General features: G+C 38.4%; 4 protein-coding genes and 1 pseudogene across 4 annotated transcripts; all 5 read right to left on the reverse strand.

Annotated features, from left to right (window-relative positions):
* Positions 1-1,433: 1,433 nt before the first annotated feature.
* On the reverse strand, positions 1,434-3,623 carry LOC148128199 (disintegrin and metalloproteinase domain-containing protein 20-like). Its single transcript, XM_087923093.1, has one exon. The coding sequence runs from the start codon at positions 3,621-3,623 to the stop codon at positions 1,434-1,436; it is 2,190 nt and encodes a 729-aa protein (XP_087779219.1).
* Positions 3,624-8,433: 4,810 nt separating this feature from the next.
* On the reverse strand, positions 8,434-10,667 carry LOC113439142 (disintegrin and metalloproteinase domain-containing protein 21-like; annotated as a pseudogene).
* Positions 10,668-20,177: 9,510 nt separating this feature from the next.
* LOC113438481 (disintegrin and metalloproteinase domain-containing protein 20-like) lies at positions 20,178-22,451 on the reverse strand. The gene has a single exon (XM_026703874.1). It carries the CDS (start codon positions 22,449-22,451, stop codon positions 20,178-20,180), a length of 2,274 nt encoding a protein of 757 aa, XP_026559659.1.
* A 1,965-nt stretch (positions 22,452-24,416) lies between these two features.
* Positions 24,417-28,527, reverse strand: LOC113439149 (disintegrin and metalloproteinase domain-containing protein 21-like). Its single transcript, XM_026704879.2, has one exon. The coding sequence runs from the start codon at positions 28,330-28,332 to the stop codon at positions 26,215-26,217; it is 2,118 nt and encodes a 705-aa protein (XP_026560664.2). The 5' UTR covers positions 28,333-28,527; the 3' UTR covers positions 24,417-26,214.
* Positions 28,528-35,045: 6,518 nt separating this feature from the next.
* MED6 (mediator complex subunit 6) lies at positions 35,046-46,228 on the reverse strand. Its single transcript, XM_026708972.2, has 8 exons — positions 46,087-46,228; positions 44,844-45,003; positions 43,131-43,222; positions 41,951-42,033; positions 40,159-40,267; positions 39,283-39,398; positions 36,717-36,744; positions 35,046-36,165 (listed from the first exon to the last, which is right to left on the reverse strand). The coding sequence occupies exons 1-8, from the start codon at positions 46,163-46,165 to the stop codon at positions 36,035-36,037; spliced, it is 798 nt and encodes a 265-aa protein (XP_026564757.1). The 5' UTR covers positions 46,166-46,228; the 3' UTR covers positions 35,046-36,034.
* Positions 46,229-61,766: the final 15,538 nt, after the last annotated feature.

Here is a 61,766-nt window from a genome sequence, read left to right on the forward strand (position 1 = left end):
TGAATTTCATTTTTTAGATATGGCCCAGTGTCCTAGTCTGTCAAGATCCATATGGATCTTGAGCCTATCTTCTTGAGTGTTAGCTATTCCTACCAGCTTAGTATGATATTCCTGCCAGTTCCCCTTCTATTCCCTCATCTAAATCATTAATAAAGATATTGAAGAGTACCAGGCCTAAGACAGAATCTTGTAGCACCCCACTACTTACTTCCCTCCATGTACACTTAGACCCATTAAGGACTACTCGTTAAGTACGGTTTGCCAGCCAGTTGTGAGTCCATCTAGTGGTGGTGCTATCTATTCCATCTTTTTCTAGCTTACTAAGAAGTAGGTTGTGGTCTACTTTGTCGAATGCCTTGCTGAAATCTAAATATATCATGTCCACAGTATTTTGCTGGTCTACTAATTTAGTCACTGTGTTGAAGAATGAAATAAGATTGGTTTGGCATGATCTTTTTTTAACAAACCCGTGCTGACTGATGATTATTACCTTACTTGTTTCTAGATGTTGGCAGATCTGTTTTTTTATTATCTTTTCCAGTATCTTCCCGGGTATTGATGTTAGGCTGATTGGACTATAGGTCAATGTGCAATGCTGTGTTGGCAGCCCAAATTACTTATAATCAACAATGCCTCTTGATCTTTCTTTTACATCAAATGTATTGTTGGCATAGCTGTCTATTGTTCAAAATATCTGCAACTCATATGCTTCATTTTCAAGCCTATCCTGAAGAGTTCTCTTCAGAGACCCATTGATGATCACTGCAGGTCAGCCCAGAAGCAGACTCAATTCAGATGATTCTAAAGGTCATTTCAGAGTTCACTCAAGTGTTAATAAAAGTATTTATTGGGTTATAGAGAAAACCACTTATTATTCATTCTATCTGCAGCCATTTTTTCAGTCAATGGCTTTGGTGGGACAGGAACAAGCAGTTTTTCATCAATCCTGAAGAGAAATTCTCTTGACTTAAAGCAAGAGAGACACAGGTTAATCTATTATGATGACTGACTGGACTAATTCTTAGTGAGAATAAAAATATTCTAGCAGAAAAATGAGGAGTAAAAAATGACAGTAAAAAAAACCTATGATGGATTTTAATTGTGCTTTCTTGCTCTGCATGTTAATAGAAACTAGGAACTATCATACTGGGACAAGCTGCCTCTGTCTTCCTTCCACTTGAGAACTTGGACTTTTAAGAATTAAAATTAAAACAATTTATTATTCTTTAGAAATGAGAGATGTACTTGACTTATTCTGTGAACTCTTACTTTACATAACTCAGGGTGTTTCTTCCCCTCCAAAGAAGCCAAATATCCCCAAAAGAAATGTGTCTGAGAGATATCTTTAAAAAATGAGGTATATTTGTTTTTCAAATTAACTATTAATTCCTGTGCTTATACTGAATGTGTTTTTCATTCTTACCAAAGATGAGTTACACTGGTGTTCCTTCATCATTTGCTTTTGTAGCATGGACTCTTCCCTGAAATTTTCCAAATGGGTTTCTCAGCCCATTCTTGAACCAGATAACCAGACCAGTACAAACAATTGTCAGACAAAAGGCACAGAATATTCCAGCTACAACTATGGTTTTCATATCACCTTTAGCCTGTACGGAAACTGGAGGTGGCCCACTGTCTATGCTACCTCCATAGCCTCTATTTCTGCAGTCTGGAGGGGCCCATCCAACATCACAGTGACAGTGTTTGAGAGTGTTACATACTCCCCGATTGTGGCACATTGTGACATTACAGTCGTATTTCAAAATGGACACATCCACACAACTACCCTCAATACACATTGTATTATTGCCACAAGGAGTACCGTCTCTCACTGTTCCAATATCATTTACCTTCATCCCCATGTGGTAGTCAGTGCCCCAGCATTGATTAACTCCGGTGGAAGTGTGAATTATTGTACTGTGATCCTCCAAAGAAGGCATCTCTATATCTTTACACTGGATACGGCCACACAGGCTATCCCCAGTATCGCATTTCTTGTAAATGCCATGTTTAAGGCCGCAGTTGCCAAAGCGATCACCTTTATTATTTACTTGTCTGAAGCAAACTTCAGAAGCGACTGTTGCTCCTCTACCAAATATCATTTTGCACTGCATATCATGAGTCGTGCAGTTCCCATGATAACAATACACGCCATCATTGCACACGGCACCATCTTGCACATGCACATCTTCTGGACAATGCTCTGAAGTCCCATTGCAATATTCTGGAAGATCACAACTGCTAATCTTCTCTCGGCAAACAGTTCCATGTTGACGATATTGGCAGTTAGCACAGCACAGTCCAAAAGCACAAACAGCCACAGGGTGCAACATACAATTAGCTTGACAGCAGGGATCTGACTTGCATTGTGTTTCTGACCCACAGTCACACTGCTCTCCCTTTTCCACTCTTTTGTTACCACAGAATTCAAACTTAAATGTTGTGTTAGTGTCTGGTGGGACAAGTAAACAGCCCTGGTTTCTATAGTGGAAATAATCCTTGTAACTGCAGTTACTAAATTTATCAGTCTCTGCCGCTTTGGGTGCCATAATGCATTCACTCTTTCCACAATGACAAAATTGTCCATCATGCTGCATTCCAAGAACGTGCCCCTGTTCATGGGTAAATATGATAGACATATAAAACAAACTGGGAGTTCTGTAGGATTCAATAGCACCTGCAAAGTAATCGCTACATATACTACCTGTATGTGCAAGTCCTACTGTTGCCCCAAAATTTTTATAAGCAAATAAGTGACCAACATCATTCTTTAAAATTTTAACCAGCTGGGTTCTTCTCCATTCATTAAATGATAAAAGTGTGTCATCTGCTATATGGGTAATGTTTATGAGATTTTTTTGTGACCAGATCACTAAGCCTGTTATTGATAAATGAACAGAAAGTGGATCATAGAATGAATTTGCAGTGTGGACAATATCTAAAACTTGCATAGTAATAAAAGATTCATTTCTGTGAAACTGCAAATATCGTTCGTGATCAATCACAATTGCTACCTTAACGTATCTTGTATGTGGCCACCAGGATTTACCAAAAATATCTTTGTTTCCAATATTCTCTGTTTCAGGAATTATGTCCTGTTGATGGCTCCGTTCTTCCTCTCCTACTCCACAAGTCATCCGGAGAGCCCCTTCCTCTACTTCTAACCGAAACACCACGTGTTGAAAGGTAGAAGATTCCTGGACTGGTTCAATTTCATAGGTCTTATTTTCAATTTGCAAGAGACCTCTCAGTCCTCCTGAACATGTACTGAGGGTGACCCGGGAAGAGGACTTTCTCTGAATAAAGCCATGGTAGTAACAGTCATCCTTGATAAAAGGATGATCCACTTGGAAATCTCCTGCTGTATTATAGGTGAAGACAGGAAAGACCTTAGGGATGAAGTTCCTTCTTTGCCTGAGAAATACCACATGGGGACTTCCTTCAATGTGCAGGAAGTAGCTCACATGCTGGGGTTCTTCTTGGCCATATTTGGGGGACAGCTTCCTTGGGATGATCACATCGTAAGAGGCATATCTGAAGCCCTGAGGAGCTGCCGGTGTAGAAGCTGCATTTTGGATGATCTTAACCAATATCATAGTCAACAATAACAGACAGGTATTCATTTTTGCAGAATGAGGTTAGAAACTGACCTTGTTTTGCAAAAGGAGAGAGAGAGAGATAGGGAGAGGAAGAGGAAGAGAGGGAGAGAGAGAGGAGCTTAAAAATTTAAAAATGAGGATTCTGACCATACCGGTAGCAACAGAAATGCAATAGATTTTTGGAATGGAGGCGGAGTTTAAACAACCAATGTAGAATAACTGCTGTTCTTATCCTAGTGCTCCCTAGTTAATCTAACAGGAATAAACTGTATATTTTCTCTGGTTGGCCCAAGGTATAAATTGAAGTTCAATAATTTGAGCGGATAGTGAAGTAGCCTATCACACCAGCAGATGTGTGATTTGTAAGACATCAAAATCAATAACCTGCTGAACTTTCTAATTTCTTATTAATACTTATTTGGCTTTTCCTCCTTTCCTCCAGGTCATCTTTGGCTATAAAAGGATCTGAGGCTTTTTCATACCAAGTGGCTCAGTTTTTGCCTTAAGAATTTTCACAACTATTGGGGAACTGGGGAGAATCTGTTAAAGACCACAAGGTTTCACTCTTAGCACAAATAAACCCAATTTTAAAGGCTGAACAGACTGTACTTTTATGTCACATGAAAGATCAACAAGAAGAATTGTTCTGTTCAATAAAGATTGCACTGGGTTCTCTAGATTCTATGCATCTGATGTTGAGTGGGATCCAAAGCCTACTAAAAATAGATTCCAAAAATGAATGTTTTGATATCTTTGCTTCCTTTTTTTAACTTTTTTTCATTATTTCTTTCCAATGGTCTGCAAATGTTATTGTCAGGGTTCTAGCAATTACTCCAATTAAATCATGAGCCTTGAGCTACACTCCCAAAACTAGAGAGTTAGAGGAGTTGAAAAGTTCAAGGTTGTTCTGTGTGTTGTATTAAGAATTTGCAGTTAATTGGTTCTCGTGATTTATGAAGTGTAGAAGTGGGAGGAGAGAAGGGAGGAGAGAAGGTGGATTCTGTGTGCAAAAAAGCTTTCACTTGGGAAATTGCTTTTGAACATGCCAGATCTGTTCCTAATAAATCAATTGGAGAGATAACGTCTCGGATTGATATCATGGATACTGTCTGGATGCTTGACATTGGCACTAATTTAGGAGTAGCCAACTCTGAGATATGTAATTCACTGTCACCCTTTATCCTGCTTTAGCCACCACCCCTCTGGGTGTATCATCCAATGAAAAAACATCCATAGCCAAGAGTCATCAATCATGCTCTCCAATTAGATTTTTTCGTGGAAGAAGCTTCAGCCATCTAATCAGTCTTTGAAGAAAATATGAATGGAATGTACTTTCGATTTGACCGTTGCCTGCTCTTTGAAACTCCCCCCCTTCTTTCTGTTGTCAACTATAAAACGTGTATACAAAATGTTTTATGAGTTGACATTTGTTTTATTTCTATGTGCTTGTTGATGGCTGATTTGGCTGAATACCAAGTTTCCAAGAATTCCCTTGCACTTTGAGAATTAGCTTGGTCTAGAATGTTGATTCAAATTATGGTTGTGTCTGTTCATGTTTAGTTCAATTTACTTTATTGTCACTGCACCTTGTACAATGAAATTAAATCCCATCTTCGGTGTACATTTTAACTATAAAAATAAAACACAAGCACGCTTCCTTCGCATTCTATACAATTGAATTGAAAACTCCTGATATTGCATTAATCATGCACTAGACAGTAGAATTCAAAATAGTTACTGCTCTGGGATAGAGGCTGTTTTTCAGCTTATTTGTCCTTGTTTTTATTATCCTGTACCGTCTGCCAGATGGAAATAGTTCAAAAAAGAGTGCCCAGGATGAGATGGATTTTTGAGAATGTTTTGAACTTTCTTAAAACAGTGGGAGCTATAAAGCTCTTCCAAAGAGGGGAGAGGGCAACCAATGATCTTCTGGGCAATGACATTAACCACCTCTGGAGTGCTGTCCTATCTGTCACTGTGCAATTGGCAAACCATACACAGGTGCAGTAACTTAACTCTCTACGGTGCAGCGGTAGAAGGTCACACCAGTTTTTCATTCAGTTGTTGTTTCCTGAGAAGTCTCAGGTAGTATAATATCTGCTGGGCCCTTTTCACCAGTGCTGCAATGTGAGCACCCCAGGTCGGGTCCTCTTTTATGGTAACATTCAAAACTAGCCACTTGCTCCACTTGGTCTCCACTGATAAGCAAGGGCTGGATATCTCATCTATCCCTTCTATATCCACTATAAGCTCCTTGGTCTTATTGATGTTAAGGACCAAGTGATTGTCTGAATACTAAGTTTCCAAGAATTCCCTTGCACTTTGAGAATTAGCTTGGTTTAGAATGCTGACTGTTTTCCCATTCAAATTCTGGTTGTCCATGTGTTGTGGGATTAAGGAGTTTTCATTGTGCTTTCTTGCTGCTAACTGGTGTTCATGGATGTGCTGTCCTAGTCTTTTGTTGTCTGTCATACCTAATAGTTGTTACAGTCATTACCCTGTATATTGCAGATGACTCCTGTTTTTCTTTTTCCCATGGGGTTACCGGGTTTTTGGTTTACTTTGGTTTATATCTTGGAGGGCTTTAGTTGATTTATGTACTATGATGATATCTTATTGTTATAATAGTCAGTGGTACCAGAACACCAGATCACCAGCAATTGACCAACCAGCTCTTTGAGTGATACCTAAGGGACTTACCAAATAATTGGAAGTGTTAAATTTATTGGACTTGACACCTCTGACTGAAAACTCCCCCACCAGCCCAACTGTATCTCCAGGTATCCAAAGCCTTTAGTTAGATCCCAAATCAGTGGAATGTACCCCTTCTCAAGTCTCTGACATTCACTGTGAGAACAGGGAAAATCATCATCACCACCACCATCATCTTTTTTTATTATTTTCTCGGTATGGTTGGATTCTGAATTGGTGGAAGTATTTGAGTGTTACCCAGCTCTGTATATTTATCTACTCCAACCACTCTCCTAAAATAAAAGTATATATATAAATATTATTTCCCCATTTGCTCCTCTAGGCTGGGGCTTTTCATATTGAACTTAAATGGCTTCCCAAACTTGTTAAGAGAAAGCTTCTGCAAGAATGAAAGGAAAAAAAATCTATTGTCAAAGAAACTGACTTGGCACACAACGTGGATTGAACAAACTATTACAGCCATGGTGGCACAGTGGTTAGAGTGCTGTACAGCAGGCTACTTCTGCTGACCGCCAGCTGCCTGCAATTTGACAGTTGGAATCTCACCAGGCTCAAGGTTGACTCAGCCTTCCATCCTTCCCAGGTGGGTAAAATGAGGACCCAGATTGTTGGGGGCAATATGTTGACTCTGTAAACCACCTAGAGAGAGCTGTAGAGCACTGTGAAGTGGTATATAAGCCTAAGTGCTATTGCTACTGCTATTACAGTTCTTGGAGAAGTGCTGTCATCTTCCTTTTTCCTCTCAATCCATGTGTTGCTGTTTCCATGGTCATCTTTCCCAGAAAAGGTTTTCAAGCCTGTCAATTGGATTTTCTAGGAACAGCAGCACTGTGAATTTCTATGATAAATCTAGCAGAGAAAGATGGGGAGTGGGAGTCAAGCATACATGTGGGTTTTATGGGCAGATGCCCATAAAAGAAAGAAACAGCTCCTTCCAGTCTAGAAAGCAATAACTATTAAGAAATACGACAGCAGTTTCTTCTAGGTATTCTATATTATGAAGGAAAACATCAAAAGATATTTTGAAAGCTTTATTTATGTCCAGGGATTTTTGGAAAGCAAATCAATGGATTAGTAAAACATAAATGTACTGGGGACAAATAAGTAATGCAAGCTTTTTGACTGTCAATGCAAAAGCAGAAATGAATAGTGTTGCAGTATGTGAAATAAACAAGGAAGTATGATGTTTCTGAACAGGAGCGATGGATATTCAAAGGAGTAGCAAGGCAGGGAAGTTCACAAACAGAAAAGAAAACAAATAAATGTAATATTGCAGAAATCCACAAAGGGCCAGGCTGGATACAAACATCTCAAGAAGACAATTTCACATGTTTCCAACCGAGATTCGGTATGCACTAAAAGTTGTTAAAAATGCCTTCCTGACCTATTTAGTAGTCTTGTGTGATCTTTTCCTACTAACAAGATGCATGCTGATTATACAAGGGATCCTTGGTGTGAAGAAGATGACTCTATCAAATGAGGACAAAAAATACAAAGAAGACATAGGGCTACTAGTAGAGATGATGAAAGAGATTTATCTCTGGGTTACGAGGAAGTGTCATTGATCATTTCCAGCTGAATTCCTAGTATTATGACTGTCCAATTGGAGAAGGCTATCACAGGATTTAGTTTCTACTGAAATTTATGAATCAATTTTAGAACTGTTTACCTCTTTTGCGATAGATACAAATCAAGTTGAGAAAACTAAAAGAGGGGAAAAGCTATGTAGAAAATATAAAACAGTAATAAGATATGGAATAGAATATAAAAATGAGCGTGAAACTGAGTTTTGGATCTGTATGAAGAAGTGATAACCTGGGGCCATGCTATTTTCAACAAAAGATGTTTTATTTGTATTTTGTTTTTGTGAAAACCCAAATAAAATTTTCAAAAAAAAAGAAAAGAAAAGAAATTCAGATAAAAAGGAGGCTCTTAAATAAAATGAATATCAGAAGACTTTTCCTTTCAAAGAAAGGTTTTTCATAAATCAATCTGAAAGAAAAATCATGTTAAAATGGAATTTAAACACTTAAGACGCTATCCCCCAAGTTAGTTCACTAGTCTCTATCCACTGCTTCCTAGCTTTATATCTGATACCTTGTATGTTGTTATGGTTTATGATTTACCTTTGATATTCTTCTTCTGTTGATTCTGTTGGATGAATTTTGCCCCCCTGTTTCCTAAACAAGTGAATTAGTCTATTTCTGAAATACACAACCATGGCAACAGAAATAATAGTACCACAAAGGCCATATATTAATCCTCCTATCATTCTAGTTTCTGCAAAATGTCTACCGACATCCAGTTGTTCAGGTGGTCCACTGTCTATGCTGCCCCCAGAGCCTTCATATTGACAGTCGGGAGGTTTCCAGCCATAATCACAGTGACAATGTTTACGACTATTGCATACTCCCCGATTATGGCAGTTTGTGACATTACAATCATTCATTAAGCTGTCTATGCTGACACACTCCCGATGGATGCATATCATGCCACTGCCACAAGGGCTGCTATCCTTCACGGCACCTATATCCATGATGTCGATTCCAAGGTGGTAGTCGATACCCCAGCATAGCTTATTGTCAATGGAAGTTTGAATTACTGTACTGTGTTCCTCCAAAGAAGGCAAGCTTTTCACATTTTCACACTGGATACGGCCACAAAGGACATTCTTAACTTTACATTTTTTATACTTCTTATATTGAAGGCCACAGTTCCCAAAACGATCACCTTTAGTATTCATTTCCCTGAAGCAAATTTCAGAAGCAGCTATTGCTGTATTGCCAAAAATTGTTTTGCACTGTTTGTCATGAGTGTTGCAATTCCCATTATAACAATATACACCATTACCACATGGGAAACCATCCAGCACATGAACATCTTCAGGACACCTTTCAGAAGTTCCATTGCAGTATTCAGGAAGATCACAACTGTTAGTCTCCTTTCTGCAAACAGTTCCAGCTACTCGATACTGACACTTGTCACAACATAAGCCAAATGCACAAGTAGCACCAGGACGCAACATACAATTAGATTGGCAACAGGGATCTGACCTGCACTGAGTTTCAGAACCACAATCACATTGCTCTTTACCATCCACTACCTTGTTTCCACAAAATCTGACGGTGTATATTTTACTTGGATTTGGTAGATCTAGTAAACACTTTGCATTTCTGTTGTTGAAATAATCCTGATAGCTACAATTGCTGAACTTATCAGAGCCTGAGAGGTTTTCAGCCATAATACACTCAACTTTTTCACATGAACAATATTTTCTGTCGTGGCTCATTCCAAGATTATGCCCTAGCTCATGAACAAATATTAAAGATATAGTGAACAGGCTTGTGGTTATGTATTGTATAACAGCAGCTCCATAGTCATCTCTACAAATTCCTCCTGTGAATGCTAATCCTAAGTCACTAAAATGCTTGAATGCAAATAAATGAGCAGCGTCATTCCTTAGACGTTTTTGTAGTGATCGTCTTCTCCAATCGGTGAAAGAGATGAGGGTCTTATGTATGTCCCACTTAAGGTTTATGGGATTCCTTTGGGTCCAGATTTCCAGTCCAGCTAAGGACAGTTTAACAGACAGTGGTTCATATAATGAATTTGCCATATGAAGAATATCTATTACACTCATAGCAACTAGAGTTTTATTTCTGTTAAATTTTAAATATCGTCCATAATCTATCACAAAAGCAATTTCTGCATGCCTAGTGTGTGGCCACCATTTGGAAGCACTTCTATCCTGTAGGTTTTCCATTTTGGGCATAATGGCCTTTTGATACCATTCCTCTTCTTTTGTTAGTCCACATCTCATCGAGATAGAACCTTGTTCTTCTTCCAGAGAATATACAACATGCTGAAAGATAGCAGATGCCTCAACTGGCTCGATTTCATATATCTTATTTTCTAGTTGCAATATACCTCGGAGTCCTCCTGAGCAAAAGCTGAGAGTGACCAGAGAGGAGGGTTTATCCTGAACAAAGCCATGATAAAAACAATCATCTCGGAGGGAAGGTTGGTCCATCTGGAGATCTCCTTCTTCACCATAATAGAACACAGGGAAGTGTTTAGGGACCAAACCCCATTTCTGTCTGAGATGCACCACTAGGTTATTCCCACCAATCTGCAGTAAATAGCTCACATGCTCTGGTTCCTCACGTGCAAACTTGGGAGTCACTTTCCTTGGAATGATTGTTTCATAAGAAATACGTCTAAAGCCTGGAGGCCCTCTCTCTTCAACTATCTCAGCCAAGCTCTTCCTCAACAGCATCACAAATAGCCATGAAATATACATATCCATTTCCCATCAAGAGAAAGAAACCCATCAAAGTAAAACCTCTGACTCCTCATTCATGGAAAGAAAGTCCATTATTACTTTTGTGGATTAGAGAAAAACAAGGAAGGGTGTGTATGAGTCAGACGTTGAAAGATTCTGACCATAGCAACAATACATGGAATTCTTTGGAATATGGGTGGAGCTTAATAGAGCAAGAACAAAAGAATAGGCAATACTAAGTTTTAAATTTGAGCACTCCCCTCCCACTAGTGTTCCTTCATCTTTTGATTTCATAGCCTGGACTCTTCCCTAATTCCAGGTTTCATCAATCCGGGAAAGAAATGTTCTTTCAGCAAGAGAGAGAACAGGTTTAATCAATTACGGGGACAGTGACTGACTGGACTAATTCTTAGTAAGAACAAAATTTTCCCAGCAGAAAATGAAAAAGTAGTAAAAGAACTTATGGATTTGAATTGTACTTTCTTGTTACTACAACTTCCTGCTTGAGATGCTGTCATTATCCGAATTATCCAGGATAGAAGTAAAAACCAGCAACATCTTTCTATTGAAAGTTGAAAAATATTCTTAGAGAGGACATTTTGGGATATTCCAAATTGACCTAAGAACTAGATTTTTTGATAATGACCTATTTGTTAGCTTTGTGTGCTTAAAAATGTTTAAATGGTACCAACAGTTTTGCAATTGAAACTAAGGTAAATTAGAGTAAATTGCTATGTGAGTGTATTGGACTCCCTAAAGGTCGGACATGAAATTTTCCTTTGAAAATTGAGGGTTCATCGACACACAAGATATGGTCCTGTGATCATCTGGTATCGTTTTGGAATGATATTTTACGTATAAGCCACTGAGCCACAATGGTGCAGTGGTTAAAGTGCAGGCTACTTCTGCAGGCTATTCCTGCTGCCTGCTGGCTGCCTGCAATTTGGCAGTTCGAATCTCACCAGGCTCAAGGGTCATCCTTCTGAGGTCGTAAAATGAGGATCCATATTGTTGGGGGCAATATGCTCATTCTGTATACCGCTTAGTCAGGGCTTTAAAAAAACCTGTAAAGCGATATATAAGTCAAAGTGCGGATTTATGGGGGAAAATTTGAAGTGTTAAAAAAGTTTCTGTTAAAGTATAACACTGATGTTTTGCAGTTTGACTTTATCAGGGAATTATCATGGGGGTCATGGTTAAAAGAATTATGCTGAAAAATTGGGAAAGTGATGTTATTTCAGATGCTAAGGAATGGCTGTTAAAATATGTTTTGGGAAAGGTGATACAGGTGGTCCTCATTTAGTGATCACACTTGGAACTAGCAACTTGGCCATTAACGAAAGAGAGTCACTGAGAGAAACAGTATGCTTACGAGTTTCAGCTTGCCTTTGCTTTACAGACCTGCAAAGTTGTAAGTGTGAGGATTGGTCATAAGGGGACTTCTTCATCATTGTCATAACTACAGACAATTCCTAAACAAAGCAGTCGCCAAATGAGGATGATCTGTATTTTCAACTATGCAAAAGATGAAACAATATGTACTGCTTTGACAGGTACTTCGTGATAATTTCTACAGATATTTTTAAAAGATCATAGCAGCTTATGGTATGTATTAGCAAATCAGTAAAAAATTAGTATGTTTAGTAAATAAGGTAGATTTTTTTTCCTTTCTTTTTAGTTTATTTGCAGTTTTTTATGCTTTACTGCTTTTGGGAGAGTCTATTGTTTCTTTAAATGTAAAGAATGTTTCATTTAATTGTGGGATTTTTAGTATATTTAAATAAGTTATCCATCTTTTATATTTTGCAAACTAAAAAAGAAATAATCAAAATAGTGCTCTTCCAACTATTGTTATAATGCGAATTAATGAATATGTTCTAATATGTAGCACTATTATCTCCTTTATTTGTAACCACAACTTAACTACAATGTAATTTAGCTATCTAATTATCTGTTCATTTAGAGAGTTTTCTTAAGTTTCTTCATTTAATCACCCCATCTTCATCTTTAATTGGTAAATCGAATTGTGGCTTTGATATGTGTTAATTCCTTCTCTATACACCTTTTTTCTTTCCCTTTGCTTTCTTGCTCCCAATTTTTTCAAAGGGAAAGAGGATGGAGGAGCAGGGAAAAGCAGTTTCTTTTCAAGCTCTCTTGGAAAGCCAACTTCTGGATTACTCCTTGCCACTCCTCTCAGCTCCCGTGTTGATCTTTCTAGTATAGAGGAAAGTGGCACGAGAGCATGAGCAAGAAACAAACAAACTGATCTGGAAAATCAGTTCTGCAATAAAGGAAGGAGGCAGTGGCTTCTCCAAATCCGTTTCCTCTGCCCTTCTTTGTGAATCTCAAATTTGTAATTCTTTTAAAAAGGGAACTGGAACCACAATTTAGGGGAAAGCACCATAAAAGGTTGAACTGATGAGTCTGTATTACTTGCATGTTTTGTTTTGTTTTTTCTCTTCATTTCAATCGCGTCCAATTCTTGGATACTGCCAGGACAATCATTGCAGTTTTCTTGGTAAGGATTTTCAAAATGCTTTGCCCTTGCTTTCTTCCTAGGGCTAAAAAAAAGTGACTGGCCCAGCTGGCTTTGTGCCAAAGGTAAGACTAGAACTCATGGCTTCCCAATTTTTAGACTGATGCCTTAACCAAATATAAAATGCACATACAGAGACACAAAAACAAAAATTTCAAATGTATGAGTAGTTTGTTGCTAAGCAGGATAAGTAGTAATCATAATCACTAATAAGAGAGGAAGCATATTTAACTGTATACCATGTTGGCTTGATTTCCTATTTCAGAACTTATACCTGTGCTACCTAACATGACATGCCCATCTTTTGTCTGCATTGCTAAACGTTGTTAATGAAAAATTAGGGAGGAGTTGATAGAAGTGTCCTTATGTCTGTTTGTGAATGTGTGTTGCCAGTGTTAGAATAAAAAGGAATATTTCACACAATGTTGGTTGTTAGGGATACACCCTAGCAGAATCTGCACGGCAGGCAGGCAGGCAGGCAGGCAAAATATGTGAGATAAATGTTTTTGTAGCTTACACTCAGTAAAACAGATACACTGTGCTAGTTAAATAGTTATTCCAGTAAGAGTTTTAGCATAGTCAAAACAGTCCATATATCATTCACTAGTTCAGTCCGTCCAGGGATTATTCAGTTGCAAATTCCAGTGTCGAAAAAGAGGTCAGTAAACTTACAAATATCAGTCCAGTAATATATCTTCTCGCAGTAGAGATATGAAGAAGTCAAACCTCCTTTCTTCTTTCAGCATTCAGCAACTCAGCAGTAGAGAAACACGCAGTTAACAAACCATCAATCCATCGAAACAGCAATCGTCAGGAATAGTCAGCAATCAATCAGGTTCTCTTGCTCCCTCTTATGGCGGTTTCACACCGCACCCAAAATTACATGCTTTGCAGTTTAAAGTGACACACACTTAAACTTACTATCATAGTTTATATATATTATTTTACCCAAACTACGTTAGGTAACCTATGTTATTCCTAACATTGGTCTTATATTTACTATAGAAAAAAGGAAACAATGCTATAGTCCAGGGGTGTCAAACTGGCGACCTGCAGGGCAGATGCGTCCTTCACACACAAACCACACACCCACACCAGCTCAGCGAATCGGAAAAACGTCATGAAACATCACATGACGGTAACGTGATGTGGTGAGTTTGACACCCATGATATAGTCAGGGCAATGACACTTTTTCCTTCTCCTAGTTAGCTTGAAGGGAGGTAAAGCACTACTTTCTTGTACAAAGAGGGAGACTGGTTCCATCTGCCTGCCCACATTCTTGTTTGCCAGTCTGTCATAGATGGACTAGTAAGTAGCAGGCTTAATATCTAGTATGATAGCATACAGTAAAAGGAAGCCATTGTAACTCCCAAAGCGAAGTGCATTGTGAAGCCAATAAAGGCCTATGGATTCAAATTCTGTTAAAGGTTGAACACCAATCATCTAGTATGGAGGATACCTACATCTGAAATATCCCAAGTAGGATGAAGCTGATTATGTAGTACCTAGTTCTAGTGGTCAGTACATGACGTAACATCTAAAGCTATAAAACATCTCCTTTACGGGGAGGCAGTTCTCAATGCCTCTAGCACGAGGCCACATCAATAAACTCACACAACTCTCTAGTATGAGAGCATAAACAGGAAGGCATATCCACACTGCCAAAATTCTTGAAAAAAAATTAAAATCCTGATCGATTAGAACAGGGCTCCCCAAACTTGTCAACTTTTAAGACTTGTGGACTTCAACTTCCAGAATTCCTCCCAGGAATTCTGGGAGTTGAAGTCCACAAATCTTAAAGTTGACAAGTTTGGAAGACCTCTGGATTAGAAAAATGGCCTGTATGAGTGTATTGCTTCTGGAGTTTTGATCCAAGTTACAAGACAGTCACAGAATTTCTTTGTGTAGCAAGTGATGAAGTGCCTAGTACAGTGATGAAGTGATTCACAAGTTGTTTTCATTATAAAAATTAAGGAACCCCAGGGAACCTGAAGTTCCTGTTTAATTTTGGAGCATCAAGCATTGCTAACATTTAATCTTGATTAGATCACTACGCCAAAGCATCAATAAAGGCACGTAAGAAAGCTACAGAGGAAATTCCATTTTTGTTGCCGTTTTAATGAACACCACACTGATCACATTCCTACCCTATGGATTGCCAAACCAGAATATTATCACAGTATAACACAGTATTGAACTTCCTAAAAATGTGGAATCTCCATGAAATGTTGAAATTTTTAGGGATTTCAGGGATTCCAAACAGAATATGCTTAACTCTGAATACTCCGTGATGGATAACAACAGTTTGGACATTCATTATCAAATCGTTGATAGCCAGTTGTTGATATGGTTCAGTTAGGTAAAATGTTGAAAAATTTCTATGTAGCAAGAATAGCAAGAGTTTGTTGTAAGGGAGGGGGGAAGGAAACTGTGTTTGATATGCTTGCCTTCTTGAGTTATTTGTAGAAAATAAAGGTGGGATATATATTATAAAATGTTTCCATAGTCCTTACTTCCTATTAGCATTTTAACAATGCTACAGTGGCCACAGCTGCTGCAACTTTGTTCCACACCCTTATGCTTAATGTGATTTTCAAGTTTTGTTCAATTTTTCCACAGAACTGGTACAACAAATACACTGAAGTGATACTTTCCTTCGATAGCCTCCCGATTCCTCAGAGAAACTAATAGATTTTCAACATCTACTTTGAGTGAGTGTCGACCAATACTGATGATATTCATCTCTGGGGTTGATTCCTTGTGATAAGAATCAGCTCCTTAAAATGTTCCTATTTCATGACAGTGGTCTGAAGATTTGGGAGATACCTACACACCTATATTGCAGCTTCCAACATCTTCCTTTTCAGTATAATCACAGATAAAACAGGATGACTTCCACATACTGACCATAGTCAGCAGCTAAGGCGTGTCAGCTGGTGGGACTCAGGAGGAGAGCTTTACACCATGGCACCTGCACTTTAGACTCTCTTTCTTTCCAACATTAGATGAGCCTGATCCTGCTGGCCTTCTACAAGGTCTTGAAAACTTGGATTTGTGCCCTGGCCTGGGATTGGGATTAGGGGTGTGTAATTAGAGCCTGTCTCTTGGCTGTGTTGATCGTCATTTTATATGTTCAGTTGCTATGTGTTTTGTTTGCATTATGTTTTATTTGTTGTATTATATGCTGCCTAGAATCATGTGCAGCTGTGTAAGTTGAATAAATAAAAAAATAAAATACAGACTACCACAATGTGGCAGATGCCTCTTTGTAGGAAGGAGGTTGTTCCTCTTGTCTTTCAAGAAGATCATAGTTTTGCTCTTACTCAAGAGACCATTGCCGGTTTCAGCTCTACTGAACATTCTCATCCAGACTCCAACCTTCCTTTTCTGGGGATTATTACTGAGAATGCATCGCTCCAAAAGGCTCTGGGAGAAGTTGATTATCTGGATCTCTAGCAGTTGGGTTTCATATCAAAATATAGCAATGATAACAGTTATCACATTAGTTAACTCTGGTGGCCTGGGAAGGGGCTAATGTATCCATCCTGATCTTCCTTGATCTCTCAGTAGCTTTCAGTACTACCAGTCATGGTATTGGACTAATTGTTGAGAGAGGTTGGCCCAGATCTTCAGTGGTTTTCCTGTTTCTTAGAAGGCTGGTCCCAATCAGTATTAGTGGAACAGGAATGGTCTAGTCATAGTGGGCTGCCAGAGAGCATGACTGTCTCCTCCCTATTTACAGTAAATCTTTACATGAAAAAATGTCACCACATGCTGGGTGAAGTCATCTTCAGCATGAGATTAAGTATCGTCAGCATGATGAAGATACTCCATTGTATATCTTAGCTTGGGTTGACCAAGTGATGCAAGGTGCTTTCCCAATGCATTGGTGGATGGATAAAGCTTCAGCTCCACCTTGGTAAGACTGAGTTTTAGCCCTCTCCCTGGATCTAATGATTTCCATAATGGGGAATAGGATTACGTTCCTGCAGTCAGGATGCATAAGATGGGGTTTTCCCTGTATTCACAATTCTTGGTCAAGGAGCTGGTGGCAGCCTTAGCCAGGACAACTTTTGCAGAGATACATCTTGTGCCTCAGTCATACTTACTGTGTTTCTACCGCAGCATGGTCTACGTCAGGGGTCGCCAACCTTTTGGATCTCAGGGACCACCAAACTCATAATTTTAGATCCCAGGGACTACTAACTGGTTCTGTGGGCATGGCCTAATTTGTGGGTGTAGCTTGGTGGTCATCTGACTGGCTGGGCATGAATTGTATGTAAATATTATATTTATATAAATATTGAATTTTTTATTTTAAAAAAGAGCAACTTTTACCCAAAATCAGGCAAAGCAGGCAGATTGAGTTGCTCTCAGAATCACAGATTCACTTAGAGATCTATCTACCTGCCATTGGCTAGCTCAGTCTGTCACATAAAATTTGCTTGCAAGCAAACTCACAAAATTAACTCACAACACACCATGCATGTAAATATTGAATTTTTTATTTTAAAAAAGAGCAACTTTTACCCAAAATCAGGCAAAGCAGGCAGATTGAGTTGTTCACAGAATCATTCAGTGATCTATCTATTTGCCATCGGCTAGCTCAGTCGCTCAAATTTACTTGCCATGAGTCTGCACTGAATTTGCTTGCAAGCAAACCTTCAGTCCTAAGGGAGGTTCGGCTGTGCTGAGCTGAAGATCTAAAGACTAGCTAGAAAGCAAGAAATCCAACCATTTCCTGTTTCCTAGCTAATCTAAAACTCCCGGCACAGCAGAACAGATGATGGTCGGAAAAAGGAAAAATAGTCATTTAGCAGGCAAGTTTACCAGGTAAAGAATGAGTGGGCGGGGAGGATTCCTGTGGGCCATGTGGGTAGTACAGTCTTGTGTTTCTGCACAGCCTGGATTAATTGCTTTGTGGGGGTGCTCTGGGGGTGAGATTTCTCTGCGGCCCACCAAAATTTTCTCACGGCCCACCAGTGGGCTGCAGCCCACTGGTTGGAGACCGCTGGTCTACATGGTGCTTGAACAGCATTCAGTTGGTCCAGAGTGCAGTGGCATACATATCTATATTATACCCATGCAACAATAGCAATAGCAATCGCATTTAGACTTATATATCGCTTCACAGTGCTTTCCAGCTCTCTCTAAGCGGTTTGCAGAGTCAGCATATTGTTCCCAACAATCTGGGTTCTCATTTTACCCATCTGGGAAGGATGGAAGGCAGAGTCAACCTTGAGCCTGGTGAGATTCTATCTGCCAAACTGCTGGCAGCTGGTGATCAGCAGAAGTAGCCTGCAGTACTGCACTCTAACCACTGCGCCACCACGGCAATGCTGCTGCGTAAGTGGTACCAGTTCCTAATAGGCTTGGGTACAGTTGAAGCTGATTGTTACTTTTACAGTGCTAAATAGCTTAGGACCAGATTTCTTGCGGGACTGCCACTCCCTGTTGATTTCTGCCCATCCTACTAGATCTGGTAAAGTAGGCATGCTCCGGGTACCACTGAAAAAACAATGTCTTCTGGTGATCCCTCAAAGCATGCCTTTTCTGTTATGCCACCTGGCCTATGGAACAGCATCGCCACCCCCCAAATGTGGATGGCTTCTACTCTGCTGGCCTTTCAAAGGGGCTTTTCCAACAGACACCAGAGTCAAGATGTTAGTAGTAGGCTGCTTGTATGCAATTAGTGGTTTTGCAGTTTTAATGATTTTCACTATCCTTTTATTCATTGTTTGGTAAGATTTATTGGAAACCTTTGTTTTCATCTTCTTGTTTTCTGGATAGATGGACGTCCATATAAATTAATGTATCAGTAAATAAATTTAATAGGAGGCTCTTTTGAGAATATGCAATAGAAAGTATCCTTGCTAACTATGCATAATGTAGTCTAGAACAAATCAACACCCATCTCAAGTCTACTAAGCTTCAATTAATATTGTTACATCATCTTGGCTACTTCTTACACACATTCTGAACATGATGCAGCTGCTGATCTTCATAATTCTATGAAAAGTCAAGTTCATCTGAAACTAGGCAATCTGACTTCTTAGTACAGTGTTGAGGTCATACTAAAGAACCTTGTACAGCATGCCACCTTATTGAAAAACTGCTAGATTCTACATCCTTCAATCTGTGCACAGAATATATAATCCCCTGCAGGATAAGCAGAGATTGATATGTCTGAATCTATGTTCAGTGATTGCAAAGAAGGCATTTCTTATGTTATCTGAGCTTGTTGCTTTGCATTTTTAATCCATTCTGTGTGACACCATGCATTTTTAATCCATTCTGTGTGACACCATGTACTTTAGTTTCTCTTTCTGGTTTCTGTCACTTGCGCAGTGCAGTTTCACTGGCTAATGTCTTTTCTTGAGCCATTATAAATGCCCATTTCAGTTTAGGAAAAAAAGCTTCTATTGGGGTTCTTCATCACAAACCCCATGAAGCAGGAAATGCCTCAGTATCTTTTCTAAAAAATGTCCCAAAATTGAAAATACTCACTGAGAGTGAATAAGACATCTTCCTGACCAAGCAGTAGTCTTGTGTGATTTCTCCCCATTCATTGTCTCTGATAACACTGGAGGATGGGATGGTACTTGGTTTTATTGCAGTTCAAGAAGCAAATGTTTAAATTATGAGGAAAGGAGGGTATCAGTGTCCCTCATGCTATGGAGGACTGGCGATCAGTTCTAAACCACAAGAAGTCTTATATAAAGGAGGCTGGAAGACGCTGCTTCAGGAAGATCAACTTCTCCTAGAAACCCATACTATGCTTCAGTCAGAATTTTTTTAAAAGGCAGTGTTAAATTATTTTCTTCTTCTTCTTCTTCTTCTTTGGTAACTAATTAATGGAGTAAAAAAAAAAAACAACCCAATTCCCAATGAAATGTTTTCAGTATTTACGGAAGAATTGGTTCCCAGGCAATAAAACATAACTTTTACAAATGACACTGCCTGAAATTAAGTTCAATTTTTTTTCCAGCATTATAAATTAATACTCAAATTCCAGAGGCTCAAATGCATTTTATATAATGATACCCATTAACTCTTCTGAACATATTTGATATACTTCATTTCTGTGACTGACTGTGCACTCACTTCTGTAGTTGATGACTTAGTTCTTCTCCTAAGCCTTCTAAATAAGCGAATAAATCCATATCTGAAATATATCCCTACGCTAACCAAAATAAAAGCAGAGGAAAGGGCATATATAATCCCTCCAATAATCCCAGCTTTTGCAATAGTGGTTAAACGTTTGCGTGGTTGAGGAGGCCCACTATCAATGCTACCACCGTGCCCTTTCTTCAGGCAGTCTGGAGGACCCCAGCCATAATCACAATGACAGTGTTTGTGATTGTTGCACACTCCCCGATTATGGCACTTGGTGAAGTTACAGTCATAATTCAAGAGAGACACTCTCACACATTTCCTGTTAATGCATATCTTGTCTTTGCCGCAAGGACTTCCATCTGTCACTGCTCCGATATCGGCTGTCTTCATTCCACTGTGGTAGTCTGTACTCCAGCACTGCTTATCACCAAGGGGGACTTGAATTATGGTGCTGTGTTCCTCCAAAGAAGGTAAGATCTGGACATTTTCACACTGGATTCGGCCACACAGGGTATTCTTAGTTTGACATTTGTGGTAAATTCCATGTTTATGGCCACAATTGCCAAAGCGATCGCCTTTGGCATTCATTTCTCTGAAGCAAATATCTGCAGCAGTTTTTGCACTAAAGCCAAAAATCATTTTGCACTGTGTATCTTCAGATATGCAGTTTCCATGATAACAGTACGCATAGTTATTACACAGGGCACCATCCTGCATGTAAACATCTTCTGGACACCACTCAGAAGTCCCATTGCAGTATTCAGGAAGATCACAATAGTTAGTCTTCTTTCTGCAAATAGTTCCAGACTTAAGATATTGACACTTATCACAGCACTCGCCAAAAGCACAACTGACACCAGAACGAAATGTACAATTAGACTGACAACATGGATCCAGCTTGCATTGAGCTTCTGAACCACAGTCACATTGCTCTTCCTTATCTACTACTTTATTGCCACATGATTTGATTTTAAAAATTCTATCAGGTTCTGGAGGACTTAACAAGCATGGAGCATTCATTGTGAGAAAATAGTCAGTGTAACTACAATTGCTAAATTTATCAGTCACTTCATGAACTGGAGCCATAATGCAATAAGCTTTACCGCAACTACAGTACTGTTCGTCATGCTGCATACCAAGATTATGCCCTAATTCATGGGCAAATATGCTACTGATAATGGACAAACTGGTAGTCTTATATGAGATAACAGCAGATCCCATCCATTCATCACAAACTGTTCCTACGTAAGCTGAGCCAAGTGAAAATTCAAAAGACTTATATGCAAATAAGTGACCAACATCACTTTTTAGATGATTAACCAAGAAGTCTCTTCTCCAGTCATTGAAATCCTGAAGAGTGCGATCTATGACAGGAGAAATCGTTATGAAGTTCTTTTGTGACCAGATTTCCAGTCCAGCTACAGATAACTGAATAGAAAGAGGTTCATAAAAAGAATTGGCAATATGAATAATATCAAGCATTTGCAAAGCAGTAACCGTTTCATTTCTGGCAAACATCAAATAACGTTCATGTTCAATCACAAAAGCAATCTCTACATATCGAGTGCGTAGCCACCAGTCTCCTTTGGATGCAGTTTTGGAAGCTACATTCTCTATGTTTTGGAACATGGTATCTTGATGTTTTTGCTCTTCCTGTGTTAGGCCACATCTCATTTGGAGAGCAAGTTCTTTTTCTTCTAAACGAAATATCACATGCTGAAAGGTAGGAGATCCCTGTACTGGTTCAATTTCATATGTCTTATTTTCTAACTGCAGTATGCCTTTGAGACCTCCTGAGCAAATACTGAGAGTGACCAGAGAGAAGGGTCTGTCCTGCACAAAACCATGGTAGTAGCAATCATCTCTGAAGAATGGATAGTCCAGCTGCAGATCCCCATCCTTACTGTAGGTAAAGATGGGCAAATGCTTAGGAACCAAATTCTTCTTTTGTGTGAGGTGCATGATGATATTCTTTCCCTCAAAGTGAAGGAGACAAGTGACATTCTGTTGTTCCTGTTGTCGAGGTTTTGGAGTTAATAACTGTGGGATGGTCACCTCATAAGAAGCGTAAATAAAGCCCTGAGGAAGTATTTGTCTGGCAGTCAAAATTAGGAAATTACTGAGGAACATCAAGAGCCACAGAAGATGGATGGTCTTTTTCCGTGGCAGAAGGAAATCTTTAAAGCACACCTTCTCATATTTCATTTCCAGAAGGAAGCTCTCTTAAAGTAGATGACAGAGTAATAAGAAGCTGGAAAGGATCTCAGATGTAAATATGATGATGAAAAGGAGGATTCTGTATATAGCAACAGTTATGTAGCCTCCTTTGGAATGTGGGTGGAGCTTGGACGATGAAGAATGGAACAGACTGACAGGAAGAGTGTTCTTTCCCCCTTATCCCCAAGTATTTTGCTGAACAGATAAATCATATAATCTTATTTATGATATATTTTTCCATGTAGAGTTACTTCAAAACAAGATGGTTGGAAAATAAGTTTAGTAAATAAATAAATACATTTTAAAAATTTTAAATTAAGACATTTCATCATGGCTCAGTAATGTAGACGTGAGTTCATAAAGCATCAAAAATAAGGGAAAAAATAGTGGCCTTATTTTTTACAGAGATTCTGAGGATTAATAAAGATATGAATCAAAACATGATCAAATGAATATTCCATTAAACCAATCCTGTATCTTGGGGAAGGTAAACAGCAGACCTGGATTATTTTTCTTGCTCATGTTGTTCTCCTCTTTAAAGGAGGTTGCACATGACATAGAGGAAGCCATTTTAATTTTTACAGCTGCTGACAGGTTCCTATTGGTATATATGCTGCATGTAAAAGCATTATAGTCACTGTTTTCAATGGCTCCAAAGCAGCATTGGGAAGTCAGAGGATTATAATCTATGAATAAATTTCTGAACGATATGACAAGGATTATTGTTCCACTTGTTTAATGATAACACTAATAGAAACTGTCCTTCTGACTCTAAATTAGAATTACAACTTGCAACATCGATAGAAATTTGTCTATCTGAATATAGTATATGTGATGTAGTGTCATATTAATAAAAATATATGTAAACACACAAATACATTCATAAAAATACAGGTGCACAAGTATACACAGCAGTCTGTGCCTTGGAAAAGATTCTCAAAATTTGCCACCCACACCTACCAAGTACCCAACATTAAAAGCATGGAGGAGAATTTCACAATCTGGGGTCATTCCTCAAATATTTGGCAACGTATTGAATGAGGAGAAAAGTAAAACTTCCTCTTCCCATTCCAGGATATAGCTTTCTTACTTATTTCCATTTTCTCCTAAGAAAAGTACTATTAAGCATTCTGATCTAATGAGTTCAAGCAGTCCTGTGACAAGAAAATTATTGTGTTCCTGAATTCCATGGAACCAAGGGAATTAGTTACACTGCAAGTACTGGTTTAGTATTGTGACTAAGAGGCTAACATCTCCATCTCCCGTAAACCTCCTATAGTAGGCCACAATTATATTACCCATGGTCTTCTTATTTGCGATTTAATGCCAATTTTCAGTATTTAGATGCAAAATATTTCAGAAGAATTCTGATTTTTTTTTTTAAAAAAAAGTTTTTTCTGCTTCCTCTATTACAAAGAACTATTTGGAATATTTATTCATTGGCAAAGAATTTAGGATGAAATAAAGCTTCTATCAAACACACAATTAAAAATAGTGAATTTTTATGAGAAACTGAATGAACAATGCAATTAGTATATTAAACCCCTTTTCTATTCTTATACACTCAGTTTTAAATCAATACATTATCTACATAAAAGAGATATTCACTGATATTCACTGAAGAACCCTGGACCAATAGAGCACCAGACACACAAATCATGTACAATGGTTTGTATTGCGGATACTATTTTCAAATCAAAGAGAAAAATAACCAAAATTTGCTTATGGATAGATGCTGCATGGTCCAGGAGGTTAAGATGCATTCATAGCAAAACTCTGATTCAGCAATCTTTGAATAACATCTTACACTCTGAGAAATAACCATATACCTCTTTAACAGATAATCAGAGTTGGAAGGGACCTTATAGGTCATCTAGTCCAACCCCCTACACCATTTCTTTTTAATTAAATCACTACGGAAGAATAAAAATCTATAAAGCGCAGCAACAAAAGAAGTATAAAATAATTTATTAAATAATTTGAAATAATCCCTAAAAGTAATAATTTTCATGGTTATACAATAACAAAGCACATTTGAAAGTAGTTACTGTATTATACAATGTGATAAGTAATATATGATAGCTGGATGGATCTTCTTTTAAAGATATATGGTAAACTAGGTCTGTTTTGAAGAAGTGTTACCGCTCAGAAATACAAATTTTACAAGAAACTCGTGATAACAAATGCATTGGTCATGTATGGATTATGAAAGGAAATTCAAAGATAAAATAGTGGGCAAGGCAGACTGTAAATGATACAGAATGGTTACAATTTAGGTTGAGTTTCCAAAAATAATGATTACCAATTCCAGAAATAATGTATTCATTTCAGATGTTTGGTTGCTGAAGGAACATTGCTGCTATCGCACACAAAACTCTGCTGGTTTTGCACTTGTGTTTTCTGCAAAAACTACAGAAAAAAATCTGAACAAACTAAATTTTTTGTCATCATCATTTTACAATAACGCGTTTATTCTCATGCTTACTAAACAGTTTCTGAATCGATGTTAATACACTGGAGTCACTACAGAGTAGCAGGGTAACAATTAAGATGCAAGCACAAGCTGCAATTCCCCATACAGTTACACATGATTATATATCACTGAAGTCAATGGGAGTATTGGTACAAGCACCAAACAATTTCACCACTACCTCAAATCTTGTATGAAATATATAAAACCCCACTAGAAGAAATATATTGTCACAGGTTAACGTGGTCTGCGGTAGATTATTTTATACTATGATTCTGTGCAGTATTTGATCTCGTGTTGCAAATCTCTGTAATTAATGATACCTGTGCAGCTCTTGAGCAAAAAGCTCTTGGATGTGCAATTTTGAGGTATTCTTTTCTAGAGAAATGTCAAACACTAGGAGCCCAATGGTATTGCTCTTATGGTAGTTTAGAGCAATGTTCCTTCTGAGAAAAATGCGACCTCTGACTTTGCTACTTCATCATCTGGTCCTTCTCCCATTCACAGTATGTACGTAACGATCAGCCCCAGCTGCACTTTTGTCTTTTCAAAATGGCATTTAAAATGTGCACGTGTAGGTACATCTCATCATAACAGGCCATTCAGATAAAGTCATCTGAAGATGCCATTGCGAACCTAATCTGTCTAGGTACCCATTTTACTTCTCTAAGAAGCTCTATCGTTGTCCACTTCCCATCAAATTTTATAAGCTGCATATACTCCAAGAAATACCTTCAAAAGTATTTGAATCCGAAATACGACGGTACCAACTTGTTAAGTACCAAGCGGGTTCAGCTTTAACCAGAACAAGAAACTTCAGTTCTTCCCTCCGTAGAGCAATTGTTATAGGAAGAGCCATTTAAAGGGATGGATTTTTTTTCTATATTTTTATCTGATGGGTTTTCTAATAACCTGGATTACATCCACATAGTCTGCAACAGCCACCCATTTCAATAAGGAGGGGAAATGAAGCGCAACAGTGCTCTTGTAGATATTCCCCAGTAATTATCTAAATGTTCAGCCCACCTCACATGACATTCGAAGAGCCCTAAGGCTTTTCATAAAGCAATAAGCCTAGAAAGCTACAGCGATCAAGGTTGGAAAAGTATCTTTTAGGGGCCAAATTTCAAGAAACAAATTGCATCATTTGCGGCACAATGCACTGAAAGGATATTTCTTATATATCCTCCTAGCCTCCTAAGAGTTTGTAATATCAGGCTGGACACTTGTCCTCGTGTCGGAATTGGAGTTCTCAAAGTCTGTCACCCAGCGTTCAGTTTGTTATAAGATGCCAAACCTAACTAGAGCAGCAGCAGCAGCAGCAGAAAGAACTATTACAATGCCTTTAGTCCTTCTTTCACTGGCACTGCTGGGTGGAGGAGGGCCACTATCAATGCTGCCACCACTGCCTTTGTTTAGGCAGTAAGGAGGAGCCCAACCAGAGTTACAGTGACAATGTTTATGAGAGTTGCATATTCCTCTGTTGTGGCACTTGGTTTGATTACAATCATAGTTCAGGAGGGAGACCTTGATGCAATCACCATTAATGCATATCATGCCGAGGCCACACCGCGTGCCGTCTTTCACCGCTCCAATATCAGCTGCACCAATTCCACTTGGAGAATCTATACCCCAGCACAAATGGTGGCTAAGAGAAGTTTGGATTATGGTGTTCTGCTCATTCAAATTAGGCACTTCACCGATGTTTACGCACTGGACTCTGCCGCACAAGGCATTATTGTTCTCACACTTCTTATACATATTACCAGGAATAATGCCACAATTGCCAAAACGATCACCTCGAGAATTTATTGCTTTGAAGCACTTCAGTGGGGCAACCGATGCTTCCTTGCCAAAGATAACTTTGCATTGCTCACTGTGAGTAGAGCATTCTCCATGATAGCAATAGCCCCCATCGGAGCACGGAGCTCCATCCTGTACATAAACATCTTCAGGACACCACTCTGAAATTCCGGTGCAGTATTCGGGAAGATCGCACATGCTAGTCCTTTCTCTACAAACTGTGCTGGCTGGTAGAAACTGACAGTCAGCACAGCATTTTCCAAAAGCACAAATGGCTCCTGAACGCAACATACAGTTGGACTGGCAACAGGCATCTGATTCACAATGCAACTTTGACCCACAGTCACACTGTTCTCCACTCTCTACTACCTTGTTGCCACAGTTTCTGAGGTCATACAATTTCTCATGCTCTGGCGGAATTAACAGGCATTGCTTTCTAGTAGTATCCATTAGCTTAGAATAACTGGTATAACTGCAGTTGCTGAACTTACTTGTGTTGCTTTGGAAGGGAGCCATAATACAAGAATGCTGTTTACAGGTGCAGGATTTCTCATCATGCTGCATACCAAGGTTATGACCCAGTTGATGAGCAAAAGTTATTGTGAAAGAAAATAAACTAGAAGTAATAAATGCCTCAACAGCAGATGCCCAGTTCGGATCACATACAGACCCAACAAACGATAATCCAAACTTAATCCCAAAATGCTTATAGACAAATAAGTGGCCAACATCATGCCTTAGATGCTGGGCAAGTATCGTTTTCCTCCATGTATTGAAAGTGTCGAGCAATTCGTCTATGCTTTTTGCGATCGCAATGAGGTTCTTTTGTGACCATATTTCTAATCCAACCACCACCAAATGAATCCCAAGAGGTTTGTACAGCGAATCTGCAAGGTGAACAACGTCCAGGACTTGCCTAGCAGTGAGAGTTTCGTTTCTACCAAATTGGACGTATCGCTCATGTTCTACTACAATCGCTATCTTCATGTACCTGGGGTATGTTTGCCACAGTCCCCTCAAAGCACTTTTGCTTACAATATCCTCCCTGTTCTGGATCATGGCCTCCTGGTAGTTTTTGTCCTCTTCCATTACTCCACACCTGATTGGGATATCACTCCCCTTCTCTTCCAGTCTGTAGACCACGTGCTGGAAAGTAGATGCCTGCAGAGGTTCAATTTCATAAAGCTTACTACCCACTTGTAGAAAGCCTCTGAGTCCTCCTGAGCAACTGCTGAGGGTGACTAGGGAGGAAGGCTCATCCTGTACAAAGCCATAGTAAAAGCAGTCATTCCTGATGAAAGGGTAATCCACTTCAATGTCTCCATCCTCGTTATAGGTAAAAACAGGGAAGTGTTTAGGAACGAAATTCCTCTTCTGCCTGAGGTGTACCACATGACCTTTCCCTTCTATCTCCATTAAATAAGTAAGGTCTTGTGGCTCCCGGCCTCGTCGGGCTGCCATCCTTCTTGGGATAATAACTTCGTAAGAAATGAAAGGGAACCCCTGAGGTGGTACATGACAAATGGGCTGACTCCAGAATATCCCAGAGGCAAGAACAAGACAGAAAAATCCTCTCTTGGCACTACCCAACCCCATTTCTCCCTTCAGGAGCCAAGGGAGGGGAGGCCTTGCCTCACGTTGGAGAGTGACAGCGATGGAAGCAGCAAGGTGGAAGGCAGAGGATAAAAATAAAACTCCGCCGCCACCACTGTAGTGGCAGGAGGGTAGCCATGGAGTTCCCTTTGGCTGTACAGCAAACGGCTTTTTCCTGTATCTTCTTGGAGGACATTCCAGAACTTTCAGGAAAGCCCCTCCCTCTGGTTGGCAGGCAGAGTCCAATAGGACTGATCTATTCCATCAGGTAGGCTATTTTGCCATTCCAGACCACCTGAGTCCCAAGTCACTGAAATAGAAGCAAAGTTTCATTCTCAACACTGGGGGGATAGGTACAATAGGTTGCTTTTAAAAAACATCTTTATCTTCAGGTATCGCTCCCATCCCCCAATTCCACTGGCCATCCCATTGGATACAACCATGTATTCTATTTAGATACATCCTGGAAAACTAAATTCAAGAGCAAAGACAAATTATGATTATTATCTTACTGATTAAAAGCCAGGGAAGCAAGCTTAACTATACTTAAAAATAAGTAAGTTTAATTATCTACTGGCTAGTTCAGCAGATGAAATACAGAGCAACATCCATGTAACTTTGTCTGGGCTTAAGTAGTCTTTCTGTATCTCTGGAGCTTTCAACAATATCCAGAAGATTCTACCATTTCTAACCAGTTAAGATCAACCTTTGATGACTGAGGCCTCCTACTCCTTTAAGGCTTACAATGCTGAAAAACAATCTTTACTTCCTACATTCTCTCTAACTGAGCTGTATTGGGTCCTGATACATGCAGAGAATTGATGAGAGCTATGCCTTTATTTTCCATCCTGATATGACAAGTATCTTTAGGGACAAACAGACTATTTCGATATATTTCGAAGACCTAGATATTGTTGAGTCAGTTGAGTTCTTTAGCTCTGTGGTCTTATGGAGGTGGGAAACCTTTAGGCAGAAAGATATTACTTTGAACATAACTGGAGACAGAAGAACAATCAGGTGACTTCCGGTTGCAAGGCTTCGGCGGCGGCAGGAATCCGCTTCTCTGCGGGTCCCTGCTGTGCTCGCCATCGAGGTACCCCCGATCCAACTGGATTTGGGGGTTGTCGCTGCCCTGAAGGGGCAGCGGAAGACAGAGGAGATCCGGGCAGGGGTCTGGGGATATCGCACCCCACTTCCCCATCCGGCTAGACTCCTTTTTCCTGAGACAGTGGAGCGGCTGTCATGGCAGCCACAAAGAAATCTTCAACTGGATAAGATTGTGCAGGAGGAAGACCCAGAAGAGAAGTTTTCTTGGCTGAACCAGGACATTATGTTACTTTTAAAACACCCTGGAAACCTGACTTTGGATTGATACATTTGTTTCCAAAAGAATTTGTTACATCGGCGAAAGTGCTGAAGGAAAGCTCACTCCCCCTCCTTACGGAGAAAGCAAAGGAGCACAGAAAAACCTGCTTTTTAAAGGTAAAAATAAGCTCTTTGTTATAAGTGGGAAGGGGAGGACTAAAAAGTTTTTTTAAAAAACTTTGTTGGAGGAGACGCCTTGAAGATTACAAGACCATTAATTAATGGTAATACGGCTTTTAAAATACATCTGGGATTTTGCCTCTGGAGGAAAAACTGTAAAGAGAAGAAGAGGAAAAAAGTTTTGTTTGTTTGGATTGTTTGATAACTCTGACATTTGGAAATTACTTTAAGATTGAAAGCATCTGGGTTGTTTTTAAAAAACCTATAATGGTACCATCGGTTGATGAACTGAAAATGGAATATGAAAAATTAAAAGAAAGACAACAAAGTGGCAAGGATTCCTTGGGAGCTGCCTTCCATTTTTTAGAAATGGCAGTTTCTATGTACCAGCAAATACTGGAGGAAGGAGAAGGAGAAGAAGAAGAAGAAAAGGAAGAAGCCATTTTTAATGGACTAAAAAGTTTGACTAAGAAAGAAAATGGGAAGAGAGGAAGGAAAAATGAGAATTTAAGATTTAATAAAACAACCAAGAAAAAGAAAAATAGGGTGAAAAGAAAGTACAATGTTAGAAAGCAATTGAAAAGAGAATTACAACAGAGAGGGAAACTTAAAAGGGGGGAGGGGAGGGGGGCAAAAAGACCAGATTGGAGAAGAAAGGGAGGGAAAAAGAAAAAAAAAGCCACGGGTTAGAACAAGATTTTAAAAAGAAAGTTTTTTTTAGAGACGAAGGATGATGGATAGTCTATAATTAAAGAAGATTCTGCAAGAGTGCATAAGATAGTATTGTAGTATTTGCATTTGAAACAGTTTATTGGAATATTTAATAAAATATTAATGTTTAATAATGATAGATGTTGATATTTAATAAAATATTAGGAGACTGTGTTAAATGATTAATGCTTAGTTAAAGTTCAATTTGTTACTGTTTTAATGTTATTATAACTTTAGTATTTTATTTTTTTATTCTAAAACAATGTACTTATCAGAATTAGAATTAGAATAGAAATTATACATTTAACTATACTATAAGTTTACTATTCTTTTATTTTAAGATTTAATATGTAGAATGTACTAAGCAGAATCAGGATGGAAATTATGTATTATTTTAAGCTTTATTTTAGGAGAAGGCGTCACACTTCAAAAGTGATTACAGGGGGAAATTTTTGTTAAAGAGAAGAGATAAATAGATGTTTGGTAAAGAACGGACAAAAGATATAAGTATAATGACTTTGAAATAAATAAAATATAATTAAGGGAGTGAAAAGATGGGAGAAGTTATATAGAAAATACAAAATGGTTAATAAGATATGAAGGGTATATAAGGTGGGCATGAATTTGATTTAGGTCTGTCAAAAAAGATGTAACCTGGGGCCAAGTCACTTTTCAAAAGAAGTTTTATGTTTTATGTTTAGTGTGTGGATTATTTATGTTTGATTGTAAATTAATAAAATCTTGGAGAAATGAAATTAAAGGGAGAGAAATTGGGAAAAGATATGTACAAATGATAACTAAGGTTTTTTTTTCCAATGTTTTGCTTTAGGTTATGCATTTTGTGTGCTTATGACTGATTGAGAATTACTAAAACTTTGAAAGAAATATAATTGAATAAAAGTGAAGGGAGAAATGAGAAATTTGGAAAAGATATATGTGTGTAAATGGAAATGTGATAATGTGAAACTATGTTTTAAAAAAATAATGCTTTATTTGCCTTGTTAAAATTTATAAGTAATTCTTAGAAAGGAGGTTTTATACTTTTATGTGTTATGTTTTGTTTGTCTTCAAAAATCAATAAAACTTGTTCTTAAAAAAAGAAGAACAATCAGGTAGAATGAAGATGCAACATATGTAATCAGAGCAGAATATTCTGTTCTCTTTCAAGAATTTGGACAAAAAAAAAATCGGGGTAATTTTTTAAATCTAACATATAAATTCTATTTTAGGACTGATTCTGCATTTTCTGTTTCTTACCTCTATTTTCAATGATTGTGATTGGAAAACACAGCAAGAACATCCCCAAATAGGTTTGGGGATTACAGCCCTATCCAATTTAGGCTCTCACTTCACTGGTGAGGTATCTTAAATGACTGCACCCAGTGATAGAACAATGCAATGTCCTTAACACTGAAGACAGGCTAAGAGAGGCATATTTCAAGATAAGAACACTAATGTGAAATTCACACCGTTTTTCTGAGGGGTGTGTTTTTTTAAAAAAAAAATTGAGGATTTTTTTTTTAAAAGAAAAAAACCTTAATTTGCATAGCATTTACTTCTATTTAAACAATTCTTAACACCATTTATTTTAGATGCATTTGTTATATATTTGAATACTTTATTCTTATATACTGTTTATAACGTTCACATATATTCTTGTGAGACTTTAAATCCTGAAAGACAATATATGAATAGTATGTTAAATATGGAGTATTATCATGCCTCATACCTTAAAGGCATCAGTATCTCACTTTGGAATGAATTGCACCTTTCTTTCCTTATACCTCAACCTCATCATTTTGCTTTTTTTTAAAAAAACAAGGATTGGAGAATTTATTTATTATTTATTTGTATTCTGTCATAATATTTTACAAATAACTCAAGGCAGTGAACATGTCCGACACATCTTCCTCCTCCTGTTCTCCCCACAACAGCAACCCTGTGATGTGAGTTGGGCTTAAGACAGAAGGACCAGCCCAGTCGTCCAGCCACTTTTCATGGCTACGGCAAAAGTTGAACTCATGATCTCTTTCATTTCAAGTCGCATGATCACCTTTCATTTCTAGATGATGTGGTTTGTCTGATCCATGGGTTTGTATTGATCCCTGGAACATCTACGGTTGGTTCTGGCTTTTTAGCTAAGCTGCAATGAGTTGTGAAGATAACCAGCATCATGAATTGTATCCAGAACTGGAGTCACCTGTACACAATACAGTGCCCCCCCATCCCTGCCTGTACCACTGTTTCCAAACCAGATGTAGCTAGACATATGGCCTTCAAGGATAGCCCCGTGTAGAATTCTTTACACTATGCAACCATGAAATGAGCAGAGTGTGATTGACTATCTGAAGAGAGTCCAGGAAAGTATGTACTTGGTACACTAGATTGCTTGTGTCAAGGTCCCTATTTTGCACACAAATTTCAAATGGGGAAGGGCAATGCCACTAAGGGTCAACAGTGGGATCTCACTGGATGAGGGCACCCAAACAAACACAGCCACTTAGTCTTGTCAGGACTGAGCTTGAGTTTGAGTCTGCCTTCCCCACCCAACCTCCATGCATTGGGTTAATACCTGGCCAGCCTAAGGTCAAAACATACAGCTGGATATCATCAGCATAGTGATAATACCTAAACCCAAACTCTTGCTCTCACCGAACCGCCTTAGCATCATACTGCTCCTGGAGTGATTTAGCAATTTCTAGAGAAAAAAAAAATCCTCAGCGGTTTGGTCAACCTCCTGCAATTACTTTCAGCTTAGGGAATTTACCTTTGTGAACTATTCAACTGCCGAATAGCATGGTCTAGAGAAGGTTAAGCATGGTCCAGAGTGGAAAAAGAATGTTATAGACGTCTCCAGAGTGTTTCGTTCATGAATAGCAAAATGCTGCACATTCCCTACTGTTGAAGGAATAGAAAAAGAGGCTAATACCAACAGTTTAAACAGTGACAACAAAGGACAGTGTGCTGAATTGCCCAGGTATCAAATTCTTCATTTTCTACTACATGCCTGCATTTATTTATTTTTTTGCTAGTTATACCTTTTCCTGAATGCAAGTCTTAGCAGCTATCCATAAGTTTAACATAGAGAATCTCAGGTGTTGTTTTTTTTCTGATACACTGAATTATATATTATCTTGATTACAAATATTGTGTTCTTGTGTAATCAAATGTCATCCAGGACAAAGTAATCCTTTGGTCTGATTCTTTCTTCCTGAGATTAGCATTATCATTATTCTGTATTAACCCAAGTTCATTCTAAGGGATCTGTAGGCATTCTAGATCAGGCAGTCACAATGCAGAAATAGTGGTTTTCACATCTTTTCAATTAGAAGTTTGATAATGGCAGCTGTGAGAAATGATGACGAGCTGTGAGAAATGTATTCCAAGTTTCTATAAACTTTTGTTCTATCTTATGTAGAATATTCCTCTCATCTTGGCTCTAGTCGACAATAATCTTATTTCTTGCCATATATACTAGTCAGTAGTTTCTGGGAGTATGGCTCTTTGTCTAACTTTGCTCTCTCTCTGTCTCTCTGTCTCTGTGTCTCTCTCTCTCTCTCTTACTTTTAGTCTGCTGCAATCATTCAACTCTGAACAAGTTACAACTGGAAATGTATGTGGCACAGAGATTGCCTTACTTTTCTACAATGTAAATCTGCTATGGGAATCTTCCCATTCTCTTGGGAGTGGGCAAGGGAGAGTGGTGAGAGGGAAGAGGAAACGAGAAATACAGGAATGCAAATAACTAAGAGGAGAAACCAATATCAGAAACGTTTAGGGAAGAGTTTTGCAGGGTAAGAAAGTATCAAATCATTTAAGGATAAAGTAGGGTTTTAAAGCTCTTCCTTCTTCCTATGTGTTATATTTGATGTTATTTTCAGTGGTGGAAAATTTATCACCCTAAAACATGCAGTCCAATTTATTTATTTATTTATTTATTTGTTTGTTTCTTTATTTATTTGGTTTCTCTACAACTCAGCAAACATCACACTCACCCTCTGTTTCTTTGCTACTGTTCCAGGGGACCTCAGAATGTGCGTCATTTTTAAACATTGCGAAAAATGTACCACTGAATATAGCTGTCACATTTGAATAGAGAATTATAGGAATACACTATTAGTGACTTTGAACTACTGACTCAATTTCAGATGAATCCCTCTGTCCTGTCCAAGGACTTCAATCAACTCGGTTACTATGAGGGCAACAATATGAAAATACAAACATCTTCCTCAGTTCTTTGGAGAAATGTATTGCATATATTTAAGAGTATTAAATACCAGGATGATTAGCTCTTCATAATTCAAAGGGAGGGATTGATAAGAATATAGTAAGAATAGTAAGAATATAGTAATAATCTTAGAACAGCTTTCTGCAATCTAAGACCTTCCAAATAACTTGTATTATAAAATGCTCTAAAATGCTCAGTCAGTAAGGAGTCGTGCTAACGCTAATCCAGCACACCTGAAAATATCACATTAATAAAGTTTGCCTATTGAGAAGCAAAATGAGATGTCTGTGAATTTGGAAACAGTATTTAAAATGTTTTATTTTTCAGTGGAATAATATAAAAGCAGACCCAAAAAAATACAAATGGACAAAACATTTTTAGAATAAAAAGAAAGGAAAAGCAAACCATGTACTGTGAAAAACCAAGAAGAAAGATTAAAAATCCTTTAAAAATATTCTTGTCTCCGGTCCCTCTTCAAAACAAATAAATATTTACAAAAATCACAAATTATAAATTAATTTTATTGACAATTACCTTACAGGATTTTTCTCTGCAGGAAGTTGAGTAAGATGTTCCTAGCTTGTGTACTGACACTACCAGAGAATATCTACCACATAATATTCTACACATATAAAGCCTCATCCTTCAAAAAAAAAATATTACAGTAATTGAGAGAAGTTAAGCCTATGGAATATTACTATGTTTTTATTTACTGGCTATTGTACATCAATATTTAAGCAAGTATCAAAATCAGGGGCATTTTTTTTTTTACCCCCATGCATAAGTTGTTCAAAGAATAAACTAAAAAAGGAAAAATCACCAATGATCAATACAATAAACCAAGTTGTTCTATCTCAATTTGAATTTAATCTTAGAGAGTGAAAATTCAGAAAAAGAACTGTCTCTGAACTGCTGTAATCAATTTGTTTGGAAAAGACCTGACAGAACAACAGAGCCACGTTCTATTTATGAAAGATTAAGGTGTTTCGGACTCCAGCAAGACAGTAATAAAAAGTATGAAATTACAATTTGAAAATATCAGAGGCTAAAAAAAAGTCCTCAAAACACAAGGGAAAATTCAGACTCAAACACTAAAATAGTGTTCATTCCATCCTGAACGTTGCTGTAAGTTTGTAACATTAAAAAAAGGGGGGGTGGAGGAATCAAATGCTGGAATTTTGGAAATGTCACAGTTCACTGTCCCATTTTTAAATAGCTAACTTGTTTACCTCTGTTTCTTCACCAAGTCCTCACTAGTTACGAATGTCATTTCCCCTTCTGTCATTGTAATCTCATTCGCTTCTCTGGTGGCCCTTTAGCAGTAGTGCTCTGTTGTGTGGTCTTTGCAGCTTCCTTCTCCTCTTGTTTTATAGCTTCAGGTGCTGGTTCTGATTCTTTCTTAATCTGATCCACTGGGGAAAAATAAACCACATGAAGTCTAATTGTAATAGCCTTAAATGTCTCATTATCAGTACCATGAGATATTTTCTAATGCTAGAACTTCTTTGAATTTTACCAGTGAGTACTTAGGAATAAACTCAGTTCCATTACCCTATATCTGAAAGTAAATAGTTTCATTTAGCGCAACAATGAGGAAATGATAGCTACAGGAAGAAAAGAAAATTTATTTTTTTTTTCCAATTTTCAAGTGGCCTTCCCTTAACCTAAAACCAGAATTGCAATTTAAAATTGCCAGAATACCAAGACCGCTGGAATTGCTACATGCAAATTTTATTTTCCTGTGCGAAAATCATAATTTCCTGCTCTTTGGAGGGCATTGGGGGTGGGGTGGATTGAAGGCAGAGAATTCTTTAGGATTCAAGTTATAGAAAATCTATATGCATAAAATGATATGCATAATGACCAGCTTGGACAAAACTATCTTCTCAAGAGACTGCATTAAAATTAATCATATACATTTGCTGGATTTGGTCTCATTTAAAAACACTGATTAAATTCTTACCTGGGACTGGTTTTTCTCCAGATTTTTGCTGTGAACAAAGAGAAAAACCAAACCATTAGTTAAAAATGCAGGTCTTTCTGATATAGATATAAGACTGCATTTTCTTACTGAACATTGCCCAAATGGAGAATAAGAAATGTTGGTTGTAATCTATTTAGTATAACTGTATTCAGGATTAACACTGCAAGTCACACAAATGGTTGTCAGTTACAAAATGGATTTAATTTCTATTGCCTAAGAAGCAGGACCAGAATTAATGAATTAAAATTACAATGAAGTCCATTTAGGATAAATGTCAGGCAAAACTTTCTAATTATACAAGCTAGAAGCCAGTGGAACAGACAATTATGTTAAGGGATGAGTTCTCATTGCTGGAAGCCATTATAATCTGGGATGGATGGCACAGCAAAAAAATGTTTCACGTTATTATAGAATTGGAAAGAACCTTAGGGTTCATCTACGAGGGCTAGCCACAAAATAGATTACATTTTGCGATAGAAAAAAAACAAAGTGTAGGAAAAATTTTTTATTATATACACTTGATGTGTTCCTGGCCAACCTGTGCAAGGCTGAACTAGAGCACCGAGTCCAACAGTGGCACGACCGCCTCGAGCAGTTCGGGCTCCGGCTGAACCTAAAGAAGTCCGAATACCTGACCACTGACAATGAAATGACAGGCTCCATCCACGTGAACGGGCAGGAGCTGCACCGCGCTCCCACCTTCAAGTTACCTTCAAGTACCTGGGAACTACTACAAACTGAGGTGTCAACATATTCACTGGACAAATTGAGGCACTTATCATAGTGGTGAACAAGCTTTGTAATTCCATTGTCATAAAATTCAGCCACCTGAGATTTGAGCCAGTCGGTGAACAAGCTTTGTAATTCCATTGTCATAAAATTCAGCCACCTGAGATTTGAGCCAGTCAGTCACACCTGCCCGCAGTTCCGCATCGTCAAAGTGCTGTGTTCCAAGCCAGGTCTTCATCCTCGGAAACAAGCGGTAGTCACTTGGTGCAAGATCGGGGCTGTAGGGCGGATGAGGAAAAATCTCCCACTTGAAAGCATTCAGGACTTCTCGAGTGCGATTTGCTGTGTGTGGTCGGGAATTGTCATGCAAAAACAAAATTTTTGAGCTTAACTTTCCTCTACGCTTGTTCTGAATTGCTTTTCTTAGTTTTTGCAACGTTTCACAATACCTCACAGAGTTTATTGTTGCACCATGTTCCAGAAAATCGATAAGAAGCACATCTTGCCTATCCCAGAAAACAGTCGCCATAATCTTCCTTGCAGAGAACGTTTGCAAACATTTTCTTGGTTTTGGGGGGGAATTTGTGTGCCCCCACTCCATAGACTGCAATTTGGTCTCGCTGTTCAAATGTTTGACCCAAGTCTCGTCTCCAGTTACGATTTGATCAAGAAATGAATCTCCATCTTTGTCGTAAGAGTACAGAAATGTCAATGATGCGGCCATACGCTGACTCTTCTGGTTTTCTGTTAGGATTTTTGGCACCCATCTTGCACAAAATTTGTGGTAGCCTAGCTTTTGTGTAACAATTTCATGTAACAAACTGCGTGAAATTTGTGGAAAACTAAGCAAAAGTTCCGTTACTGTGAAACGGCGGTTTTCACGAATCTTGTCATCGACTTTTGCGACCAGTTCATCAGTCTCAATGCTCGGACGTCCACTCCGCTGTTCATCATTTTTAAAGTTAATGGACCACTGGCGCACTCTACCTTCAGTGATGATGTTGTCCCCGTACACTTAATACAGTTGCCGAAAAATTTCAATTGGTTTATGTTTTTTTGCCAACAAAAACCTTATCACTGATTGCACCTCACAACTCGTGGGATTTTCAATTGCAGCACACATTTCAAACGTTTGCTGTGAAATAATGGGCAACGATACGAACCCCCCACTAGCACGACTAGATGCAGACTGAGCGGTGGACACACAGACCAAAGATGGCCGTGCTAGCTCCGCCCCTTCTTGCTACAGACGAAAACATAATCTATTTTGTGGATAGCCGTCGTAATTTCCTGCTCAGTACCAATTCCCCTAGATCATCTGACAGGATCTAAATTGGCTAGGAAATAACATCACTTTAAAGATTCCTTTCAACTCTAAAATTCACGTAAATATTTTTCTGCTATGCTCTTTACCTATTAGGTCATTTATAAATGTAATCAATGTTATCTCAATATCATATCCTAGTTTGACTGAAAAGGAACCAGATAGTAATTTCTTTGAGGTCCCTTCAGTGTTGCAAAGTGGATGTTTTTTCAACAATCTTCTTTTAGGTTGAAGACAGGATGAAAAATCTTCAGAATCATTGAATCCAAGAATGTTGGTTTTTTCCCTTCCCTCACAGGTATCTCTTCTCCACAGCCTGAAGATCCCATCCAGTTCTTTGGGATCAACAGCCTCAAACTCTTTTCATGCTAATTTACACATCAATCAAACTCAAATGACCTGAAAAGCCAGAGCTCAGCTCAGAAAAGGTCTTGAACAGTTTTGACAAAGTATCCCATTATAGCAAACAGTAGTTTACTATTTGACTGTTACCTGCACAAACTTAGGGGGAAACTTTTTTCTCAGATCTAGAAGTAATGCATCCACACGTTGCCTCTGGAAAATAGAGCTTGGTTCCTCCTTCTTCTTCGTTTTTGGTTTGGCTTTATCTGAAAATAAAATTATGGAGATCATAATGAAAGCATACCAACTTTTTGATATCATAATTGATAAACATAAGGGGAAACTAATTCCAGTTATTTAGAAATGAAACTCAGATGGATTTTTTGGTATTCTGCAATTCAGGTAAAACAGGTTTGGCTTTGAATAATTTGCACTGCAATATATACTTATGGCTACAGGAAAAAAAATAGATGGCAGAAAATGACAGCTTTATCAGCTCTGGGTTGCTGAGAATACATTTAAAAGAAAATAGTATTAATGGAAGAACCTGCCCCCATATACAGAAATATTATACTGATATACATTATTTCTGTAATAAGAGCCAATGTCATTTAGTACTTAAGATATTGGATGAGAAGCAGAGAGGTCCAGATTCTACAGTAATCTTAAGCATAGAAACCAGTGGGTGATCTTAAGAGACACTTCTTTTCAGATCTAAATAGGCTTTGTGACAACCCAGCCAAATAAAATCTTCCCTCCCCCATGTACTGACAGTTTTTTTAGATGATCTAGGGGCAAATACAGTGCAAAAAACCCAGAACTGCAACCAAATGGGAAAAATGCAGTGAAGAACACCATAACATTTCCTGGAATACTTTACTCATTCTGTATTCTATTGTTTTACAAATACAAAGTGACAGCAACATTAACTGAATTTCACTGAAGTATAAAGACCAAGACCAATCACATAATTCCTAAGGAAAGGGGGAGGATAAATTTTTAAATCTGGAGTCCCAGATATCTTACCTCGTTCCTCTTGATCTTTGAAATGCCACCAATAGCCTTTGGAAGGGTGATAGCGACAATAAGACATAGCTTCCTCAAAAGCTGACTGGATTCCATGTACTGCTGTGAGCTGGACAATATACATTTGTAAGATTTATCTCTTTGTACAGTACTTCAGCCAGCCAAATAGGCTGATTCACAACGTATATTATTAACACATAACTCAATATTCTAAGCTTTGTTTTGATACAATTTCCAATTATGTCATTACAAATGAGGATGAAAGATAGGCAAGTCAATATATGAAGACTAAAAGGAGCAAAGAGAGCAATGTGCTAACCTTCCCTTCAGTAAAGAGGAAATAACAGACATGAGGTAAAGTAAGAGTGATAGTCTGCCCTCAGACTAATTTTGTATAGTCTCTGACCTAGTTTTAAAGCGCCCAAACAGTACAAGAGCTCAGAATAGACCTCTGACAAGACCTATCTAATCATCCATGAAGCATGATGTTAAAGGAAAAGAGGAAAAAGGATGCTAGAAAAAAAGTGGCAGGAAATGTTATCAGACAAATAGGTATATGCACTCATTATGACTCTGATTTCATATAACATGCAATCTCCAGCAATCATCTGGAAGTATCAATGATTACTTATTCATATTTTAAAAAGATTTATATGGCCAACCATCATGTAAAACACAACTTTAGGTGATTCACTGCAGTAATAAAATAAAAGACAACCCTGCTTCACAATCCCAAATCCCTCCAACCATATAATACTCAGGCTCCAACCTCTCACTGGCCCAGTGCCTGTGGGGAAAGCCAACCATTCACAATCTTCCGGAAGGCTTAAAGGATGGGAGCCTGCCAATTCCCAGGGTAAATGATGTTTCATAGGTCGGGCACTACTACAGAAAAAGCTCACTTCCTCAGTCTCATTAAATGACAATATTTAAAGGACAGGACACGAAGGTGTAACCTGTGAAACAGGCCAATATTCCCAGGGAGAGTTTGAGCAAGGCCACATATTAAGTCAGAAGAAGTATAGATTGCATCTATTTCATACATAGATCATCTTTAGTGGTCCTTCCCGAGATGTCTCCACCTTCCACGATTAGGCAAATAGCTTCCATTGATAAAACTATTTAAGCCAACGTTCCCCAACCTTTCCAGCTTGGCAGCCCAGCATGGGGGAAGGGGGGGGGGAAGTTCTGTGTGAGCAGCATGCGCCGCATGTGCACACACAGAGTTCCATTTGCACAAGTGAAAGTATTTGCCACTCATGCTAGCAGAGCTTTGCACGTGAGCACAAGCACCCGCAACTTCTGCACACAACTCCATTTGAAGAAGCAACGGGTGTTTGCAAAACTCCACTCGCAAAAGCCCACTGTTCGTATGAATGGAGCTGCCCATCCAAGCACAAGCACCTGCCACTCACGTGAATGAAGCTGAAGTTGCATGCACATTCGCATGTCATTCACACAGCCCAGTTCCAAACCACCCGTGGCCCGATAATGGGCTGCAGCCTGGGGGTTGGGGACCCCTGATTTAAGCGACAATGTCCTATTTATGGGAGAAGTGCCGAAGTTAAATCTTGGCAGCTGAAATGTTCTATCTTATGTACAGTATTAGTATGTAGTCTGATATAATTGAAATTTTTCATTTTTCTCCCTGTGATTACATTTTTATAGAAAATATTTTTTTCAGAAAAATATAACTTTCAAAAGCTTAAATTAAAGCAAAGAACTAGAAACCAAACTAAATTTCTGTGGGCATTTCTTTTAGTTTAATAAAACAAGTGTCACAGAAACTTACCACTCTTGAGTTTACAACTGACCCCAAGTCAGGTGCCTGATAAATTACTCCAGCAATAATGTAATAATCAGCCAATGGAATAACTTTAAAAGAAACATAGCATTTGTCAATCATTCCATTTGAGATATATAATAGGTGAATTGCTTAATTTATTGCATAAAACAGTAAATAAATTGAAATAAAGCTAGATCTCAGGAATATTTAAAAAGTAAATCAGCAGATTTACTTTTATGGGCATATATTTAAATTACTTCAGTGGAATAAAACAGTAATATATAAAACTCCAAATTCTGCTTCCTCTGATCAGATGCAGAAATAATTGGCCTTGCACTTCAAAAACAACAGTGATAGAGATTTAAAATGCAGAAAGATTGAACAAACATGGTCAGATAAAATCTTAACTATAATAACATCAGATAAAAATCTTAACTATAATAAGATACCAGTGTGTCCCAAAAAAAGAATAGCTTGAAGACAAAGCTCATTTTGTTACCCATACTGCATTTTACCACAGGAGAGCATTCCCTTATTGTTGCAAAAAGTAAAGTTAGCCTCAAAGACAGCTTCCAACACTATCCACATGTCACAGCAAATACTATTATTTCAAATTGGCTTAGATAGGAGTAGGTAATAAAAATCTTAACACTTTTACAGAGCCCCTATTTTAAGCAACATTTAAGAAGAAAACATAACAATATAAATTATCAGAAAGAATAGCATTGGTTCTGGTTCTATTTCTTCTTCTAATCCAAAGGAGGAACTTCCTTGCTCAAAAAAAAGATTATATTTGCTCAGAACTTATGCAGTTTGTCCGACAAACAATTAGGTAGAGCTATGAGGCTAGAGAATAACATACAATGTTAGTTTAGATTTACAGAATCACAGAACTGAAAGAGGTAATTTAGGCGACTGTAAAACCCAGTGCTCCATGCAAAATGAAAGGGGACACATAGTCCACTGCTCTATATGGAAGTAGTATGGCTGCACAAGGAAAATCTGTGTCAATGGCAAGATTCCACAACCTAGACATCTAGATGTTTGGATTTCAGCTCCCCAAATTCTCCAGCCACATTAAAAAAAAATTCTTGGAATTGGTCTGTCTGAAGAACATGAAGATAGGGAAAGGCTGGTCATAGGTTACGCTCTATATTCTAAATAGGACAGCTGTCTACATCCTTACCTTGGGTTGGGTTCTGTCTTTGCTGCTTACGGATGATAAAGAGGATTGGCTCTTGTGCATGGAGAAGAATATATTCTACTCCAACCATTTGACTGAAAGATAAAAGGACAGAGCTAAATCTAGAGACAGAAAACAATCATAGACATTATAAACACTGAAACTATAAGCTATCTTAGTATAGAGAAAAAAGAATGGTCCCTTTTTGAAAACAGGTGGTTTAGAAATCAAGTGGTAATTTCTTCCTCCCCACCCTCAATAGCTCTTGATAAAGAGTGGGGATTTATATCAATACATCTTTTATAAATTTACCAACTGCTGGTCTTCTTCCCACCCACCCCAGCGCATAAAATTGGTGAAAGACAGTGATTTAAAAGCATATTGATTTAAATTACTGGCATTAATCTTTAATATCAGGAAACAGAAACCGTAATGCTATTCAAAAATCTCAAGTATGACTGGAAAAATGGGGAAAAAACCAACCCTCAATTAAGAAGTTTCAGAATGTACTGAGAAAATGGGAGTCCAGAAAGCAGCCTTTCCAACGCAAAAAAGGAGTAGTATATGTTAAGTTTTAGCCACACAGAAATGTTTTTTCTTAGTCATCCCTTTATTTATAGTTTCCAGTAGAAATGCAATAGTCAAAATTTCATAGTGTGGCAATCATTAAAGACTCTCCTCATTCCACAGTTACAAAGAGACACAAGAGGGTTAGATAAGCAGATCTACTGCAAAGAATTAGTAAACAATACATTTGAAGAAAGGCTCCATCTAACAGCACTCTGGAATCTTGCCCAATAAAGAAATTAATCCCAATTCTAAATAGCAATAGCACTTAGACTTTTTTTACAGCCCTAAACAGTTTACAGAGTCAGCATATTGCCCCCAACAATTTTCAGTCCTCATTTTACCAATCTTGGAAGTGTGGAAGGCTGAGTCAACCTTGAGCCGGTGATTTGGCATAATATGGCTTAATTATTTGTCCTCTAATTTATGGCTACTAAAGTTTCAGAAGCTTGGGGGCGGGTTGTTTTTTGTTTTTGTTTAGCAGTGGAATGAATATTCTTTATCAAGGGTGTCAAACCCAATCGCATTGCGGGCCGTATCGTGACGTAGCGGGATGTGTTTTGCTTTTGCGGAGTTGGGATGGCCGTGGCCTGCGTGGGTTGTATCCGGCCCGCAGGCCACCAGTTTGACAGATCTGTTCTATATCCTTCATATCTGCTTTATAGATTTAAGGTAGATATATTTTTTAAAAAATATTGATTTAAAACTACTGATTTAAAAAAAACACCGAATAACTTCTTTTGTTTGATTTAAAATGAGCTTGTTAAATTAACTGCATTTTAATCATTCATCCTATTCATTGATTCAATTGATAAACAAAATAAGCTTCACTCATCTGTTTAGTTTGTATTTAAATTACAATTACACATCCCATTTTATTTTAATAAGGTGAACTTTCAAAATCTTTGGTTTATTCTTTCGTAAAAGAGAAATCTGTAACTTACAACAGCAATTGGAACCAGAATTGCATTGCCAAGCAATGCATCGTAAAGCATGTCACAAGGCCACAGCAGAACTCTGAACAGTCATTGAACAAATGGATGTAACTTGAGGAGACTCTGCATTATGCTGCATATTTCTTTTCCTAACATCTTAGTTGATATATCATTTCTTCCTGAAAGCTAAAAAACTAATAATACATCAACTTACTTCAAGTGGTCCAAGGTTAGCCTTTGCATTTTGACCATTTCATTGTTGCATGTTCGATCATAGAATGGATTACTGCGCTCTGAGAAATAGTCCAATACACTCCCACTGTTTAATATTGGAATCCATGAACTATCAACCCAGGAAATTCCCAGCAGATTATCTGTAAGAAAATTAGCTCAGTAGCTGCTTTAAAATGGTCATCTAACCAGAAAATATAGAAATACTCTATAAACACAACATGTTACATTAAATAATCTGCACATAATCCTTGAATTCATTAGTCTGACAATATATAAACATAAATTAATACCTAAAATCTTAAGTCTTCTTAAAGTTATAACAATTTATCTCTATCAGTTTCATGTATATTGGTTTGATAAAAGTTAAACATGATATAAAAGATATGTTTATCCAAAAAGTTAACCAATTGTTTAATTGGCCATTACACAACATTTTGCAATGCTAGAAAAACTTCAACCAAATTGATTATTCAGGAGAAATTTAATAGTATATAAATAGTATGACAATACAACTACAGTATACGTGTTTCATTAACATCTAACAAGCTTTAAAAAATTAAATAGTTGCTGCTCTAAGACTATATATCTGCTGTGTATCTGTCTCACCCATCCAAGTACCTCCTTGAAACTGAACCCAACACTTCAAAGCATGAACATTTGTTTAAATGATTAAAGCATTATATAGTCTGGCCTTCTCATTTTGATTCATGAGGATCTTTATCTAATTTCCACAGACTAGAAAATTTAAATACAATGTCTACACTGCACTCAACAAACCAAGCCAACATGTCATTTGTTAAGAAAACTAGCATAACAGGATTTGTTTGTATAATTTTGCTGACCAATATTAGTCAGACTGCACGACTAATTACTATGGTGTCTCCCCATCTCAAATGCTAGAGATTAATTTGAAATCGGAAAGAAATCTGAATGGATTTGAACATCTTAAGGTCTTCCGGTCCAGAAACTGCCCTGGTTCTTCTATGCTTTAAAACAGATTTAAGCTTTCCGTGTCGACGCGGTTCATGAAAACACTTGATGCCTCTGCTAGAAGCGGACAATAAATAGCCCAGGAGAACGTGCTTTGGAAAAATACATATAATAAATAAAATAGATAAGTAACTAAGCGAACAAGCTGGTCCTCCCAGTTCCGTAGGGATCGCCCCTATTTACACCTAAGTAGTGGGCAACCACAACTACCCCACACTGTTCCCCTCCAATACCTCTTATATCGACCGCCGCCATGATTAACTTCCGCGCGTCGCAGCCACTTGACGCGAAACTATGATCTCTGCAGACCATAGAGAAACGGCGCTTAGACCGATCAAAAGCGAGAATCGGCGCTTGCCTAGACTGGCGGAAAAAGGGCTTGCGGCGCATGCGTATTCGTTGCTTCATGTGTCCAGGCAACCGCAGAAATACGGCACGGTTTCTATAGGAACGCTCGCAGCGCAATCAAGCCTTGATTCAAAAAAAAAAAAAAAAGGTTTCAAATCGAGAAGCTATGAAAGATTTTCAGTGTAGTTGTCAGGAAGTGCTGGGTCTTAGAGCATGGTGATAAGCCTTTCGGTTCCAAGGTGGTTAGTTGGATAGGAGAGCAACTCCACCAAGCACAGTTTCGAGTCTTAATGGTATCTGGAGGTGAGGAAGTACTGCCTGTTCATAATAATCAGGTAACTTGAACTTCCTTGGCCCAGGAATTTTGGAACATGAAAAAACGATGAACTTTAAATAGTTGGCTTGCATCCCCCTAACCAATTGCACAATAAAATTAATTTTACAAAAACGTTTACATTGGTGATCAGTCATACGAAGTATATATTAATTTAAATTAATTATTAAATTAATTTTATTGTGCAATTGGTTAGGGGGATGCAAGCCAACTATTTAAAGTTCATCATTTTTTCATGTTCCAAAATCCCTGGGTCAAGGAAGTTCAAGTTTCCTGATTATTATGAACAGGCAGTAGGGCAATGATATTCACAAAGGATAACCAGCATGGAAAACAATGTTTATCAAGCTATGTGCATGCAGGGCTTCTTAACTGGATCCTCTCATTCCCTTTAGATGCATGCTTCTCAGAAATATTTTTCTTCATTGTGTGGGGTCCTTAGTGCTGTCCAAATTTGGTGGTTTTCTTGCAGATGTTTCATTACCAAACTAGGTAACATCAGTGCTAGCAGTTCAATCCTGAGCTACAAATATTCTCTATCAGTGTCTATGTTGCATTTACATATTAAGTGTCTAAGTATGTACTGAGTTGCAGGCTTATATTCAACAAAGTTGGAAAAGCAAACTAGTAAATGTTCCTCCTGTTCCATATTTTATTACTGATTCTCCTATCAATCTCTGTTATCAGAGCAGAGTGCTTTACATGTAACTAATTCCAGCAACCCGTGTGGTAAATTGATCTCAGCAAGCAGAAGTACCTGTCAAATTTGTCTGGATTTAGAAACTAAACATATTGTAATTGCCTTTATTTTGGGAAACCAACAGCAAATACTACATCTGTCATCTTGACTAGGAAGGCCCCCCAAAATAGAAAAAGATAAAGGCATTTTTGCATACCTGGCCAGAAAACTAAGTGAATGAATTCATGAACTAATCAGGATTTGAGACTGACTTGAAGTTACCTTTTGTACTATACAACTTAATAGAGCATTTACCTCCTCCTGGGGAAACTCCTCCAGGACTATGTAGCAGGATTTCATAAACCAAAATAATGATGAATAAAAACACTCAGGAGAACAATATTCTTCAGAGATTATAATGTAATTTCTCTTATTGCTAAGGGAAATGAGATGGCCCAACATTTGATCTGAACTTGTATAAAGTGTGGGGACAAAGATAGTTAAAGTAAAGCCCAGTGGAAGTATATGCAAATACTACCACAGAAGACCATGCAGTCATAATCACAAAACACAAATGTTAGTTTTGCCTAACCAAATAGTAGTTTAAATATTGCTGAGCAACATGCCATAATGGTGAGAATGCCCACACATCTTTAACCATGGGTTGCCTTGCTGTGGTTTGCAGAATGAATTAGCATTTTAATTGGCTAGGAACAGATAATACAGACAAGGTTGGTTCAAATACATTTAACCCCAATCAAACAAGCCACATGATTTAGCATGTTATAAAAACTCAAGTCAACACCTGTTCATAATATACTAAATTATAGACTTGAAACAAAAGGTATCACTGGAACCCAAACAATTATAGTATATTCAAAGAATTTGTTTAAGAAACTGAAGTCATCTTGAGAACATAGGCATTCTGGTCTATGTCAACAGAATATAATTATAAACATGAAAACCTGAATTAAAACCCATTTTGAGCAACAGTAATTAACTATTGATTCTAACTTGCCTTTTAAATTTTACTTCTTTTCTAGTATTTTTAACAGTAATTGGATCAATAGATTTTTATCATGAGAATTCCTGTTTGCATATTATTAAAAGCTTCATTTGCTTATTTATAATGTATCTAGCAACAAAAGCATGGCTAACTTCTCAGTGATGTGGTGTCAGATCCAACAAACAAAGAATAACCTCAGTTTGCCAGAAGGGGGTATCTTGGGCAGCATACTTGCAACTTTGCAGCATCAAGTCAATTGTTATTTCTTGCTTTTCTAAGTGTTATAAATAAGTTTAGGGTGTAAACAGGAACAATCCCTATGGAACTGTGAGAACCAGCTTTCTTGACTAGTTCTTTGTTTTAGTATTTTTCTAAAGCATGTTTTCCTAGGCTTTTGTCTACTTCTTCAGAGCATGAAGTATTTTTGCAAGTGGTGTTGATACTGAAAGCCACAAGATACCAACTCCTTGCCGCTTTTTGCAACCTAGATCTCTTTTAAAGCATTGAAGAACCTGAACAGTTTCTGCCCAAGGGCCTAATGGTCCAGAGATGGTATACAGCAGGTTCTGACCAGTTCTGGAGAACCAGTAGCGGAAATTTTGAGTAGTTCGGAGAACCGGAAAATACCACCTCTGACTGGAGATTTTACAATATCCTCCCCCTGCCATGCCCGCCAAGCCACGCCCACAGAACCGGTAGTAAAAAATTTTGAATCCCACCACTGTAATAGTTGGAATTACTGCTGACAGATGGAGAGAGGTTGGGCGTTTTTCTCACTTTCTTGTCACAGAGCAGGAAAATAAAAAAGAATCAGTATAGTTGGAGAAACCTTATTGCAAAGGCAATCTAATATCTATGTTAATCCTTGGAAGAGAGCTAACCTCTCTTCTAAAAAAAAGCCAAGCCTCTTTTCCAACTTCAGGCTCAGCAATTTCTAGATGAAGGCAAATTATGCAGTAAATATCTGAACTTAAACTATGTTTATTCCCAGTTTGGTTCTGTTGGCTATGTTTATATAATACACTCAATCACTTTAAAAACTAAATAAATGTGTGCTAAAAATAATGAGCCACAGTGGTGCAGTAGTTAGAAAGCAGTATTGCAGGCTATTTCTGCTGACTGCTGGCTGCCAACAATTTGGCAGTTTAAGACTCACCGGCTCAGGGTTGACTCAGCCTTCCATCCTTCCAAGGTCGGTAAAATGAGGGCCCGGATTGTTAGGGGCAATATGCTGACTCTCTAAACCAGGGGTCCCCAACCACCGGGCCCCGGACCGGTACCAATCCGTGGAACATTTTCTACCTGGCTGCCGGTTTGCTGGGAGCCACCATCTTGTTTCGATGAGAAAGTGCTTCCAGGTGAGCTTTTCCGGTTGGAAAGCGGCATTTGGATCCTGAAGGAATCCTCGCACCTTAGTTTCATCGAAGGGGGAGGTGGCTTCAAACAAAACTAAGGCGCAAGGATTCTTTCAGCACCCAAGGCAAGGCGAGCCGAGCGACCGTCCCGAAGCCATCCCGAAGCCCATTGACAAAGGTACAAAGGAGGAGTTGAAGGTGGCGGGGAGAAGCGGGAGACAGCTGGCTGGCCGGTCATTCAGCTCGCCTTGTCATGCGTGCTGATGCCGGTACCGGGCTGCAGATCATTTTGTGATGCCGGTACCGGGCCGTGGCACAAAAGAGGTTGGGGGCCACTGCTCTAAACCACTCAAAGAGGGCTATAAAGCATTGTGAAGTGGTATATAAGTCTAATTGCTATTGCTACCCGAGTATTACAGAGTTTTGAAGCTAGGTGTGTGATGTGTATTTACATTAGAATTTGGTTTCATATTCTGCTTTCTGTAGTCCAACAATTGAAACTGCTCTGCATTTGGACGACAGAATGAGTCTAATCTTGTATTAGGAGTAGAATATGGGATAAGATGCCACAATATGGGTACTAATTTATCCTGTTATAGAGGCTTAGCATCAGAACCAGTGCAGTACTTAATGTGATACCCCAGAAGCAGAAAATTCCTTTTCAGGCCTAGGAACAGCATAGTATAATAACAAAATGCTTCTGAAAGTGTTGCCTAGAAAACTGCATGTCCATGTAAATATCAGGGGAAAAAATCTTGTTTCAAAATCTTGTTTGAAAAAAATAACGGAGAAGCATGTCATGCAAATATTGACATTTTTTCCAGCAGAATTTTCCCACAAACAAGTACCCTTGAGGAAATAGTTTTATGTCCTGTTCTGGTAAGACACTTATAGTAAGTCAACAATTATGGTAATCTTTAAGTAAAAAATTAAGTGGACTTTGGAATGGAATGGAATGGAATGGAATAGAATAGAATAGAATAGAATAGAATAGAATAGAATAGAATAGAATAGAATAGAATAGAATAGAATAGAATAGAATAGCAGAGTTGGAAAGGGACCTTGGAAGTCTTCAGGTTCAACCCGCTCTTCAGGCAGGAAACCCTATACCAGTGGTGGCTAACCTTTTTGGGCTCCTGTGGCAAAAATTATGTGTGCGCTGACATGCCAGCACCCAGAAGGCAATGCACGCCCCTCTATGCCCCCTGTGCATGTACACGCAACCCCCCCCCTTCTCTGTGGCAAACCCTGAGATATTGGAACAGTTCTATCATGTCACCCTTAGTCCTTCTTTTCATCAAACCAGACATATCCAATTCCAGCAACCGTTTTTATATGTTTTAGCCTCCAATCCCCTAATCATCTTTGTTGCTCTTCTCTGCATCTTTCTAGAGCTTCAACATTTTTTTATATATATTGTGGCAACCAAAACTAGATGCAGCATTCCAAGTGTGGTGTTACCAAGGCATTATAAAGTAGTATTAACACTTCATGTGGTCTTGATTCTATTCCTCTGTTAATGCAGCCTAGAACTATGTTGGCTTTTTTGGCAGCTGCAGCACACTGCTGGCTCATACGGTTGTCCATTAGGACTCCAAGATCCATCTCACAATTACTATTATTTAGCCAGGTACCACCTATACCATATCTGTGCATCTGGATTTCCTTGCCTAAATGTAAAACCTTACTTCTTTCACCATTGAGTTTCATTTTGTTATATAGTGCCCAATGTTCAAGTCTGTCAAGCTCCTTCTGTATCTTAAAAGCTTATCTTCTGAAGCGTTGACTATTCCTGCCAGTTTGGTGTCATTTGCAAACTTGATGAGTTCCCCATCTATCCCCTCATCCAAATCGTAGATGAAGTTGTTTTGCTAAGCAGACTTGCTGCTAACTTGAGCCAAATTGAGAGTTTTTAAAGTAGTTTTTACTTCTTATTTGTCAGTTAAATATAGAATATATTTGGGCAGAATATAATTGGGCAAGGCAATTTATCAGAAATCTGTGAGAAGGAAAGCTATAGAAATATCAGGATTGGATTAAATCCAATCCCCTATTTGGTAAAGGCAGTCCACTTAAAGTAACACTGACAGATAGATATCTAGTTTCTTCTTTTAAACATCCAGTAAACAAGAGCCCACCGAGACTCTGGTAACCTGTTTCACTGTCAAATTGTTCTTAATTCCAAGTTTTTCTTTCTTTTTTTTTTTAACGTTCAATTGAAATTTATTTTCCTGTAATGCAAGCGCATTTTTCATGTCCTGACTCTGAAACATTAATAATCTTTACCTTTTTCTGTTTGACACTATTCAGCTGTCATAGACCTCTCTGTCCTCTCTTTTAAAGGCAAAATTTGCCCAGCTCTTTCATTTCCATCCAGTCTACAGTACTTAATTTATTTCAGTCGAAAGATCTAAATTTTCTATACTGTAAACCAAAAGTTATTCTCTTCTAAACATTTCACTTTGCCTGTTACCTCCTTGATCAAGACAATCTGCCTTCAAATCCCTTTCAATATCTGCTATATACTTTCAATATTCTTCCTAAGGGTCTACAGATACTTGGAAAAAAAAAACCCAGAAATCTAATTTGCTTAACCAGTTCTTTCTCTGAAAGCTTTCTTTCCAACTGCCCTTTCCTGTTTCCTGGTTGCCTAGTAACCTCAACCTCTGTTTGTCTCCATTAATTTCCTTCCTAACCCCTTCTCTCTCCCCTCCTTTTAATACACGATAACGTTCAAACACACTACAATAATTTCTTCTTCTCTTTGCCTCTCCAACACTATCTCTTGGAGATTGCCAAGTGGCCAACATATGGAGGACGGTCTGTTGTTTTTCTTTTTGACAAATCAGAAGCCATTTAATGACTTTTTCTCATTAACAGAGCAGAAATTTTAAAGCTGAGGGGGCAGAAAGTTTTATTTCGCACACCTACAAGCCCAGTGCTAGGATAGCCTTGTACGAAGCATCTTAAAGGCATATTTATGAGCCTTCAAGAATAGTTTCTTATCTCATGATCCTCTTTTTTGTTTCTGCATCAAGAATCTATAAAATGGAGAAAATTGATTTGCTTGTCATATTGGCTCCAGTGAAGCTATTCAGAAGCTGAATATTGGCTGCTCCCTATATGTGAAATTTAGTGTTGCTGGCACTGAGTGCTTTTGTGTAGAAGGGAGTATTGTTTCAGACCAGCCACTGAAGGGATTTACTTATGCTACTTCCCTTATTTAAATTGCCTTGCTAATAGCATGTGAACTTCCCAGGATCCATCCCTGTAGTCCCTGCAGCGGTTGCTAATGCTAATTATCCATGTCATAACTCTTATGAGCAAGAGATATTGAATAGTCCTTGCTGTTGTAGGAAGAATAATCCAAGCCGATTCCAAGCTGGGAGAAAGACACTGAAAATAAAATGGAAGCTGGCTGGTTGGAAAGAAGGTCTCTGTTTATTTGGGTTCCAGAAACTTCATTGACAGCGGCATGTTTTGGGGATGGCTCACAAAATGGCTGAATGAATGGATGCATTTTTATAGGGTTCTGAGATATGGTGATGCTCCAGGGCGTTGTGCAATGTAGTGAGGGTTTTACTATTTCAGTGGTGGTGGGCTCATCCTATTATATCCCAAAGGTCATGTCCTGTCCTTAGAATTTTGGTGGGGGAATGTAAATTCTTAATCCCGTCAGCTCCAGCCTGGGGGAGTTGGGATGAAGGCATTTTGTTTATGAACAGGCTGGCCTGGATTTCTTAATGGGCACAAAAAGTCAGATTAACAGAGGTGTGGGCCTTCTAGTCCAGTGATTGCCACTGAGAAAATTTGGGTGGTCCGCAGAGAAATGTCACCCCCAAAGCCCCCAAAGCAATTAATCCAGGCTGTGCAGGAACACAAGGCTGCGCCGCCCACATGGCCCACGGGAACACTTGCATCAGTTGCATTGAGGTATTGAGGGGAGCAGGGAAAGGGCGGAGGGGGGAACTTGCCCCACGTGCCTCGCCTGGCCACCGGGCAGCTTCTTTCCACTTCTTTCTCCTTCTGCTTTTGGCTGCATGCAAGCAGCAAAAGTCTTTCTTCCTCTCCCCCAAACTGTGCCAGAAATGAGTCTGGGATCCTGCAAGGCATCCCACTCCAAGACACTGCGCCGGCACAACAAGTCTCACAAAGACTCATTTCTGGCAGAATTTGGGGGAGAGAAAGAAATACTTCTGCTGCTTTCCTTGCATGAAGCCAAAAGTCTCTCTGTCTCTCTCTCCCCCTAGAACGGAGCTGGAAACAGTATCCTGAGATCCCAAATAAAGAATGATCAATCGGTAGAAAAATGAGGTGGGGAATTTTCCTGCAGATTTTTTGGGGGGATTTTCCCTGGGTCTCCAGTTCCGCGGGATTTAAAATTATGAGTTTGGTGGTCCCTGAAGTCCAAAAGGTTGGTGTTCCTTGTTCTAGTCCAAGCAGGAGATCCTACACCATTTCTGACAAATGGCGCTCCCGCAACTTCTGAGGGCAAACTGTTCCATTGGTTGATTGTTCTCACTGTCAGAAAATTTCTCCTTATTTTTAGACTTCGGGATTATTCTTGAGGCAGCTTGAGTTTTCCTATAGCAGAAAGACTGGGACTGCTTTCTGCCTTTAAGAATGTGTTTCTCCATTTCTCCTTTGGGGAAATATAATATTCTGCCTCTTTTAATATTCCCCAAAATATTTCATTCTCTAGGCGGGCGGGGGGGGCAGGGGCTTCCCACACTGTATGATACTCTTCATAAATGATATTCTGTGTAAATTAGAGAGTAAAATGGCTATGAAATTTTGTATTATAGGCTCCCAACTAGAATAAAAACACAGAAGATACATATTTGAAAAAGAATTTGTTCCTTAATCATTTCAACCATGTAACAGCGATTGAGAATTATGATCAGAAAAAGCTCATGTGAGCTCAAGTGGCCTTTTTGGATTTTCTTGCATGGAAGATGAAAGGCGCCTGTCAAATGCAAAGTAGAAGTTGGGAAAAAGTCCTTTGGGATGCCAGGGAATGCCTTTTCATCCTTTGTACACATCAGTGAACTGCCACGTGCATTTTCTCTGCTGGGCCAGATTGAACAAATTGCTAATATTCCCAACAGAAATAGTTTTGATGAGGTTAATTAGGGTCTCTTGTTGGAGGAAATAGATACCTTTCACCTCAATCTGCTTTTCTGTGACAACAACCTGAATAATTAAATCTGTATAATACTTGCCACTCTTCGGGCCTTAGCAAATAAAAGTCCTCCTTTTCATACACAAATAATCTTTCTACATCCAGAATAGATCAGCAGCATTTTTACAGAAATGCAACAGTGGTAGGATTCAATTTTTTTTTTACTACTAGTTCGGTGGGCATGGTTCGGTGGGCATGACAGGGGAAGGTTACTATAAAATCTCTAGTCAGAAGTGGTAATTGCCAGTTCTCCATACTACTGAACATTTCCACTACCAGTTCTCCATAACTGGTCAGAACTTGCTGAATACCACCTCTGAAATACAACAATATCTCAGGGCCTTGGGAGATGTAGCTTCAGAGCCACATATGAAATCAACTGAGCCCCCTGCTGTTCAGTCAATACTAAACGCTTTCCCTCCTCTGGAAGTCCAGGCCTGACCGCCCCCTGCTACATTTTACAGGCTCGGGGCATGCAAGAACCGTCCATTTGCACAAAGTGAAGGGCCCAGCAGAAGGGCCTGTGTTGAAACCCATTATGGTAGTACAAGGGGTAATCTTTGGTGCCCTTGTTCCACCTCCCAGCTGCTGAGCGTCAATTAAGTGGTGATGGAATACAGAGACAAAAATACAGTATAATCTTTTTTTTATGATATATTAAAATGGTTTATATGGCTGCTATGTCAGCATAGTGATTCTATGCAGCTGATAATATCTAAAAGCATGCAATTTAATAATACAAAAGTAAAAATAACTTAAATATCTATACCCCACCCCAAAAATCATAACTAAATAGACAAAAAGGATATGATGCAATTCTAGCTCCTGATCATCCATTTTTTTAAAAACCCAAACAAAACAAAACCAACTTTACACATCAAATTCAACTTACGTTCTGGCCCAATACCCAGGAATGAAGTCACCAGGGTTTTTGTTTTTTTTTTATTGGAGGAGGGAAAAGAAATTGGCTTTTTAGAACTTAACTGAGCACTGTAGGCAGACTATACATTTGGTTGCTGGCCAACAGCTGTGTTCCGATTGGTTGATATTTCTCTGTGGTCATCTGTTGGCTAGGTAGAACACATTTTGATTGGCTGTTACTTATGCAGCATCTGACTTTTCTGTTTAAATAAGGATGCTGATACTGTAAAGCCAGTCTATTTTTTTAAGTATTCTAAAATGCCGGCTTCATGCCAGGTAAACTGCAAACATTCTGAAACCATTCTCACATCTGAGTTTAAAGGTGTATCATTCACAGAGAGATGCATGTTCTGGCTCATGGACAAAGGAAGATTAGACCCAACACTTTCCCTTTCTGCCAGATAGAAAGACTCCTTTGTCTTCTGAAACTAAAAGAAAAGGTAGCAACGGAGGTTGGGATGAACCGGGTGAGAAATGATCACTCTGTAGGGGTCCAGGAATAATGGAGACAGAAAGAAAAACCGTTTTAGGCAATAGTTACTCCCAGGAAGGATTAGATAAGAATGTGCAGCTATTCAAGACTAGATTATTTTTTTTCATTTCATTTTCCACATGATGTTAAGTCTGATTTATTCTCTCTGATATTTGTTGGATCAGCTCAAGATCAGTCGTTGTTAGGTTTGAAACCCCTTGGAGTTCCTGAGCAGCATTTCCATCCCACCTTATAATCTCTCCTGACAAATTTAGATTTCTCCTTAATGGTTCTTTTTTTTTTTTTTTAAGTGCAGTTTGAGATTTTAGCAGCACTGTACTTGTCTTTTATTGTTTTTACTTGTGATTAGCTAAAGTTAAAAAGGAATGTTTACTTTTCCCCCCCTTTGGAATAACGACGAGGATGATGATGATGATGATGATGATCTTGTGATATTGATGTAACTACCTAGCAGAGGTGGGGGTTGATTTCCCATACACCACAAAGCTTCAAGGGGAGGAGGTAGCTATTTAAAAAAATGTATGTGAATTTTTCACTTTTTATGTGATTTTTTCCCCCTTTCCCCCCTCTATTGTTTACCAATAAAGCTCGTGATGCTCTCTCTCCCACATGCTGTGGTTAAGAGAGAAGAGTTCCAATAAAGGCATTGGCAGAAAATAGGTAGTGACCACAGTAACTACCAGTCTGCCACCCAAAGAGAGAACAAAACAAGCATGAAATCTCCAGTTGCCCACCCCGTGAATTCAGCCTATCCCTCTAAAGAATAAAATCTAATAATACCTAGCACAGTGTTGGACATACTTCTATTTTACAACAAAATATTTATTACATTGCATGCCTGATAGCGAAGTCACTCTGTCACAGGCTCAGGTGAGTTCATAATAGAGGTGTGATTTTGTTTTAAACAAATCAAATGTCTTGGTTCTGTGATTAATTTCTTAATCTCAGTTTATGTTACTTTATCAAAGCATGAATCTTGCTGAGATATAGCAATCCTAAATGTTGAAGAACACCCTTCAACCCACATGGGACCTTATTTTTCCCATAAAGTACATTGCTTTAAATAGTTGTATTTCTTGCTATGTTATCTTCCAGCAAATATTTCCACTCTAGATCATTTGGAGGGCAGGGGATTATCTATTGGGACATCTCAAAATTTGGACTCAAAAATCTAAATTGAGCTTCATTTAACCTTAGACTGTCTACTATTGACCTCACCCCTTTCCTAAGAGGTCTGTAAGGGGCGTGCATAAGCGGACCAACGTGCCTACCCTCCCTGTCCTATTGTTTCTTTTATATTTTATATTTATTTTCCTTGTATGTATCCATGTATTTATAACTATGTTTTTACTTATACCTATTATCTTGTAAGCAATTGACAAATAAAAATAAAATAAAATAATTTTTAAAAAATCTGTATATGATTGTTTGCCATGTCTCTAAGAATGCTTTTCTGCCATCTTAAAATTATAATTGAGTGTCACTTTTTTGAAGGGATTCTATGTTTCAAACTAGACTTTGGATGATATTATTTGACTCTCAAATATTGCTTTTATAAAGAATTCCATTTTGTCCGAAAACTCCAAACACAATTTTTATTCAGATTTTTTCAAAGTGAATGTCTGTTGGGAAGCAGTCAGACTTGCAGGAAGGTGCTATCAAGCATAGAGCTAATCTAGAGTCACCGTGCAACCATAAAAGAGCCAGAACTGGCCCTTCCTGAATTCTGTGGTGTCTTATCTAATTGTTCCCAAGGGAAAGCTGACAGTCTGGGAAAATTCCTGTATTACAGGCAGAACATAATAAAGTGGTAAGTTCAAACTCTGCACATGTTCTGCTATTCACATCTGACAATGTCTTGGGAAAAGATTTAGAGTTTCCCATCCCAACATGGCGCTTTAAAGATGTCTTGTACTAAAACTTCTACAATTCTTAGCCATCTGACTGAGAATTATGGGAAGTGTAGTACCACAGGGGACATTTGCCCAGGGGGATCTGATACAGAGTCATGGCTTTTGTAGAGCTCAGGTCAGTTTAAAAGGAGAAAATATTCACGTGATCCCAACTACAGAATTTGATGGACATTCAGCTACAGAAACACTGCAGAACAGTTCTAACATGCAAGTTAATCAACTAAATGGTCTTCGTGTAAAAATGCCCAAATAAGTTTGCAAAATAATGCTTTTTCATCATTCCTCCACATAAATATATGACTTCTCCATTTTGTCATTCATAGATGCAGCCAAGCCAAGTTAATTCAGATGCCTTTTGTTTCCCAGGCTACAAAAAAAATCTGGATTTGAAAACAAATATATAATTAGCTAAATGAAATTTATAAGCAGTAATGCAACAGAATAAAACACAGAGCTTGTTCATATGACATACAACAGAAGGTAGTTAGGCAAGATTTAAAGTAAGAGATCTAGCTGGTAGAGTTACTAGATCTGCAGTATAATAATTTAGAAGGGTACTTGCTTGGAGCAAATGAGTTTTTTCCTTACTGCCATGTTTACTAGTTATCCAGCATTATGTAGTTTGTTTCTGGTGCTGGGTGTGTGAATTGAGACCATGTAATCCATAAAAATCAAGTTTGGCTTAGTGCAGCATATCAACCAACCATATAATCATTTTATTTTGTAAGTGATAGTTAAGCAAACCCTAAATTAATTAAATAAAACCAACTGAATCATTGTATCATAGGTTGGTCATCCTTTTTAGTCTTGCTGATTTAAATCCTATTGAATGACAACAGGAGGTCTATACCTAGTTAAGGATGGTAGAAACGACATCTTATCCTAAAAGAGCTGTGAGCCATTTTTTTTTATTAATGCCCTCAGACATGAATCAGTGGCATCAGAGACAAACTCTTTTATGCTAAAACGGGTGTCAAACTCACATCGTCCCAGTGTCGTCACGTGATGTATTGCAACTTTTCTCCCCCTTCACTAAACCAGGCGTGGCCGTAGCCATGCATGATGCATCCGGCCCACAGCCCGTGAGTTTGACACCCCTGTGCTAAAAAGAGCGCCATGCTCTTTGGCAGGCTATGCTGACTGAACATAGTGCTGCAGACATTAAACTGATGAAAGTTACCATGCACTGAGGATCTTGTCTTTTGCAGAGAGACAGCCTTGTCTTTTATGGTGGTAAACTCACCCAATAAATACCACCAACCAGAGAGGAGCCATTCTCCTTACCACAAAACTAGCAGGTTAGAGTGAGTCACTGCTTTCTTGCATTGGATGAGCCAAGAGCAAGAAATACAAGGTTATACTGGACGTTGATCAAAGACCAATAGATCGTGATATAAATTAAAAGGAGATCCCAAAAGGCTGAAAGCTTAACATGTTCAATAACTGCTGTCATGCAATCTTGTCAGCACCAGACTAGTTAACCCTCATTATTTCTTAAAATGTATAAAGCCCTGTCATTCATGTTTATGTACCTTGTGCTTCATGCAGATCAGGAAAATGGTTGCAGTTGGGATGTGTCACTGAAATAAGTGAGGCAGCTGAAAGAGAAGAAGAATAGCACTTGTCATTGCTAAGAAAAACCAAGAATAACAAAATGTTTTATATTTTGCAAGCTTATTTAATTAAACAATCAATTAATTAATAGGCCGCCCATCTCATCTATATGACTGGTGGCTCACAATTAAAAACAAAATGAAACAATAAAAGTAACCAGAGATAAGAGGAACATCCTGTGGTATACATACTCTACACCCATTACAAAGTAAGTTTTAAAAATTGTATGATTGAGGTATGATTAGAATCAGTGGAGTTCAGATTTGTAGTAAACATTTTAAATAGCAAACAAATAAATTTATTAAAATTCAAAAATGCACCATTGATCATACTTATTTGCACTGGTTGTAATAGCATGATATGCCTACTTATGGATAATTATGGTGCACAGTTGCCTTAAAACTTAACGGGATAATTAGTGGTTCAGCATTTTATGTCAAGATAGCCACAGAGTGGATCTTAGTGGTCATACGATGAACACCCTAATTTTCTCTTCATTAGCTTGCCTGGTACAGTTTAGTATATGCTACCTTGGTTTGAAGAAAAAGGTCATCTTTCAATTTGAGGTTCCTAATAAAAAGACCCTATTTATCAGACAGCTTGTATCTTTCTTCAGAGTAGATGATTAGCTCATACAGAGGCCCTTTGTGTTATACAGTATTCCATGATAAGTAATAGATGCAGGCCACAAACAGTTTTGTCTAATAAAGAAAAGGGAGGTGTTCTTTTGGCCTCTGTTGAAACAAAATGGTCATTTACTGACCTTAGTTCATAAAGAATTAAGTTAGGAGATCACTTTGTTTAGGGTGAGGGCCACAGTTTGTCCTTGGGTAGCCTGCTGGTGGCACTTTCAAAGTAGCTGGTGGGCTGGACACAGAATTAGGCGCTGCCAGAGCAAAACACTTGATTGGGTGACTTTAATAAAACTGACATAGACTATAATAAATAGGTTTTCTTCCCAGTACTTATTAATGTCATTGTTACATTCAAAATTACAGTTTAGGAGCCAGATTTGGAAGGCCTATAGGTCTTTTTGCACGGCTTTGGGACTATATCTGACAGGGTTGCCAAGACTATGGAGCCATATATGGCTTATCCCAGAGATGGTATTCAGCAGGTTCTGACCAGTTCTGGAGAACCGGTAGCAGAAATTTTGAGTAGTTCAGAGAACCGGCAAATACCACCTCTGACTGGCCCTGCCCCCATCTATTCTCTGCCTCCCAAGTCCCAGCTGGGCCTTCTTTTGTTGCCCTGCACAGGAAGAACGGAGCTGGAAAGCAGGTTAGTGGGACGGGGAGGGAATAGGATTCCCCCTGGAGTGGGGTGGGAATGAAGATTTTATAGTATCCTTTCCTTGCCACGCCCACCAAGCCACACCCACCAAGCCACACCATGCCCACCAAGTCACGTCCACAGGACTGGTAGTAAAAACAAATTGAATCCCACCACTGGCTTATCTATAGTTTATTGAATATATAAAGGATTGTACTTGAGTTCACATACTAAGCAAACCCAAACCAATGTATGTTGGGTTTTTTTTTAATTTGACTTATTGGGTGTTCTGATCCCGCTAATGTTTCAAGTTACTATCCATTTTTATTGTAACTGTAGAATACTAGGAGCACAGTGGGCTGCTAAATGGGTGATTTTGTTAGTACTGTACAGAAGATGAGCAGAGCTGCTATAATTCTTTGTCTGTCTTCAGTTTCTCAAGGGCTGTAGTAATGCCACATCTAGCAATGGCAGTCATTGCTGTATGCACATTAATAATAATACAAAGTCATGGTTCTTTCTCCTGAGACAAACTGGGTTCGCGCACAAAGCTGTGCTTTAAACAGATGCAACTATTTTTTGAATAGAATGCTGAACTGTAAACTTATAAACCACACTATCTGCGTTCATGAAACTTTCAAACTAAGCCAGAACTGCCACCCCCACCCCGGTTTGCTCAATGTGTGCAAAAGTCAAGGTCAAGCTCCTTGCTATTTCCTCCCACTGCATATTTCTACTCTATGTAATCGGAGCTGTTGCTGGTAAGATAAGAACGAAGACAGATAGTATGAATTAG

This window comes from Pseudonaja textilis, chromosome 1 (assembly GCF_049901715.1).
Source record: "Pseudonaja textilis isolate UNSWEBS1 chromosome 1, rPseTex1.2, whole genome shotgun sequence".
NCBI classification, from domain to species: domain Eukaryota; kingdom Metazoa; phylum Chordata; class Lepidosauria; order Squamata; family Elapidae; genus Pseudonaja; species Pseudonaja textilis.

Coding starts and splice junctions, on each gene's coding strand:
- LOC113438481 (XM_026703874.1), bottom strand. CDS start 22,451: ATGAAATATGAGAAGGTGTGCTTTAAAGATTTCCTTCTGCCACGGAAA.
- LOC148128199 (XM_087923093.1), bottom strand. CDS start 3,623: ATGAATACCTGTCTGTTATTGTTGACTATGATATTGGTTAAGATCATC.
- LOC113439149 (XM_026704879.2), bottom strand. CDS start 28,332: ATGGGGTTGGGTAGTGCCAAGAGAGGATTTTTCTGTCTTGTTCTTGCC.
- MED6 (XM_026708972.2), bottom strand. CDS start 46,165: ATGGTCTGCAGAGATCATAGTTTCGCGTCAAGTGGCTGCGACGCGCGG. Junction 45,004..46,086: donor GGCGGCGGTCGATATAAGAG/GTATTGGAGGGG, acceptor ATTTTCTTACAG/ATAATCTGCTGGGAATTTCC. Junction 42,034..43,130: donor AAGACAGAACCCAACCCAAG/GTAAGGATGTAG, acceptor TTTCTTTTAAAG/TTATTCCATTGGCTGATTAT.